Below are 72,089 nucleotides of genomic sequence, written 5' to 3' on the forward strand. Positions count from 1 at the left end.
TGATGGGGTACTAATAGCTAGAGAACCCTCTGTGGGGCGCACAGCCGCTCTGGTAATGCCCCAGGGCTCATGTTAAGGCCCTCGCTATTCTCAGGCCTGCAACTGACTCCCCAAGGCCATTACTGGTCCAGTAATGCCCCCCTCTGGGGTTCTATTGGTTTATTAAATTAGCATTATGAAACCAGCATAAATCAGTGTTACAGTCATCTACAAGGAAGTATAAAATGTTAAGAACAATTGAATAAGCAGTTCTTCAAAATACGCTTATCTAATTAGCAATAGGCAAGACAAATCTGATCTTCAAATCCCTCTTCATAAACTGTAAAACAGTCTGGGTGCAAAATGATGCAGTTGACTACAATATAAATAATGAAACTGCTATGCATTTATGGAAGTTGAGAAAGTGCAGGATAGGTTTAAAATTAGTATTCCTTACAGACAGGGGTGTTGCTAGATCTGGAAAAGATCCGGGGCTATGCTAATTTTGGGACTGTCAGGACTGGGGGATATCTAGCCTTTTTGGCTGTAACCCCTGAGCTTCTATCCGGGGCTACAACCAAAAGACCTGAGGCTATAGTCCACTCAGACACCCCCTCCCCCCAGCAACGCCTCTGCTTACAGATTTGTACTTGTGACAAAATATTACAAAATGCATAATTGTTTCAAGATCATTAGGACAATCATTTCAAAAACCATCAGCACATGGGTCCCTCCAGGGAGCCATCGCCATATTTAATTTAATACAGTGAACATTCAATTTTGATGTAGATAGGCACATGTTCCGGAAAGGAGATCATGTGAGATAGAAGTGAAATAGCTGTTGGAACCGACTGCTCTTTTTCTGTGGAGATCATGCAGATTAATGCGGCCTGAGTGTTTGACAGCCCATAAATGCAATTCTGTGTCCTTTACTGTAATCACTCTGGTAGAGCACTCAAACAATCCACCACCAGGTCCTGGCATTACGAGGACTGCGGAGAAACTCAGAAGAAGAAATGGTGTGCTATGGAAGAGAGAGGTGCTTCATTGTAGTGACTGGGCAGTGACCTGAATGTGAATGTCCACCTCAGGACACTTAAATCATCCGATTGCTGTCTGCTTGCCAAAGCCACATTCCGCTAAACATTAATATTCAGGCCGAATGGCCTCAGCTTCTAATAGATGCCTAGGGACCTCTTCCATCCTGCCTCTTAATCAGACAGGATGGCCTCTGCTTCTAATAGAGGCCTAGGGACCTCTTCCATTCTACCTCTTATATTGCTTAAAGCTGTGACCCTCTGCTCACTGATGTGCACCAACTATAAGAATTGATTCCTCTTCCAGAGTACCTTAGCTAGCTCAGATATTAGAGTCATACTTCCACACCTGAAGGACCACTATAACTACTTCAGAAGGGATGCCGCTGGGATCTTCCTGTAAATGAAAGGTAAGACTAGCAGTTAGGATATCAAGAGTATGCCCTGGCCACTAGTGGTCCTTATTGTGCTGGCTACATTACTCACAAACCCAGCACCATTCTGGGCTGCAGTTACCACTGGGCTTGCTATCCTGTGACCTCTGCATTCCCATGACCAGCACCAGCTGAGATACAATCAGGCTAGGAAAGCTTATCAAATGAGAAGTCTTTGAGCTGATTTAATCGTGACCTCTTTCTTTATCTAAAGGCTTTCCCTTCATAGTCCATCCACATACCTATCCATTGTTCAGTAGTCATAAACAGAAAGCAAGGGTCCAGAAATGTTCGAGTCAGGAAGGAACACCAATGTATGAGATAAGCATCCAATATTGTATTTACATGTTGTTTGGTAACATGAAACAACACTACGAAACCATCTCTGCAATGAGCTAAATTAAATTGTCCCCTTAATTTTAAAATTCCTCTATTGCATACAAATAGGAATGCCATTTCATTCATATATTTATTCATTTGAATTGAGAGAGAGAACCTTCACTGAAATGCTGTACAATAAATTAACAAAAAATCATAAAGAAAGATTAAATTAAACACAGGAAATGAATCATGAGGAATGCATGTTATTCAGGAAGAACCTCCAAGGTGGGCTTTAAGAGAGGAACAAAAACGTGTTAAAGTAACAGGATAACACACAGAAAGAGAGAGAGCACACCAAAGTTTGGAAGTAAAAAGAGCAAATGACAAAAAGTAAGGTTGCACGAGGGGGAACGAGGGACAGTCAAAACAATCAAATAAGAACTGTGAAATGACCATGTAGGGACATCAATTTATACTTAAGCAGAAAGATGGGCAGGGAGTCAGTACTATAAATACATTTGATGACAATACAGATCAAATTAAACTGAATACTATCTAGATATGGAATCCAATGAAGTGCACCCCAAGGAGAAGCAATTTGAAAGGGAGGAGGAAGAAGACAATGTCCACGAATAGACATATTAATATCATACGGTAGTGGGGCAAGAGATAAGCCAGGAAATCAAATGAAAAGAAACAAATAGTAGTCAAGATAAGAAAACACGAGGTCAACATTAAAATCCTTTTAGCCGAGAAAGTAAAACATGGTAGACTGTTCTGAATATTGTAAATCTAGTAGTGACAGGTCTGAGCAAATGTAGGGGCATAATGTAGGAAAGAGATAGAGTCGAAGATACACCTAAGATATGAGTGGCAGCAGAGAAAGGAAGAGAGGCAGGATAGAAAGAAATAGATTATGGGGAGAGCACACATTTAAAGAAAGGACAACAACTAAAATAATGTCGTGTTTGAATGGATTGAGATGGAGAGAGTCAATGAGTATCCAGAGTTTGACAGCAGTCAAGCCATTTGAAATCCATATGTGCATGGAGTCAGAAAACAAAATAAATAGTCGATTTAAGCATCATCGGCAAAGAGATGGGAAGAAACCATAAATGACTAAATAATAACATAGAGAGGAATGCTTTATACATAAAAAAGGATAGGAACAAGGACTGAGCCTTGCAGAATCCTACGTTGAAGCGGAAGAACAGTAGTAAAATTCTCAGCCCATTAAACAGCACATGAATGATCAGCAAGATATGAAGAAATCCAAGACAGAGCAGTACCAGAAAAAAAGAAGAGAAGAAATAGAGGAGTTGAGATTGTGCCACATCACGAGAAGAAGTAAGACACTTGAAAGCATATAAACGAGCAGTCTTAATTGAATGAGCAGGGGGAAATTCGGTTTGTACAGAGGGAAGTCAATTATTATTTTCTCAACAGTAATCTGAGCATAGACTGCACATTCAGGAAATTTAGATAGACAAGGAAAAGACATTGGATAACAATAAGAAGGGAGGGAAGGCCCAAGAGAAGGATTTCAGTTACTGCTCATTAACTGTGGCCATAAGAGAAGACTTTGGGCCTCATTACACGGATGGCGGAGAACCATGGCGCTATTAGCGCCATGGTTCATGCCGGTAAAATACCGGCACCGCCTTGGCAGAAAGAGGAATTACCGCCCCATTCCAAGGTTGGCGGGGCGGTAATTCCCCCTTCCGCCATTGCCCTTCCCCATTCCCATTTTTGCCCCATAGGGCTCAATGGAAATGGGGAAGGCGCTAATTACGGTACCGCAAATTGCGGTACCGTAATTAGCTCCCTGAGTCCCTTTGCGGGTTGGTTTTTAACGCCTGCAAAAAGCAGGCGTTAAATCCCCCAACCCGCAAAGGGACCTTGTAGTAAGGTGGTAAGGATTTACCGGTACTGGTATTTTACCGGTACCGGTAAATCCTTACCGCCATCCGTGTAATGAGGCCCTTAGTAAGGACAGCACGGGCTATGATAAGGTGAGGTCATTAATATGATTTTAAAAATAAATCTCTCTGAGCAGAGTTTGTCAGAAGAGTGGCTCTCCTCTTACCTTTTGCTCATATGTTTGTGGATAATGAAGCAGGAGTTGAGATCCAAGCTAAGGTCTCTCTCAGACCCAGAAACACTCAAGATCACATGAACAGAAGTGACGTTTCTCTCTAAAACCCTGTTTGTGATGCCAAGTGGTCACACTAGATCAAAGGCTGTGGCTATAGATATTGAGAATGGAGATGCATAATGACTGGTCCTGCCCCCATTTAAATGTGTAGTATTTGCTTTCATTTCCTTGCACTTCTAAAACAACCTGAGATCCAGGGCTTAAGGTCAGTGGCAGGGGTAGCAGAGTTTGAAGCCAGGTGTACTGGTTAGTAGCCCTCTTAACACATGGCGTTCATGCTAATTCCATCCATTGTTGAAGTACCTAAAACCAACCCACTCCCTATACATCTGAACCTTTGTATCATTAATTCTGTTCATTGTTTAGCTCCAAATACAGATGCGTGATGTGGTACACCTCCAGATCAAGGACCCCACTTACATCATTGTTTGCTGGTAGTGAATGTTTTGATGAACTAATGACAGGCTTAACCACAATCACACTGAGATCTAATTTTTCTAGCTATCCCATCTGTGAAAACATGCTTCCTCTGGTACTGCCTGAGACTACACAGAAACTCATTTTTGCTCATGTTGTTCACATGCCTCCATTTATTGGGACAGCACTATTCCCTCAGTGTGTCCAATTGTATTGCTTCATCTGTAGACATACTTCAATTCCTCACCCTCTAGTTTTTTTAATGCAGTACCTTGAACAGTTTAGACTTTAACCAGCTATGGTAGTTGTTATCTGATGCCTGTCAGCAGATTACCATGGCTGCTGCCTGATGGCAGTATCATTTTCCAAGCTCTAGAGTAGAGGCTGGGTTTTGTTCCCACCATGTTCACGCATGGCTCTTTCATTTGTCTATTCTCATTTACTGGATGTAATTGACAAGATATAAGGCCACCCTCTCAAGAATGAAGATGATGCTTCATGATACTAGGTAACATGATTTCACAACAAATACAATTATTTTTGTGACAAGAGTAGTTTCTAATTCTTTATAACAGGTGAAGCACAGACAATTGATATGTGAATTGGATAGCTTTATCAAAAAGGAGGAACCCCCAGATTTCTAGTGTCAGCAATTCATGGGTCATTAACTATTAGGCTTATGGTCAGCTGAAGGGTCACATAGGTTCAGGGTTGAGTAGAATATTTTCTGCCCATTGACAATGATATGAGTGCAGCATACACAATGCACGATTTTCAGTCCAACCACAATGTTGGGCTAAATCAGGAGCACCAAAGGCAAGGTATGTTGTGGTAATTTCTGGTCACCTCATACATTTGGCATACCTTTCCCCTGTCTACCAGTCTCTGCTGATCATCCCCTACCTGTTATAATTACAAGCCGAGAAAATGGAAATGGGTAACACCAGAAATTGTGATACAGATGGAATGTTGTGATTGGGGGACTTAACCCAGTTTGAGTTGTAACAACCAAATTTTCATGGAGGTACTGCATCATCATATTTTTCTGGGGGGGCCTTAAGCTTTTAAATGCTCAACCTATGTGGTGAGGCATTATTGTGGCGATGATATGATATCATATGGCATTTATAACGCGCCTATACACAAGTGTTTCAAGGCGCGACGAGGCAAGGGAGGGGGAACAGAGGGAAGACCGACAACAATCTTACTAGGCCAGGTGTCATTCAGATCGCGCAAGTGCATGGGAAGGGGAAAGAGACAAGTGCGTGGGGGAGCGAGAGGGGAAAGTGCAATGCATGGGATAGTAGAATAAATAAGATAATAGAACGGCCAGATGGTGACAAGTGCAAGGTAAGTGCAGACATAAGTGCTGGTAGGGATATGAGACCATGGGGTTACAGTGGTATAGAGCCCTAACTACATAGGCCGAGTGAGGACAAAGAGGTCCCGGCAGGCATTTCATTGTGTTAAAGGACAGGGGGTGCATTCAAAGTTGATGGGGTATGGTGCAGACTCGCTGGTACAGTGGAGACACATCTTATGTGAGAGTAGGATGTCACCTAGGTATGAAAGAAATGTATAGTCATGGACGTGAAGGCATCACACATCTGTGTCGTCCAAACGTAGCACTGGATAGATTTTATAGCTGCAAGTTTGTGAAACTGCCATCGGTATGGATTCTTAAGTTCCAAAAGTCGTGCCATCCTGTGAATAGATCACGTCCTTGACAACTAAGCGGGAAGGCTGTGGCAGCTAAGACTTAATTCTGGCTGGTCCTTCTGGGAACAAGAGAGTTGAATACTGGTTGTGCTCTTACCCTGGAAGATAGGAGGTCAATTGTTCCATGCAATAAGAAAGATGTGTGTTATTGGGAGGACTAAGTAAGTCTTAAAACCTCTTCATTATGGCATCCTTACTCCATATTTGGTCAGATAAATCTTTCAGCGTGGGAAAGACGCATTCTTTCCCACATCGACAAGTCCATGGAATTGGTCTTTTGCAATCTTCGGGGCCGTATGGCCCGGGCCCTAATAAATTACCTGCATCCATGCAGCCAATATGATTTGCCACATTTAACTCTTTTACAGGCTTTTCCTGGAAAAAGTTCAGGATGTGAACTCACTCTAGACATCAAGGTCCCACATTCCAGAATTGGTCTTCGTTCACTTTGTCTTCTGTTAACCATATATGACCACATCTGTATCCTGCAAACACTTTATCAGAGCAGTGACCGACTGCTGTACCTTGCCATTACAGGAATGGTGCTGTGGGGCTGTTGTGACGCCTGCAGCACCCAAATAATGGTGGGGATGTCACAGTGGGTCAGGTAAAGATATTGGGCCTCATTACGACCTTGGAGGCAGCCATGCCCTTATTAAGGGCATGGCTGCCTCCAAAATCGTGTCCGTGTCCGGGTTCCCTGAAGGAGGAAATACCGGGCCATTCTCCCGGGCCCGGTCCTTCCCCATTCCCATTCGAGCCCTCATAGGGTTCAATGGGAATGGGGAGGGAGCTAACAACAGGCCCATTACAAACGGGCCCGTTGTTAGCTCCCTGGTCCCTTCGCGGGACCCGCTATGGACGTCTGCAAAAACTAGACGTGCAGAGCGGGTCCCGCGAGGGGACCTCATAATAGTGCGGAGTGGGTTTAACAGCGCCGGCACCATTACCGGCGACGTTAAACCCATTCTGCACTTGTTGCAATGAGGCCCATTGTCTTACTTATGCTGACATGTAGCCTTGAGAGCACAGGCGCGTATTTGGGACTGTGGGATGTATTTACCCATGCATCCTAGCCCTACCTCAAAACTGTGCAGTACTGACATGGAAAACATCATGATGGCCAGAGCTTCCCAGAAAATGCACAGGGAAATGCATGAAGAATAGGCTGCCACTCATTTTGCCGATGTTATGGGCACAGAAGGAAACTGCTTAAAACCACCATTGGACTACCCGCACAGTAGTCTGAAACCATTGGGAATGGCAATGCTGATTGCCAAATGCAACTAGAATTGTGGGGAATTCATTCTTAAATCCCAAAAATGGGTGCAGTACCAGTACTCACCACTATCCAAAAGCCGGCAGTTTAAAACCACCCTGTGTTTCTCTGAAGGCAGGCTCAAACTGTCTATTTTAAACATTGCAACACATCTAAAAACTCACTGGACACCAGCAGACATTTGGTAGAATGGAGTGTTGTGTGCCTACAAAATCTGGGAAATGAAGAGCCCAGAACAATGCTTATAACAAAACTGGCTGAGCTATGGAGTCAGCAGTTTAAGTTGCACTGGATTTAAAGACACTAAAATCGAAAATGTTTAGATCAAATGAGTGACCTATGTTTGGTGTCACATGCCTTTGTAACTGTTGAAATGCCATAGTTTTGCACTTAGAATCAGCCTTCTAGCTGCATATGTGAAAATGTTTAGTTTTATTTGAAGGCAGAAACTGGGGAACAAAAAGTGACATTTTATCTGAAACCTGGCTTAAGGAACTGAATTCTGCCTGGCAACTACCCCCATCAGGAGTGAAACTTGAGTCACAGCTGTGTTCCCAGGCCTAGCTGCCCTTTTGCTGCTCACACTAAGGATATGCCATCTATCTGATAATTGAATTACCTGTGCTCTGCAGGAAAGTGAACAAAGCCCTGTCCTGGCTCAGGCAAAGGTTTTATTGGCAGGAGTCGTAAATGGTCGTAAAAAGTGGCTTCCTCCTGAGGAAAGGGGAGGGGCACTGCCTGTGAGAGCAAGCTGGCTTGGCAGAACTGGAAAAACCAGAAATTCAACCTTGTGCTGAGGGTAAACCACACCCCTTTGGAGCCAGAACATAACTTTAAAAAGATGAATAACTCATAGAGCGGACATGTGAAAATTTTATAAATGATACCATAATTCTTGTGATTTTTCTTCCCACAGTTTAAGAGGTTTTTAGAACCGGTGGTATGTTCAGGGGGGTGTCAGCGGAAAAGTGGGGATAACTCTAAGTGTATGCATGTTAAAAATCTGAAACTTCATCAGTTAATGTCCGTACTCCCTGCGCACATGTATGTAAAGTTGGGTCAATGTCAGAAATTGCAAAATCAGTTAAAAAGTAAAATATGTGCCATTTCTGAATGCAAGCTCCCAGGAAGAGCAGAGTTTGAACAGGGGATACCTCCTGTAATGCATGATGGGTGCATATGATTTTAAAACAATATGTACCTCTGCAAATATGTATTTGTTTCAAATCTAGATTTGTGTGTAAGTTGACAGGAGGAGTGGACTTTCTGCAGGCTGTAAAATGACATCACTCTGACTCACAGTTCATTCCCCAATCAAATGATAAATGGAAGTTTGACCAATTAGAAGCTGAGAGAGAGGTAGGGTCAGTGATGCTAGAACACACCCACATTCTAAACACATAAAAGCAAACAGACAGGACAGATAGGGACCCCTTCAATTCCATCTGCAGCGGGACGCTCTGCCGGAAAAATCCATACTTTACCTCCATCAAACCTCCAGAGAGCCAAACTAGAGACTTCAATCTATCCAGAACTAGAGACCCAGACCAGAGAACCAGAGAGAGCTGACCCAGATCACTGTGAAGTGCAGAGACCAGAGGCGAATTTAAAACCCTGACCAGATCCGTGATGAGGCCCATTTCACTCAAGAATATAGTGTGAGTACCTAGAAAACTGTGCAGAACCAATCTCCTAGTTAAAATAATATAATTCAATCCATTTTTTATCTAAGTAGAACTGCAGCTTAGCAATTGTGTTATCCTGCCATCATTTTTAAAGCTGAAAAAGTGTGCGTTTAAAATTTCAAATCTGAAAAACGACCTTTATTCAATCGCTCATATCTCCGCAACCGTTTGTGCTAGAGACTTGCAGTAACTTTTATTTGGAAGCTGAGATCCTAGGCTTTCAAAAGGGTTACTCTAAGAAAAGTTCTGTTCTGCAAAAATAAAATACAAACTTCTGTAAGTCAGGACAGAGACCAATCTCTAGAATGACGACCTTAGTAGACATGAAAATAGCCAGAGAGCACCTCTTGCATAAGCTATTTGTGAGAGGTGAATGGACCGAACAGGGCCAGGATGTGTGGTTGCAGGCCACCACACAACAGGTCACTGAAACAGGGTCAGATATATATAGAGATCAGGGTCCCTTACATGTGGCCCTGAGTGAACTATATATGGCTCCTAAAGCCAAAGAGGAACACAATAAGATTGCCAGGATAGCAGCATACCTGTACCTATATATGGGAGACATGCAGGATAGATGTGCTGAAAGCCAAAATCTGGCAAATAGGCAACAGATGGCATTACAGAAGGCCCAATCTGATCTGGACTCTTCTGAGCAGAGGCTGCAGAGGAACCAGGAGGCAGAAAATGATAGTAGGCAATATATCATTAAAATAAAAGAGGATATGGGCATCCTACAACAGGAAAAGACAGACCAGGATACCCGATTTCTGGCCCTGCAGAAGGAGCACCAAGACAGTTTGGACTCCTTACTGCAGAACCAGAAAAAGCTGGAGCAACAGATCAATTTCAACAGGGCATGCACAGAGCAGGTAGCCACCCTGCAAATCCAACTAGACAGAGAGAAAGAGGAGAGCAATAAACTGATTCTGAAAGACCTGGATACCCAGGCAGAGTTTGATGAGGAGCGCCAAAAAGCTGGTGCCCTTCATCGGCAAAGGGACGACCTGGCGGCACAAATGCAGGCTCTTAGTCAGGAAAGAGACGCCATAGGCCAGGAAGTCTGCCACTTAAAAAAGGAAATTGAAGAAAATCACCTGGCCCTCCAGGGGCTGGGTGATCTCCAAAAAGAAAACCAGAACTTGGTAGAGCACACCAGAAGGGTGGAAGATGCTCTAGCAAGAAAGGAGCAGGCCAATAGGGACATTGCCCAGGAGGTAAACCTCCTGCAGCAAAGACTGGCCCAGTTCTCCAGGACCAACCAGGAAGCACAGAGGGAGAATGAGGCCCTCTGTCAACACAATGATAGGCTCCAGCAACAGGTAGCGATGCAGGAGAAACTGATAGAGGCGAGTAAGGCCTTAACAGAGGAACTGAAGGCACAAATGCAGGCTCTTGCATTGCAACAGGGAGCAGGGGCGGATAGAGATGAGGTTCGCTGGGAAATGGAAACTCCGGAGCATAACCTCAGGAGCCCTAGTACCAGAGGCCCTCATACCTCTCAGTCCCTGGACTCTGCCACCCCCATGTCCCCTGGTGCACATGAGCACAGGGCCACAGGGATGGCAGATTACTATCCAGCTAAAAGTATGGGGCTCATAGGCCAGTACCACTCAGGAATGGAGGGGTGGGCATCCGGGTATGGGCACCCAAGTACAGTACAGTTCAGTGGGGAACCCCAGGAGAGTAGGCCCATTAAGGGCATCCTGAAAACCTCTGCCCAGTTAGGTCAGTGGAGGGGGTACCCATCAAATCCTGGCAGCAAGGAGGAATCTGAAGACTCCTCTGAACTGCGCAGGACACAGGAGACCAGGTCCCCACATTCTGCCAGCCATTCCCAGGCTCGCAGAATCCGGGAAAACCTGGAAGATCAGACGGGAACCTCTGGGAGCAGTGCCTCTGAGTCCGAGGATGAATGGACAAGGGTTACCCGAACCAAAAAGGCCAATAAGGCAAAAAGGGCCTTGCTTAAGGACCCCTTAAAGCAGATTAAGGCGATCAGGAGCGTCATCACGCCTTACCATAAGAACGCTAAGTATTCTGTTTGGGAGCACTTAGAGTTGTTTGAACAAATGATGGAGACTTTCCATTTGAAGGACAGCCAAAGCTGTATTCAATATGTAAAGTGGACATTCTCCCCGGAATACTCCAGTTTCTTTGCGGGGCTGGAGGACCAAAATCATTTAAGATGGTCCACATATAAGGCGGCCATCCTGAAACATTTTTCTGTTCACAGAAATCCTCAAGAGGCTCGCAAGGCAGCCTACAATTTGCAATGTGGGGAGGATCAGGCCCCACAAGAATTTGTGCAGGAGTTAAAGCGTGCTTTTGCACAGACCACAAGAAGGGTGCGCACAGATAGTAGAGAGTTCATAAATACGTTTTTCCTTGCCTTGCCCAAATACATCATGACCCAGCTCGTGAGGGATTTTCACGAGAAAAGATCCTTAGATTGGGTCATTGAACAGGCTACCCGGATCTATGAGGTGCAGAAACCGATAGATAGCAAAAGTAATGCCCAGAAAAACCCCAAAGCCAACAGCACCCCTGCTGCTGCCAAGGTGGCAGAGGTAAAGGTCACCCCCGTTTTGGATTTGGAGATGGGGGGGCCTAAAAACCCACCTGCACCTAATAATGCTAGGCCCAGGAGGTCCTCGGGTCAGTCACAGACAGGGAGCCAGGGAGGCAGCCCCACAAATGGGGTCCCTCGCTCTCCTGACTATGTAAGTCCTCGCTACAAAGGTAACAGACCCATCCTGGGTTATGTGTGGACTCCTCCAGCACAAGGGGGGGGATCCAGCCAAGCACCTAACCCAGGGAACTTCCCTCCAAACTTCCCACAGGAGGGCAGAAATTTACCAAACCCTGGGCAGAACTTTTTCCCCAGATATCCACCCGACTTCCAACCCCAAAATCATCCATCCTTCTTTCCCCAATTCCCTGAGCCCAGACCACTGAATCCGGGAGAGGGGAGGCCAAGGGTGGAGGGGTACCCAAATCTTCCCAACCAGGGGTACTACCAAAGAAGGGACAGCTACCCTTCCCGGGATCAGCCCAGGGGAGAAAACAGGGTCCCGTATCAGCCTGAGCGGGTTTCCCAGTTAGAGCGCCAGGTTCAAAACATGGCGCGGGATATGGGTCACATACTGAGGGCTCAGCAGAACCCTCAGATCGGCATGCCGGCGCAGAATGTACCCAACTCTGGACCTGGTGCTCCAGAACAATGACGGGGGCAGCACCCCGATAACACACCGGTTCCCAGGGAGGAGGCACAAAGGGAAGGGGGGTGTAAAGCCTTGGAGGAAGCTTCCTTCCTCACTTGTAAACAGCCCCTGGAAACCCAGGAACTGGAAACAAAATCTCTTGCCCCTGAAAGTCTGCCTCCTAAGGAGCAGAGGGGGGGTAGGAGAAACAAAAGACCCAAACAGACTCAGTTTGAGGAGGAGGTACAGATCTTCCAATTTGAGGGAGAGGGATCCTCAGAGGATCCTGGGAAAAGGATCTTATCCTTCAGAGAGGGGGGAACTCCTCCCAAGGAAAAATGGGTCCCTAGGGATGCAAATCCAGACTGGGGAGATGTGGAGACTGAGCTACCGCCGCCCACCATCTCATCCCAGAACCAACCGCAAGAAAATCCCCTGGTTCAAACCCATCCTGGTGACTGCCTCCAAAAAGGGGGGGGCGGCCCAGAACCGGAGCCAGGGGAACCCACAATGGCTCTGATCTCCAGTTGCCAACTTTTTCTTTCAGATTCCCAAGGCTCTCCACAGAATTCTGCCCAAATCTCTTCGCTAACGATGTCCAAAACCAGAAAATTAGCCCACCAGTTGTCCAAAAATGTACATTATCTGTGCCCCCTTGAGGAGAAGGAGGGAAGATATTATGCCCCGGTACAAGTACAGGGGCAGGGTACAATCTCGGCACTGGTGGACACTGGATCTCAAGCTACCCTTCTGTCCAGAAGGGCCTTTGACGAACTGAATGCAGGAAGGGGAGAGAATTACCAAATTCCTCTCACCTCTCTTCCTGGACAACTCCAGAACTTTGACGGGAAGGAAATTCCCGTCGAGGGGACGGCAGATTTGGACATTAAAATTGGGCGACATAAGTTGAAACACCCGGTCATAGTTGTGACCCCGGAGGGCACCCCTTGTTTACTAGGGAATGACCTCCTGAGAAGGTTGTCACCCCTAATAGATTGTGTAAACAAGGTCCTCTGGACCCAGACTAGCCGACCAATAAAATTAAAACAGAGTGTCAACCATGTTAGTTTAAACGGCACATGCCACATGGTTGAACAAAAATCTGACCAAGTAGAATTTCACTTCCAGAACAACCAGATTCCAGACGTGACAGTAATAGCAGTAGGACAACAGACTAGTGATGGGGGGTCCTCTCTATTTCTGAAAATCAACCTTCCTTCCAGTCTAAAGTGGTATTCCACGCTGGAAGGAAACACTTTGAAATTCTATACCAATCCACAATCTGAAACTCCCACTCCTATAGTCCAGAAAGATGTGAAATCAGCTCAAAGCCTGGCTGATATTCAGCAAATTGGAGAGCAGTTGTTCATCCCTGTTCAGTTAAATGATGGGAAGGACTCTGTTCTCGCTCGAGTGTGTGTGAACAACGGTAAGAGCTTCATCAGCGAAGCCATGTTTCGCCAACTCCCAAAAGATCCAGCCATTCCCACCTTCAAACTGATAGACAAATGGGAAATGGACCTGGAAGCACCCAATTCAAAACATCTCCTGCCAAGCAGGTGTATGCTCAAAATCTCCATTGGCAACAAGAGCATAGTCCATAATTGTTGGGTCGTGCGAGACGTCACTGCCGCCTTTTACTTAGGCAGTGACATTCTCAATCGCTTTGCCATTAGTTTGGACCTAATAAACTTCAAAGCTTGGTCCCGATTAGCGGATAATCCCATGGGCTTTGATGATCCAGAAAAAGCATTTAGGTCAGCTCAATCGCTACCATATGCAGTTGAAATTCAGGTTAAAGAGGAAGTCACCATCCCAGAAAGGACCCGACAATTCTCCCTGGAAGTGAAAGTTAAAAGGGGACAAGAGTTGAAAAACCCTGATGCTTACATACATCTAAATGCTTCTCTCCAACAGCAAGGGTTGGGGGTAAACCCAACACCATAAGTCAACATAGAACATGACACCATTCCAATAGAGGTGGATAACAGCGACTTAAAGAGTATTACTCTAGCCGCAGGCACAATTATTGGAATGGCGGTTGATGACCGACATTTTTCCATCGACTTAGTAAATGAACTGTTAGGACCAATCCCCAAGGACTGTTTTGACAGTGACAGTGATGACAATACAACACCAGACAGGATCTTTACCCGGCATGGGGGGAACTTCCTGGTGTACACTTCCTGCCCCTATGGTAAGGAAGATGTGACTTGTGACTTCAGGAGGGATGAGGTGATTTTCCAGGTCCATGGGGGCTGCCTTTCCCACCTGAAGCCTCCAGTCCAAATCAGCACTCTGACCAGGGACTTCTCCACCCAGCTGGAGGAGGCCGCTGAAATAGCCAAACCAGAAGTCTTTCCAGGCTTCAGGCAGATGGTGGAAGAGAGAGTCAACCTAGCTGATGCCTGTGTGACTCTGGAACAAAAGCAAAAGTTGAAACAAGTTTTCTTGGATTTCCAAGATCTCTTTGCGGTAGACTCCTATGACTGTGGTCGCACTGACATCCACACAACAACAATCCCCACGGACCCTGGCATGACTCCTGTGTTTGTGAAGCAATATCGCTTGCCTCTCGCATCAATGGAGTCCCTTACTGAAATAATTAAGAACCTTGAGTCCCGGGGAATAATCCATCCAGTCCACAGCACCTTCAATAATCCGGTGCTGGGAATATTGAAGCCAAACGGCCAGTGGAGACTCTGCGCTGACCTCAGGGAGCTCAACAAACGGGTCCATACTTCCCGATGGCCTCTGCCCTACATTGACCAAGGTCTGGCCCAGATTCAGGGGTCACAGGTATTCACTGCAATAGACCTGACCAATGGATACTGGACCGTGCCTGTCAGTAGGGAGGACCAATACAAGCTGGCTTTTACCTTTGGGGGCCAGCAGTACACATGGACCCGGACTCCCTTCGGATACCTCAACTCGGCAATGAATTCAACATTTTTCTACACAAGGCCATGCCCGACTTGGGTGCAAGGGGTAACCTGGCTTATGTAGATGATGTCCTCATCAAAAGCTCAACTGTTGAGGAACACATAGCGGAGATCCGTTATGTTCTGACACAGTTGAGGGCCGCCGGAGCAAAACTTTCCTTTCAGAAAGCACAGTGGTGTAAAACCCGTGTTAACTTCTTGGGGCATGAGATTACTCCTCAGGGTCTTTGTCCCCAGGAAAAGAAAGTGGAAGCACTTCAGAAACTGAAAGACCCCACAACTCTGCGGGAACTAAGGAGCCTCCTTGGACTGACTAATTACAGCAGAAAGTTCATTGAGGGCTACGCAGAGATCACCAGACCCCTGATTCATCTCCTGAAGGGGGGGGTCAAGTGGGAATGGGGTCCAGAACAAGCCGAGGCAGTAAAACAACTCAAAAGAAGCCTCTCACAAGCGCCTTGCCTAGCTTACCCTGTCAGAAACAAGGAGTTCTTCCTGGAGACGGGGTTCTCTAATACGTGCTTGACGGCAGTATTATACCAAAAGCATGACAAGGTCAATAAAGTAATCTCCTATGCGAGCAAAACTTTATCCTCTGTGGAGGAAAAATTCAACGATTGTGAGAAGGCACTCCTGGCAACGGTGTGGGCATTGAAGAATTACCGCCCGTTTATCCAGGGGGAACACATCATAGTGGAGACTCCACACCAGCCTCTGCAATATCTCCAAAGTGACAGAATCCGGGCCGGAAATGTGAGTAATTCCCGAATTACTTCCTGGATTCTGTCAATGCAAGGCTTTCCTGTGGAGGTCAGATATGGCCAAAACAAGAAGAGTCCCCTCGCGCAAGGTCTGGCTGACTTGCATGATTGTGCCAGAGAAAACTGTCTCGAGGACGAAAGTCTAAAAATAAAGGACAACACGGAGGCATATCTTAATTCCCCACACAAAGTCTTTGAAGAAGACAAGTGTAAGGGAATGCCCACTGTGTATGTGGATGGATGCTCTTACCATGTTGACAACAACGGGGAGAAAGAACTGGTGGCTGGCGTAGGGAATGCATGGGTGAATGAGTCCCCAGAACCCTCCGCTGGATACAAAATTGGTCCCCGAAGTAGTCAGGTGGCAGAATTGATGGCTGTGCATCAGGCCATCCTCACTGCTGTCCAGCATCAACTCCACGAACTGGTCATAATCACAGATTCGGATTATGTACGGAACGGGTTCGTGGAGCACCTGGTTAATTGGAAAACCAGAGGCATGTTATGTGCTAACAACAAACCCTTGAAACATGGGAAGTTGATCCAAAACATTGATGATCTGGTCACCTCGAATGAGATGACCATCTATTGGAAAAAGATCAAGGGTCATTCCAAAGTAGAGGGACCAGACAAAACTGGAAATGACTTAGCTGATCAGCTGGCCAAAACCGGGGCCATCCAAGGGGATCTAATTGAGATTGAGTCCCTGTTGGGGGAAATCCAGGTCACTGCTATCACTAGGTCCCAGACAAATGCTCACAACGACCTTTCAATTGCACAATGGAGTAAGGAGACCCCTGATGCTGATTTGATTACAGCTCAGAAGGGGGATCCAATAATTGGTAAGTTTTACCAGCACCTTGAGGACCCTGAGAACTTTCCCCTGACGGATACCGATTACATTGGGAAAGAGGACCTAAGAGTGTTGATGAAATGTCCAAAAATGTTCCGGATCCAAGACGGTTTGTTGGTAAGGAAATCCAAAGCTGGCCACGATCAGTGGGTGGTTCCTACCTCATTCCGAAGCCTGATGTTAAGTCACGCCCATGATGCGGCCACCGCCGGTCATAGGGGGTTTCACACAACATTGTAAATCTTAAGAGAGGTTGCATACTGGCCACACATGGGCCAGGACCTCAACCAATATTTGAAGGGTTGTCTTGTGTGTGCACAATTTCAGCCGACATTCCTCACACACCGGGCGCCTTTACAAAAGAGGGGAATGACACTGCCATGGTCAGATTTACAAATCGACTTTGTAGGCCCTGTGATTCGCTCGGCTAGGGGGAATAAGTACATGTTGACCGTCACATGCTTGTTTACCAAGTGGGTGGAATGTCTCCCAGCCCCAAACTGCAAGGCAGAAACTGCAGCTGCCTTGATGATTAACCACATCTTTTCCCGTTTTGGTCTACCTCAATGTATTGAGTCAGACAGAGGTAGCCACTTCACCAGTGAAGTAATGACAAAGATGTGGGAGATACTGGGGGTCAAGAGAAAGCTGCATATTGCTTATAGACCGGCTTCCTCTGGGGCAGTAGAGAGATATAACCGGACAATTGTGAGCATATTAAAGAAGTTTGTGGCAGATTCTGGGCCAAGTTGGGATATCCGATTACCTCTGGTCCTAATGGCTATCAGATCTACCCCTTCATCTGCAACCAAAATGTCACCATTTGAGTTGATGACTGGGCGCAAGATGGTGCTTCCCCAGCATTTGCTCTACAGGACCCAAGAGCAGACACTGATAAATGCCTCCACTACTCATGAGTATGTGGAGAATTTAAGGAAACACCTCCAACATGCTTTTGCTTATGCTCAGCGGAATCTAGAAAGATCAGCTGATAGCATGAAGACCCACTATGACCTGAAAACTTCCAGGAAGGAATATCAGGTGGGGGACCGGGTCTATCTATACAACTTGCAAAGGAACCAGGCCAAGCAGCGCAAATTTTTGCCTACATGGAAGGGACCATTCGAGATCATAGACAAAATCTCCCCTGTGGCCTACAAAATCCACATCCCCAAAGGTCCTTTGGCAGCGGGGGAAGACAAGTGGGTCCACATAAACCAGTTGAAATGTTGCCATCCCAGGCACACTCTGCAACAACTGGAGGAATCCTCTGGAATCCTAGCGGGTACTGTATCAGACTAATTCAGTTCCAATCATAAAACATACCACATCTAGTCTCTAAAATATTGTGATTTGCATGAAACTGTCTCTTAGTTATACTGTTTTTTTTTCAAAATAAGAATGTAATGTTTCGTTATGATGAAATGCATATGCTGCCCCACTATCTCAACAGTGGTGGAAAAACGTCTATGAGTAGGTATTGCCGCTCTTCCTTTGTCATCCTAGGAGAAAGAAAACCTGAAGACGGGCCAAGGAGGGCGATCCGGAGACCAGGAACGAAGATCCAATGGGCCCGGGGTACCACCCAATCTTCCCATCAGGACCGGCGAGGAGAACCGATCGATCAGTACCGGATGGAGAAGAAGATGCTGAACTGTGCCATCTATTGGAAGAAGATGAGGAAACATCCCAGGTCTTGCGAGTCCCATTCGTGAAATAGAATGGCCATCGCAAGAGGGGGGCTTGTGGGATGTATTTACCCATGCATCCTAGCCCTACCTCAAAACTGTGCAGTACTGACATGGAAAACATCATGATGGCCAGAGCTTCCCAGAAAATGCACAGGGAAATGCATGAAGAATAGGCTGCCACTCATTTTGCCGATGTTATGGGCACAGAAGGAAACTGCTTAAAACCACCATTGGACTACCCGCACAGTAGTCTGAAACCATTGGGAATGGCAATGGTGATTGCCAAATGCAACTAGAATTGTGGGGAATTCATTCTTAAATCCCAAAAATGGGTGCAGTACCAGTACTCACCACTATCCAAAAGCCGGCAGTTTAAAACCACCCTGTGTTTCTCTGAAGGCAGGCTCAAACTGTCTATTTTAAACATTGCAACACATCTAAAAACTCACTGGACACCAGCAGACATTTGGTAGAATGGAGTGTTGTGTGCCTACAAAATCTGGGAAATGAAGAGCCCAGAACAATGCTTATAACAAAACTGGCTGAGCTATGGAGTCAGCAGTTTAAGTTGCACTGGATTTAAAGACACTAAAATCGAAAATGTTTAGATCAAATGAGTGACCTATGTTTGGTGTCACATGCCTTTGTAACTGTTGAAATGCCATAGTTTTGCACTTAGAATCAGCCTTCTAGCTGCATATGTGAAAATGTTTAGTTTTATTTGAAGGCAGAAACTGGGGAACAAAAAGTGACATTTTATCTGAAACCTGGCTTAAGGAACTGAATTCTGCCTGGCAACTACCCCTATCAGGAGTGAAACTTGAGTCACAGCTGTGTTCCCAGGCCTAGCTGCCCTTTTGCTGCTCACACTAAGGATATGCCATCTATCTGATAATTGAATTACCTGTGCTCTGCAGGAAAGTGAACAAAGCCCTGTCCTGGCTCAGGCAAAGGTTTTATTGGCAGGAGTCGTAAATGGTCGTAAAAAGTGGCTTCCTCCTGAGGAAAGGGGAGGGGCACTGCCTGTGAGAGCAAGCTGGCTTGGCAGAACTGGAAAAACCAGAAATTCAACCTTGTGCTGAGGGTAAACCACACCCCTTTGGAGCCAGAACATAACTTTAAAAAGATGAATAACTCATAGAGCGGACATGTGAAAATTTTATAAATGATACCATAATTCTTGTGATTTTTCTGCCCACAGTTTAAGAGGTTTTTAGAACCGGTGGTATGTTCAGGGGGGTGTCAGCGGAAAAGTGGGGATAACTCTAAATGTATGCATGTTAAAAATCTGAAACTTCATCAGTTAATGTCCGTACTCCCTGCGCACATGTATGTAAAGTTGGGTCAATGTCAGAAATTGCAAAATCAGTTAAAAAGTGAAATATGTGCCATTTCTGAATGCAAGCTCCCAGGAAGAGCAGAGTTTGAACAGGGGATACCTCCTGTAATGCATGATGGGTGCATATGATTTTAAAACAATATGTACCTCTGCAAATATGTATTTGTTTCAAATCTAGATTTGTGTGTAAGTTGACAGGAGGAGTGGACTTTCTGCAGGCTGTAAAATGACATCACTCTGACTCACAGTTCATTCCCCAATCAAATGATAAATGGAAGTTTGACCAATTAGAAGCTGAGAGAGAGGTAGGGTCAGTGATGCTAGAACACACCCACATTCTAAACACATAAAAGCAAACAGACAGGACAGATAGGGACCCCTTCAATTCCATCTGCAGCGGGACGCTCTGCCGGAAAAATCCATACTTTACCTCCATCAAACCTCCAGAGAGCCAAACTAGAGACTTCAATCTATCCAGAACTAGAGACCCAGACCAGAGAACCAGAGAGAGCTGACCCAGATCACTGTGAAGTGCAGAGACCAGAGGCGAATTTAAAACCCTGACCAGATCCGTGATGAGGCCCATTTCACTCAAGAATATAGTGTGAGTACCTAGAAAACTGTGCAGAACCAATCTCCTAGTTAAAATAATATAATTCAATCCATTTTTTATCTAAGTAGAACTGCAGCTTAGCAATTGTGTTATCCTGCCATCATTTTTAAAGCTGAAAAAGTGTGCGTTTAAAATTTCAAATCTGAAAAACGACCTTTATTCAATCGCTCATATCTCCGCAACCGTTTGTGCTAGAGACTTGCAGTAACTTTTATTTGGAAGCTGAGATCCTAGGATTTCCTAGGACCCCAAAACGATAGAGATAGTCCTTGTGGTTCCTCTGTAATAGCGCTCGGCGCATCCGCGAATTTTGCCGCGATTTGCAAATTTCTTCACGTGTAAAAAGCTGCTGCTGCTTGCCTTCCATTGCCAGAAATTCGTTTAACCTGCTAACTATCCCTGCATCATTGCTAGTGTGAGCCTGGACTAATATTAACTAGATACCAATCACCCTGAACCTCTGAAAGGGAATTAAAAGTATTTTAGCATACTTTTCAATTCATTGCCAGCACATATCAAAGCAATTTGGGCCTGTGTTTTCAAACTTCTGTAGTCTAAGCTTGCTGGGGTGAACGGAATCACATTTGATTGCATTTCTGAGAACTGTGTGTTTTCCTTCCATTTCCTTGCCTTGCATCAAGGGGGGGAGGGGATTGCCAGAGAAAAGTGATTACATTGTTTTGTTGAAATCATATTGAGTATTTTCTATACTGCATTTCATTCATTCAACCTTGCATTTCCTTGAACCCTGTAAAGCATTCTCTACCGCATTATACTTCTGTACCTATTTACCACTGTGCTACCTTATCCATTTCATGTCAACTCCTTATTGATTATAGAGAAGCGTGTTAGTGCCAGATTCTCCGTTGTTGATCTTTATCATATCAGATTAAGTGTGATATTCAATTATTAATTTACTATAAAGGGTGATATATATCTATTGTTTAAATTATCAAATAAACCTTTTAAACTTGCAAAACAGAACTACTTCTTGGCTCAGTGGGGTCAGGGGTATTCCAAGAGAGGGGTGTTATATAGGGGTAGTCATCCAGAACGTATGAACTGGACATAAAGATATATCAATAAGGGTTTTCATTCAGTATTCTAGACTAGGCGTTAACTTAGCTGTAGTGCTGAATTGAATCCCCTTACAGGACGCACCAGGAGTTTTGAGCAGTTGTACTATGTATGGTATGCATCAGACAGGAAAAAGTAATGTGCCATAAAGGACACAATGCAATGACAATTTCCAGGTTTTAGCAACAGGGTCCTGAGTGTACAACGTTCTTCTTTACGCAAAACCCACCATATAAATACATCTTACGCCACAACCTGCTCACTTCCCATTTTGTGTGGTTTCTGTTTTTCACACAGTGCCTTTTAGGTTGTGAAGCAGGCTTTAAGACAAGGCTTGTCCAAGTGCCTAACCATTGGTTTGTTCAAAGCATTGAATGAATTCTTCTAACTTTGGATTGTTCTCCTCTATGGAGAGGTTATTGATTAGGACTTGTTGTATAGTTTTACTTTTTTCGGTGGAAAAGTTGGTGTGTATGCCTCAAAAAAAGTGGCTCTTAAATCTGTGGCAGAAATTGGAATTGGTTACGTAGAAACATGAAGTGTGCAAAACAACTTCATGCACAATGTTCATGACATCACGAGACAGAGAAATATATGTGTCAGTAGGGCATGATAAAAGCATTCTTGTGCAGCTATATGTAGAAGGTGTATTCTTTTAAAACAATCAGTTTTGCATTTCTGTACCAGGAGCTGTGTTTTTAGTAGTGTCTATGATTGTAAGGTCTGTCATGTAATTGGCCTGATGGACCAATGCAGGTGGTGACTATATGTAATTCTAAGGGCCTCATTACACGGATGGCGGTAAGGCGGTAAGGGTTTACCGGTACCGGTATTTTACCGGTACCGGTAAATCCTTACCACCTTACTACGAGGTCCCTTTGCGGGTTGGGGAATTTAACGCCTGCTTTTTGCAGGCGTTAAAAACCAACCCGCAAAGGGACCCAGGGAGCTAATTACGGTACCGCAATTTGCGGTACCGTAATTAGCGCCTTCCCCATTCCCATTATGCCCTATGGAGCAAAAATGGGAATGGGGAAGGGCAATGGTGGAAGGGGGAATTACCTCCCCGACAACCTTGGAATGGGGTGGTAATTCCCCTTTCCACCAAGGCGGTGCCAGTATTTTACCGGCATGAACCATGGCGTTAATAGCGCCATGGTTCTCCGCCATCTGTGTAATGAGGCCGTAAGTGCGGACTGAAGCTAAAATATACACCATCCGTAGTCATTCTACATGCACAGACTCATTTAACCAAACACTCATTCGCTCATAAAATGCTGCCTATCTGAGTGATGGATGTACTCACTCGCTCCATATGTATCGCAACTCTATTGTGTATTCAACAGCAGCAGCAATTACACTTCCCAATTGCTGTATCCTCTAACTGTGACTTCACGGCAGAGGATTATGGATTCCATAATCCATTGTCATGAAATCATGGCAAGGAAACAGATAATCTTCTCGGCCTCTACCTGTTCCCCTCATACAAGGGAGTAGCAGATAAAACCCGCTTCCATGGCCACACAACGCGTGACTCCACAAAGAGTATGGGAGCTGTAATTCGGACAGTTTCTTACAGTAGACACCGTTGTAACATCTCTTACAAGCTTTTACACAGGTGGCTCCTGCACTATGCGGGATCTACGATGGGAGAGAGATGGGTGTTGAATTTCGGGAGGATAGCTCAGGGGCAACATGCCTTCTTTGGAAAAAATACGACCCAGAGCAACACAGGTTTGATCCCCGGGTCCATGCTTAAAAGCCTCTGGATATTAAGTGTGTTATAAATAACAAATTATTATTTATGAAGTGGTGAGTGGCAAGACTCCAAATAGTCTTATTTCTTAAATAGGGAAGTGATTACTCGAAAACGAGGGAGTTGGTGAAGGTTGGCAGCACACCAGACACTATGATTCCTTATTGGGTGAGGGAGGAAGAAGAAGCCACATGAGGGAGGTCTGGTAGTGTGGTAGGACTTCTGGTTTTGTATTGTGTTATGAGGTGATGAGGAGTACCGAAGTACACAGCAGAGAAGGGGGCGGGGCACCGGGACATCAGGTATCGGTGGAGAGAGAGATGTGTAGTTGTGTCTATTGGGGAGTGCTTAAAGACCAAGTATTGCATTGGAGCTAGGTAGGAGACAGCATGTGTGGAGTGAGAAACAGATTGTGAGTGTTGTTTGGTTATTTACCAACTCATTGACTGTTCATGGCCATGGCGATTCCCACCCACTGCATGCCAAACTCCACCACAACACATCCTTGCTTTAAGATCAGACCCTTCCCTCTGGTATTTCCCAAGAAGCCTCAAAACTTAGCCAAGACACCCAATAAGCTCCTACTCACTAACGCTTCCCCAAGACACCCAATAAGCTCGTACTCACTAACGCTTCCCCAAGACACCCAATAAGCTCCTACTCACTAACGCTTCCCCAAGACACCCAAAAGCTCCTACTCACTAACGCTTCCCCAAGACACCCAATAAGCTCCTACTCACTAACGCTTCCCCAAGACACCCAATAAGCTCCTACTCACTAACGCTTCCCCAAGACACCCAATAAGCTCCTACTCACGCTTCCCCAAGACACCCAATAAGCTCCTACTCACTAACGCTGCCCCAAAACACCCAATAAGATCCTACTCACTAACGCTTCCCCAAAACACCCAATAAGCTCCTACTCACTAACGCTTCCCCAAGACACCCAATAAGCTCCTACTCACTAACGCTTCCCCAAGACACCCAATAAGCTCCTACTCACTAACGCTTCCCCAAGACACCCAATAAGCTCCTACTCACTAACGCTTCCCCAAGACACCCAATAAGCTCCTACTCACTAACGCTTCCCCAAGACACCCAATAAGCTCCTACTCACTAACACTTCCCCAAGACACCCAATAAGCTCCTACTCACTAACGCTTCCCCACCCAATAAGCTCATACATACTCACACCTCGGACACCCCCCACCACCTCCCTCCAGAGAACTGATACTGTAACTGCTAGCTAACATAATTGTACCTTTGCCATGAATGCTACCATACTGTTTCACTGCCTAACCTACGTAAGCAATGACTGTAACTTGACCGAGAAAGTAATGTAACCGCTCTCTTAAACACAAGCCCCCAGATGACTCAGGGTTAGGTGCGCTAAACAAATGTCAAAATAAATAAAAAATAAAATAAATCCTCCTGGGATCCATTTGAGATACCTCTGTAAACCAGTAACATCACACTTTCTTCTGCTAGTGTTCTTTATAAGCAGTCTGCGAGGTAACGGCTTAATTGCTGCCATGATCGTGGTGCAGGTGTAATAAAAATGTCTCAACCAAGTGTGCTTTCCGCCACTTGATTTATTTCTGTTCCTTGCATTGAAGTGCTGTCAAAACATGCATTTCGAAAGTCATTTTGGTTTGACTGCAGGCATCAGATAGGCATTTGCCAAGCACTGCTTTCATATGCCCAGATAATCACTCAAGTATCCACGTGTTGACATTATAAAGACAGTTATTACCATTATGGGAGGTCCTGAAAAGTGTCTAGCCCATGCCAAAACAGAATTGTTGGTTTTGGCAAAGCTTAATTATGTTGTAGTTAGTCCCTTCCCATTGCCCTACTCCACCCACTGAAATGCTGGTCCAGGGCATTAGCAAAAGTAGTAAAGGGGTGCAAGGGTACGGTCTATGCACATCATAAACTTCCAAATAGATAGCAATCCCAAGCATATACCACCTCAGGATAGCGTGTGACATGGAAAACAAGAACATTCCTCCGTAGAATAAATCGCCACACTTGATAGCTGCCCATCTATAATGATAAATAGTGTATAGAACTGTACTTTTAGTATTATGTATGTTGTGTGTCCTACATTAATGTTTACATTGTAGTAAGTAATCGTTTAATACATTAAGAAGGGACACGATACGCTATGTGGCGTATCTCTATTTATGATATGGTCCGTTAACTGACAGGTATAGGATTTACATGCAAATCTACAGACATTTCTGAGCAATAGGGCACTCCAGTTAGCCTCATGTGAAATAAAAAAAAATACAAAAGTATAAGAAGCCACAATGATGAAATTAGCACGCATTGGAGCAGTTACAAAGTAATGTACTTGAATTGAAACAAGTACACAAGCGTACATTGGCAAACATTGCGTTCGTTAAAAAGTCATTCACTTGAATCTGAAAGAAGTACACTGGCAAGCATTGCCTTTGCTCTAAGGCGTATTGGCATTGGTCAGTGACATGGAAATGTATTGCTGGCTTTATTTCCCATTCTCTCTTTGATGAGAACATCACAGAGAATCCTTCTGTGTGAAACCCAGGGATGTTTCACGACCCCGCTGTCAAGTGAGCGAACATCACAGGGTCCTGTGAGATGCAGTCTCACAGATAAATACATAATCCTTCAGAGAAGGTGCATAACTCACAGACCTGCAACGATAGATCACTCCTAATGTAGAAATGCTGAGCAAAGAAGAAAGAGATCTCACGTGAAGAACTGTATGTTGATGTCACCCCCATGAGAGAAATGCTCAATAATAAAAACATGTGTGGACGGCAAAGCAGGTTACATAGTTAGTTAAAGCTCACAAATGATTGAATAAAGAGAGTTAAATAGAAGGCAAACAGTGTTTCCTAATACCTCAATGCACAGACAAAGAATTAATTCAGATATAAGGAGCTGCATATTTAATTTTAACAGATGCACATAAGTTTAGTTATTTTGAGGTCACTCCCTTCTTCGAATGTTTGCGAGGCATCTACATAGTTTTCATAGCTGATTAACAAAGCACCAGATATAAGGCAAAGAGTTCTATGTGCAAGATTGACATTGGGCCCCAGATGAGCGGGTCATGGAGGTAGAGTTTAGGGTTGGTGGAGTTAATAGCTGTCACAGAGGGACATCCGGGCCTGGAAGACAGAAACACTGCCCACCCATACGTTTATAGCATGGAGTGGGATATGTTATGGCACATGAAAGAGCATACTGCAGCACAAAGTTGTACATTTTCAGATATGTTGTGGCACATTTTTATTTGAGTCGAGGGTGTGAGGGAGTGCTGTCCAGCATCTGGGGTGTAATCAAAGGTCCTAAAACAACAGAACTGAAGGGACAACTAGGGAAATGACCTGCCAGCATTCAGAAACCTGCATGCTAAAAAGGGGCCTATTTAGGCAGACTATGTGGGTGTCTCTCTGCAGTTGAAATCCAGAGAAAGCTAAAACAAACATGTAATCCAAGTGCAGATTGGAAAAGCACATAATAAGACTGGCTGAGAAATAAATGCAGCATTTTCACTGACACTGCCAACCATCAAAGGGTAGTGCACTGTGATAATTCAGACACACCTTTCAGCAGAAGAACGAACAGCAGATAATTCAAAGTGATTTTTTAAAAATGTTAATGACTGAAAGAACAAGCCCTGCACTGTCAACGCAAAAGCAAAGTGAACCCTGATGAGTCTGATGTCAAAAAATGCAATATGTGAGTTCCTTTCATCCAAGGACAAATAGTGGGTCTCTGGGAAAAATTCATAAAGGACACCCCACTGAAAAATCGGGCTTGCATCCCAACTGTTTGGTTTTTTAGGCTGAAGATGTTATCCTAATTGCCAAAACGCCTTGGTCCCTGCAGACTTTGGTCAACAGGTATACAAAGTTTATGCAATCGTGCATCCTTACAGTCACTATGACAGAACCGTAATGAATACACCCCAGTCCCAATATTTCCAGACCCTCCTCAGTCTTTAATTGCTGGAATTTTCAGTGAATATGATCAGTTAATTATTAAAAAATCAGCATCTTCAGTATCTGTGTTGGACTAATCACATACAAATAGAAACCATGTTGGCATCTCAATCCAATGATATTATCGGTTTATAGTGATAATACCGAATACAAAAATCTCGAAAAAAAAGGCCGAAAAAAAAAATATCTAATTTTTTTTTATGACTTTTTTTTTCGAAATGGGGGGGTTCCCCCAACCCCCCTTTTTTCTATTTTCTTTTTTATTTTAACCCTTTTTTTACTTACCTGACCCTAAAAACACATTTAAATAAATAAATAAATAATTCGATATTTTTTTTTTCGAGATTTTTGTCATTCGGTATTATTTTTTCGGCCTTTTGACTGACCACCGATATTATCATGTGCTTTGTTGGAAACACAGGTAGCTTACCCAGTGGGGACAAAGCGGTCTATCTATTGCCCCAAATCAGTTATATGTGATTTTACCGACCACAATTACAGAGTGGTACATTTCATTGCGGGCAAAACACTGAAAAAAAAAATAATAGTCTAACCTTATAACGCCACCCCACCCCCATCCCAACCCATTTTAACCCATTACCCCAATTCCCTTTATATATTTATGACATCTTTTCAGTGTTTTTCGGTGTTATTGTCCGCTCTGTTATGTACTACTCAGTAATGTTTGCAATAAAATGATTGGATACCCCCAAATCTACTGGTTGTGGGTTATGGTGCAGGCCTTTAGAGGTTTGTGTGATGTGCATGAATCTCCAAGACCGATTACGTTTTTTAGTCCCAAGATGGAAGTGTCAAAACTCCTACTTGCCATTCATTCTATTTTGGTTTCCATTTTATGTCAGACTATGTCAGGTGATTTCCATCCTTGCTCGGATCTCCATCTGGGTCAACAGCTACAGAATCTTACCCATGATGTAATTGCAAGCATCATGGACAGGCAGGTGGACACAGGAGTGTTTGACTGATCTATAGATATAGGTTTCGCAAGATGGGATAGTAACTGTGAAGAAATCAACACCACGTGTGAAAGGTTACAAAGGAATTATTTGGTTTGTTATGTGAGATCGGGATGGAGACAAGGACCAATCATATGTTACCTGTTTGCCACTGAAATCTCCACAACTCATGAAATATATCTGGACTACATCAGAAATATAGGAGCCTGCTCCCGCTTGACAAGGTTTCCTCTTAAATTGCTGCCATTGGATGCAATATCAAACCTGCATTGGCAAAGCCAATAGTTTTGATGTTTGTTGTTGTTTATTGTATTGTACATTTAGCATGGAGGGAAGAATGAGGAATGGCAGCACAGTGATGAAGAAATGAAAGCCATAGAGGGGAGGAAGGGCAGTATGGGAGGATGGGGAAAGCACTGTGAAGAGATAAATAAGGACTAAATGGAGCACCAAGAAGAATACATGCATCCAGTAGATGAAGGCGAGGCCAACAACAGTACACAGGAGTACTGTACAACACTTGAAGGACTGAATGACAGGGCAAAAGGCATTGAAGGAATGCCAGCACAAGGGGAGGAAAGAATGACAACCCAATGGGGAAGAATGACAGCACAAGGGGAAGGAATGACAGTGTGTAATGAAAGACAGAGCAAGGGTAGAAGGAATGACAGGGTAAGTGGGAAGGAATGATGGGGGCAAGGGTGAATGCAATTACAGCACACTGTGGGAAGAATTACTGGTAATGGGGAACAAATGAGACTGAAAGAGGGAAGGAATGACAGCACACAGGGAAATAAATGAGAATGCAAGGGGGAAGGATTGACATGGCAAGAGGAAATAAATGAGAGTGCAAGGTGGAAGGATTGACATGGCAAGAGGAAATAAATGAGAATGCAAGGGGGAAGGATTGACATGACAAGAGGAAATAACTGAGAGTGCAAGGCAAGGGTAGAGGAAAGTGTGAGGGGGAAGGGATGAGATCACAAGGTGGAAGGAATGACAGTGCAAGGTGGGAAGGAATGAAAGTGCAAGGGCGAGGGAATGACAGCACAAGTGAGGAGGAATGACAGGGCAATGGAGAGGAATGAAAGGGCAAGTGACGGAATGACAATGCAAGGGGGAGGTTTGACACATTTCACAGCGTCTTTCATGAACACATGGTGGGCAGCATCTAGTTTTTATGCAAGGACAATGTCACTGACTAAATTGCTAACATTAGAATGCATGCTACTCTTCCTAGAGACAACCTTCACAAATGTCAGTAGCATTAGTCTACTTTACCAGACATGTGTTACAATTACTAGAAGAAATTAACATTTTAATTTCTTGATTGTTCGTCACAGTGATATTTTAAAGTTAAATCACGCAATTTGAACTGAACCACACTGGTTGCTGAGCCTGCAGATGGTGTAAGCATTTCACTATTCCTGATGGTACACATCACAACAGCTGAGAGTGGTGAATGAGTAGCTTTGTGCTGAGAATCGGGTGGCTGGGGTCTTTCGAACAACATTTCTGAAACATCAAAGAATTGTATTGGTTGGACTAAAAAGGGATTCAGCAGTGTTTTGTTCACTCCATATGTAACAAGTGACCTGCTCCTGTGTTGTAACCTGTACTTTTCATTTGTGAGACCATTCCATTCAGGAGACAATCGGTCTGTATATACTGAAACCTATTCCCTCTCCGAGTTTGTTTATGTTGGAAATTGTGGTGTGCTAGGCACTATTTTGAGTGTACTGAAGAAAGAAAATGAAATGCTGCTCAGTTTTGTTTGTGCAATTTGAAATTACTTAAATTGAAAATAAAACACTGGAATGTGGACACACACTAAAAAATAGAAACATTATATGATGCAAAGTGGTAATTATTGTCCTATATTTCAGTGTTGATCTGAACGTAATTTCTTATGAGGACATGTGTATGTTGTCAGTAGCAGTGAACCTTTCCAATTAACTATATTGTCAGGACCTCCATTGATTGTATGCTTAATCGCAGCATTTGCTGGATGTCATATACTGCTATAGTGTTCCTCTCTGTGTGATTTCTTATGAGGACACCTGTATTTTGTGAGTGGTCCTTCACCTCTCCAAGGGCATATGTATAATTGGAGCCTTTGTTACCGAAAGAAGCGCAGTCTCTCCCTACCATGATCAGAGCAACTGGAGGTACACAGGTAAGGCTGAACACATCACACAGGCATATCACTGCACTCCAGAAGAAGCACACGTGATATGAAACCTAAAACCCCATTGGCAAAATGCATGTAAACCCACAATTATTGGTTTATAAGGTGGAAGGCCGTTTAAAGTAACAGATTGTGCATTTTCCCTTGCATATGTAGAGCGTTGCCATGCCAACCAGACATTGGGCCTCAAGTTTGCAGGTCCAGTTATTAACAGTTCCACTACTTTTTACAACCGCTTTCTCCATTCCAGAACTGTTCTTTCTGAAATTAACGCATACCTCTTCATTCTGCCACTCTAGGACAGTCACAGCCAAACTAAAATCTGTTTCACCGTATATTTATGAAGCCTGGATAACATGCCATCCTGCATTATCAGAACACTCATTAGGGTATTTATTGCGCACAGACCTAGCAGCGGAATGCTTGACAATCAGCATTCTCACAAATTATCAAAATGATATTAAAAATATAGTTGACCAGTGAAAACATATTTCAAATTTAAATGTACATAAACTGTCAGCTCTCCAGTTCAGTAGCCTTCCAGCTGAAAGCCCAGTATAAACCTTTGTCCAAAATCCAACTCAGCACATATAGATTCTGAGCATGTTTACCCACCTATCTGCAATGTTACCTCCTTCAATCCAGCCCCTTTTTTGTGTTTTTCCTCCTTTCTCCTCCTGTTGAGATTACTACTTTCCCAATTTCTCATGCATTTGTGCCGTGTTATAGAAATAGTCACTGGTATCCAGTTCCATCTGTTTTCATTGTTTTACCATGTGATCTGGAATGGAATTCACCTTTCCTTCACCTCGGTTTTAATTTACATCTGCAACCTAGCCACTGTATAGGTCCAAGTCTCCGTGTCATCAATGTTCTGAGCTGCCTAATCCCTAAAATCCCTTATGCTGTGGGAAAGTCCCTTTGCTCATTTTGTTTAGGCACAGCCTTTGCTACCTCTTATCTTCACATCTGGTGTGCATGGGTCACTTTGAAACTGGTGCCCTAGCTTGATGTAAAAGGTAACCATGGGGCTATGGTACCAGCCTTCAGGCTATCCATCAATGTTGTCTGTGTGTGTGTGTGTGTGTGCACACGCTCCCTAGAGATTAAGTGCGATTCATCAGCATTAAAAACCACAAGAGTCTGGTGATCACTCAGAGGCATGCCTTTTCGTGCTAGGTGCACTGATGAAACTTCCGCATGTATGTGTAACATTAGCAAGAGAACCTCAGCTCTGCTGCCTTGCGGCATCTCTCGCTGTCTCCTGACTTAACCCGGGTCTGCTGTTGTGTCTAGGAATATCAAGGACTGCGAAGAATGTCTTGCAGTCCTCCAGCTCCAGACTTGCTCTTCCAGCTTGACATTCAGTGTGATTTTACAACAGGCTTACAATACTTGCCTTATTTAAGTCTAATCATTTATTTGTTTTTTTCAGGTACATTTCTCCAGAAACAGAGTCTATAGGTAACAATGCTCGCTCTCTTCTTTCCTTTCAAAACTAATATCATACATGTTGATAAAAATATGCTTATTAGTCAAATACATTTGGCAATGCGACACTGCAAAATACTTTTCCCTATTTTGTAAATTGTTTCTTCAAAACAAATGTGGCTTTGGAATTTGTGTTATTTTTTCCTTGTTTTAGTTTTTTATTTACATATTTTCAAGATCAATAGAAAGTCAGAAAATTGGAAAACCATCCCCACTAAGTAACCAAAGTGCTGTCAGATATTGTACATCCAATTGCTCTTTACTCCCTCACCCTTATTGATGTGCACCTCAAACCCAGCACAGACTAGTGACCACTAAACTAGCAGAACTCCAAAGAATGTCCAGCAGTACTCTTGTGTTAGAAGGCAACCAAGCAAAGTGCAAACACAGAAAGTGGCATGAGCCATATGATAATGCTCTACAAAAGGTGCAGATGAGAGACTAATTACTTCCTCCTCAATAATTATGTTATCTATCCAATAAATGGAAGGAGACAGTGGTATCATTTGTATACAAATACTAGAAATTCTGTGTTTAAAATTCTCCATGGTACTCTCCCCATCTGGAACCTGGACATCAGCGCCCACCTTTCAAATACTACACAACCACAAGCTCAACTACCTTTACCAGCATTTCCTTCATAACTGATGATGCCTGCTCATGTCCCCCTCTTCCCCAGGCAAAGCCATTAGTTGAACAACGGTGAAGGACCAGCCTGGCACAGGCTACCTCCTCTTATAGGAGATTCACCAGTCTTCCAGAGAGTTAAATGGGAGCATGCCAATCTTAATCTGTAAAAACCTGTAAACCTAACCCTCAAATACAAATCTAAACAAATAAAATGGCAGAATAATGAAGCAGAGAACATACAATATTGAATATATTGGATACATTTTTAAAAAGTGAGATGCTCTTCTCTTCTCTTCTCTTCTCTTCTCTTCTCTTCTCTTCTCTTCTCTTCCTCTTGCCTTCCCTTCCTGAACCCCCAACGCATTTTTGTATCTTGCAAATGTGTTGCAGAATTCTAGTTATGTCTTGGATTGCCTTTCTAATGTGTAGGCTTGCAATTAGTTACTAATCTTGCCAAAATAGCAAAAGAAGATCTGAACACTCGGTTTTAGCTCCATTTTACACCAGATACGGGCAATCTGATAGTCTCGCAAGATGTTTCGGTTGTGTTCGGGACTGTCCAGTGAGATTGATGATCGGCGCACAGGTTACGCCAGCTCACATTGGATTCCCTATGAAGAATTGTGAGCCCAACAAAATAGCATGAAAATAATGTTAGTCAGCAATCCAAATGAGAGAAAGGCCAGAAAATGGTGGCGGCTCTACTACTCAGCGATCAAAGAACCGGAGAAAAAGTGTAAATACAGTTGAAATACAGTAAGGATTGGCTTGCACAGCAATAATGTTAGTGTATAAATAAAAACATAGGGCCCGATTCAAGGAATATTTGCCCAGTTGAAAGTGAATTTGCACTGCTGAAAAGTGACTTGCACATCCGACACAAACCCTGATTCATTGAACCGTGCAAAGTATATTTTTGCAGTGCAAAGTCCGGGCAAAGTCAGCGCATAGTCATTTTTGCAGTACAAAATGACTTTGCCTGGCAAAAATACACCTTGCACGGTTCCATGACTCAGGGTTCGTGTCGGCAATGCAAAGACACTTTTCAGCAGTGCAAAGTCACTTTGAACCGGGCAAATATTCCATGAATCGGGCCCTAATGGTGATCATGAAAATAAATTCACACATGTCTGGTTAGCAAAACATCAGAAACAGAAATTAAAAGATCTACTCGAATTTCTTTTATGCTTTAGAATTGTGGAAAGTAGTGCGTACTAAAATATTTCTTTAAACTTAAGCATGCCAATAAAATATAGCACACATGTTCTTATAGTAACTATGTCATCTACAAGAAGATTAGACGCACTAAAAAGATCTAAGATTCATATCATTCAACACGTGATGTAAATACAGCTTTATGAGTCATCTAATGCCTTTAAATTCTGATCTTTTGTTACACATCCAACGATAGCAATGGCTGCATGGCTTTATTCACAAACAGTAGCTCAAGTGTGAAGAAAGAGCTTTTTTTTTACATTCACACAAACCATCTGTGACAGCTCCTAATAGAGAGGCAGACAGTAGGCATTAAATAAAAGTCTAAGCATCTCTAGAAACACTCATACTTCGAGTTTATTTACGTTAAACGTAGATTGGAAGCACTTAAACGCGTCCATGATATGAGTCAGACTAAATAACCGCGAGCACTCATCCAAAACAAAAAAAGATGGAAAAACATAGACAATTTCGTTTGCGGAGCATGCTAAAGCACTATAGGCCATCCATTCTTGTGGCATGGTAAAGGTTTAGGAGTCATTCACACGTGGCCACGCCTGTGCTGACTTTGAACACGTGAGGCTGAACTATCCATTATTTTATCAGGAGATAGCAAATGAGAAAATGCTTGCATAATACGAAATGAAGCAAACAGGTTTTGTTTCATTCCGTATTATCTAAAACAACTTTCCACTAGGGCACAATGTATAGCGTTTTTTTTGTTGTATGTTTGCTGAGCAGACGCAAATAAATATGTTTACAGTGTTTATTTTTATGTTAAACACCAAATATAGCAAGAATACCTGTATGTTCCATTTTTTGACTAGACAATTATTTTGGGGGTCATATAGGTTGGGACAAAGCCTCTTTGCTCCACTTCGTTTTGAAAAAAACATCGACATTGTTGTTAATTGAATTGATTTTCTCCCTGTTTTGGGCACAAGGACAAGGCTTCGATAATATGGCCCCTGGATGAACACTGTTGTCTTGAGCTAAGTCTTTGGAAAACCATGCCTAGTGACTTAAGCACTAGAACAAATCTCCACTCACTATCATATTGAACAGCTACTTAATGGTTTGGTGCCTTGAAGGCCATTCAAGGGACTAAAAGGTGGGCACTTCTTCTTCCACAATGTCCATAACAGGAACAGCCTCAGCTGAGAACAGTGACGCAGACCCACTGGCTGAACATTGCAGTTTTGAATTTCAGATGTATTGGAACCTCACAGAAATACAGCTTCAAGGTTGGCACCTGCGTTTTATATATGTATATATTTTTTTAACTTTTTTCTTACTGTTTTATTCTCTGTTTTTTCCTCCTCTACCTTCTCCCTCTCTCTCCCCGCCCTCCTTTAGATTTTTCCATGCACTTACTTTATCAGAATTGTCCCTGGTCCTAGTATAATAGCAACACATGTGTGTCTCCTCCCCCATCCATTTATTTGTCCCCCCCGGCCCCTAAAGCACAATCTGAAATGTCGTCAGGCCTAATACGATAGTCGCTTGTTTTGTTCCTCACCCTGCTTTCTTCTCCCCCCTCCCTCACCTCTTGTTAATCACTGGCTCTACCAGAAATGTTGTCAGGCCTAGTATGGTAGTTGCCTATCTGTTTCCCATTTCCTTCCTATCTGTCTTTTAGCTCTTGCACTATCTGAAATGTCTTTAGGCTGAGTACGATAGTTAATTTCACATTCTTGTTGTTCATGGCCTGTAAGAATGGAATTGTATTTTCCCGTGTTCCATCCCTTGCCGTGAAGCGCTTTGAAACACATTGTGTATAGGCACTATGTACATAAACATATATCATATCATAACTCATTTCCAAAAAGTAATAATGTACGTTGCGGACAGCCACCAATCTCACTGAAAAGCATGCTGGGTATCCTGCATGCTCACTTCCACATTTGCAAGATGCAGTGTAAAAAACTACAAATATTGGCAGAGCCAGTATATTTGGCTTTTGAGTAGGTATGTGGTAGGTCTTTGCCAGGCACTGCCATACTGGTACACCCCGGCCATAAGATGGCATCATATGAAAATGGTGTAAGTACCTGGGCATGTGATATCAGTACCTGGCAATGCCTATATAATATCGATACGCAAGTTAAAATGTTTGGCTTTGCCAACTCTTGCTTTTAAAAAGAATTCAGTGGAAGGAACAAATATGAAAAGTCACAGATAGCTTATACATTAAGTGGCTGAAGGCAAACTTGGTCAGGACAATTTATTACAGCAGGAGCTCCTAGATTTAATCCATGAACTCTCAGAAGACCTCCAAGAACCTATTCTAACATGTACTATACCACATAAAGTTTGATGCTTCTTCATGATAGAGCTAGCTCAAAGTGATCCCATTTAGGTGTGTTTTGGCAAGAAGTATCAGGCTGTGGGAGGGACTGGTCAGCATGGATATGCACGGCCAATGGGTGGGTAAATAATCAAACAACACACTCACAATGTGTGCCCCTGCTAACTGTACTCCAATGCAATAGTATTGCCTCGTAGGTGGTGCTAAAGCTTCACATAAAAGCAAAAACTGAAAAGTGTAAAAAAAAACAATGCCTTGATGCCATGTTGGCACTACATTTTGCAATAAGAGTACATGCTGCTTGACATTGTACATGTTGCTTGCCATTTATGCATGGCAAACAATATTTACAATATTTCCAAAAAAAGGCAGATTTTATAGGAATCCACTGGTTTTGCTCCAGCATGAAAGTAGAATGCTTAATTTAAGCATCCACTGCTTTAAAGTGAAGTAGTGGGATTTTCTTATTTTACCCACCCTGTGTGAAAAAGGGATTTTATAAGCAAAATCGTCCTGAACCGTAGGATTGTGGCTGGTGTTGGTTCTGTAAAAGGATATTTTATAAACTTAGTTTTGTAATTTATTCTTAAATACACAGATGGGAAAAATAGGTTTAAAGAACAGCCTATGTGATAATGTTTCTGACAAGGTAACAGGGAATGTTTCTTGACTTCCCCTTTGAGATTTATTTTTGTATTTTATTTGTATGTGTATTTATAAAGTGCTTTATGCTAAAGTGCTGAACACAGTAAATATGGTACAAATCAGAGAGAAAAATGACAAGTTTGCACAAGTTAAGAAGAAATAAAATAGTCTTTAATATGGGTATGGAAAAGAGCATAAGAAGTGAGAGATCGAAAAGAGAGAGGAAGTGCTTTCCAGTGGAGCGGTGTCAGCAAAGAAAACGAAGGAAAACGTGATTGAGCAAAAAGTGGACGAGGAACGGAAAGAAGAAATAATGACTGGCAGCATAAGAATTGTGGGGGGGTATAGAATTATATAAGAAATGAAAGATGAGGAGGGGCTTGGTTATGAAGAGATTTGAAGACCAGACAAAGAAAGTTAAAAAGCAATTGAGAGTGAAAAGGGAGCCATCAAAGAGATAATAGAGCTGGAGAAATAGAATCACAAGAAGATAAACAAGAAGACAAACAGATGAGCTATAGATGGAGCAAAGAGGACGAGTTTCAGGAAGATCAAAAAGAAGAGGAGCAGTAAAATAGATGTAAAAATATTAGCGATGATACCAAGACCTTTGTGGCATAAAATGAGAAAGAATACCAGCTTTTTCGAAAATTAAGGTGATGGAAACTGGAAGAGCGAGAAAGAAAGGAAATATGAGCGGTAATGGTAGGAGAAAAATTCATATGAATACCAAGGTTATGAGCAGACAGCGAAATAGGAATAGATAAAGGAGGAAAGGAGATAGAGGTAGGAGGAAGATGAGAAGGAATAGTAGTCACAGGAAAGATAAGAACCTCAGTCCCAGATGGAGGAAATTATCAGACATCCAAGACAGATTAGCTAATAGACAAGAGGCAAGAGTAGCATAAATAGAAAAAGTAAACGAAGGAAACAATAGGAATAGATAAGTGTGATCTGCATAGAAGTAGTGACACAGATCAAAAGAAGTTATAATAGAAGCCAGAGGAATAGTACATAGAAAGAAAAGAAGCAGTCCCAGGACAGAACATTGGGAACACCATGATGAAGAGGAAAGTTAGAGGAGGTGTGACCAGCCCATGACACAGAGTAAGGTCAATTTAAAAGATAGGATCAGAACCATTCATGTACAGAACCAAGAGAATAATGAGAAGAGAGCAGAAGAATGTGGTCGACAGTAGAAAAAGGTCCAACAGTATCAAGAATGTTTGACATAGCAAGCGGATAGAAGTACATTACAAACATAGTGTAGAGCAGTTTCTGTTGAGGGAAAAGCGCAACAACTAGAATGAAAACTAGGAAGTAGGTAGTTAGAATAGGCTGCAAACGCTTAGAAATATAGGAAAAAAGAGAAATAGGTTGAACATAGGATTGAAGAGAAGGATCAAGAGAGTAGAGGGCTTTTAATGAATAGTAGCATGCTGATGTAGGATGCCAAAGTATAAGACTAGAGAGAAGCATTGAAAAGGATGTATGATATGGAAGAAGAGGGTAAGCATTTGGAATTAGAAATGAAGGGAGAGGATCAGAGGGAGCAGAGGTAGGAGGAGTTTTTGATAGAATTATAGCAGTATCAGGATCAGAGAGGGGAAGAAAGGAGGACAGAGAAGAAGAGGGAAGATCTGAATAACAGAGGATAGAGACAGAAGGGGAAGAGGGAATAAAGCAGCATAGCCAAGCACCCTTAGTAGGAAAGTAAGAGGCCAGACAGAGACAAAGCAATAGCAGGGTCAAGGGATGGAGGTGAAAGGATACAAGGCAGAATCTGAAAAAAAGACTTTGAGGATGTGATGAATAAGAATCAAGTTGATCAGTTCCCTTTTGTTACATGGCCTGATTATACAAAGCCTTCCTTGTTTTAGTTGGGGTTCCCTGTAATGCCAGTAGGAAGATGATATTTTAAATCAGAGTGAAAGGCGGACAGGTTTTCTTTATGTATTTCAAGGTGGACACTCTCAGTTCAAATTGGGCCATCATACAGAACAGAGGGTTGCCTCCCTAACCTCCATTGGCCATTAAATAACTCATTTTACCATAGAAAGAGCTTTGTGAAAAACAATTTTCCAATTGTGTGAAGTGTTTTTGTTTTTTGTGGGGGTGGTTTACCATGCAAGCAATTAATATTTATATTCTGCTTAGTGAGCCTTAACAAATGAAGAGGGAGCCCCACATAGAGCAATGATGGGAGGTTTTTCATATCTAGTCTCAGACCTAACAAAACTCCAATAGTCACTAGTTAGATGATGAAGTTATTCAGTGCTGCTATTGTTGGGTCATGTTATATACACCACTGAAAATTGTCTGATGGTGCCAGGGCTTGTCGTAAAAGAGGTGCATTGTGCACTAGTACAATGGTAACCACATCCTGGTCCGTGGAAGAAAGGAAAGGGGGAACAATGTGAGAGGATGGGAAAAGAGGAAGGTTCTAAACATGCAGACTAACAGTTGGGAAGAAAGAGGAGGTTCCTAGGAGAGGGTGCATGGTTGTTGTTGAAGGGGTGGATGCATATTCATTGGCAGTGAATCTGATGGAATGCTGATCAGACAGTGAGGGAATAAAACATATTTTCTTTGTAATTAACCTTTTTTGGTGTGTACAGTTTCAATAACTTAGAGGCGGGTACTGGAATTAATTATAGCATGGTTGTGTGATGGACTCAGGATGTACTCCAGCTAGACCCTTGAGAGGGGAGGCTTGATTATTAGGAAATGTTTTATGCTTCTCCTGCCATTCCCTGTTAAAACAAATCTTAGCCATGGATGCCAGGCCTCAAAGAGAGGGATGGGCTTTCTTATCACTGGGTAAATTGATGTGTAGTACATGGGGACTGAGAGGTCTATGTAAGGAAAAATGGTATGTACTAATTTCAACAATTATCTAATTTCAGGACTTAATAACAATACTAATGTTCTAGAAAGCTGAGATTGCAGCACAGAAACTGAAAGGGGGGTATTTCCGGGGTGTTAACAGCATATATAGGAATCATTTTGGGGACTAGATTTGCAGTTCACGGACTCTGTGTGCACTGACACTATAGTTGGTGCTTGAACAAACATGCTGTATAATTATGTTCTATTTCAGAACATTATAAAATTGAGAAACTGACACCAGACTTTGCAAAATGAGAGAGCCTTTAAAATGCATTTCCCTTGTTCGCACAAAGCTAACACAGGAAGAAAGGTTGGCATGTTACATTTTCTTCCCAAGTCGGCAAGACCTCAGGCTGCTGTGAGTTGGTGCAGAGACAGACGCTGAAACTGCGGACAGGTCGGGGGAGCCGGAGTCACAGAGGTCTCAAGTACATTTAAAGTGAGAAGTAACACAGAACAAAGAAACTGGAAATTCCTGTAAAGGGTGATTTGGCCAAGTCAAAATGACCTAGAAGGGCAACACCCTCTTTTTCAATGGTACCCAGAGACCAATGAAGCTGACGGGAACAAAATTGATTATGGGAATAATTCTGCTGTGCAAAAGAGTCCATTATCTGTAACCTCAGACGAACATGACCTTTAGCTAGCTAGAGGGGCAAAGGGTAATGGTACAAGGTACTAGATGGCGGTCTGAGGCTGTGCTATTCCACAAACAACAGTACATTCATTTTCCTTTCAATGCAAAGTGTTTTTCCTGTCTCTTGCATATGGTGTATGGAAATGTAACACTAATGTTTCTATGTTGCATGTATTCTCTGATGAATGTGTATAAGGGTGCCTGAGGGCATAATACTGAAAGTGTGTGGTGGTGTTTATTGTGCCTGGTTTTTATTGTTCAGCCAGTCCAAGACTGAGTGTTTCAAAAACCTGGTGTGTTCCTAGTGCAGTACAACATCTTCTGATGCCTAGCCTAGCCTGTCGGATCTAAGTGATAACAGAAAATTGGCAAGTAAAATATCTGAAATTAAATATTTTGTATGAGATGACGATGAATATTTTGGCTAAGTGCATTTGTTAGGCATGGCACCTTAAAGCTGCCATACTGTACTGAAGGCACAATTTGAATTGTTTGGTTAACCAAGTGCTGCACATAAAACAGTTTCAGCACACTGTGTGTTATGCAGGCAGGCGTGGCAGAAATGAAAGTATCAGATTTGGTTGATTACGCTGAATCTACATTCTTTGCTCTAGCTAGCTGGACGTCTGAAACTATTACGAGTTGGCGAGAACGTTTGTTATCAGAAATTGACAAGGAATGCCTGGAGCAATTGTTTAATGAAGGAACGGTGCTACATTCTTGTTTACTGAGATGTTTTAACTATGATGACCAGAAGGGTCAGTAAGATTGTCTAGTCCATTTGGGGGCTAAGACATGGTTAATTTTGCACAGGATGATCGATCTGAGGAGGAAGGATGATGAGGTCTTTGCAGGCTTACAAAGTGAGTTGCCATCAATGCAAGAAAGGCTGCTTCATTTAGAAGGGCCACAGAAGCGGAGCAGCTCAGTGCACAATTGCAGACCAAATGTGAAGCTTTAAATGTGGAGGTTGTGCAAAAACGGAAGCAATTGGAGGAATGTGTGGGGGAGATTGACCATCTAAAAATGGTTTTAGAAGGCATCCGGGCAGACAGGGATCTTGCTTTATCAGACATGCACTGATACGCAAACATAATAACCAATCTGCTAGGGATATACAATTGTTAGACAGTGAACTGTTTAAATTGATGTCTGAAGATGATAGAAAAATTGAGGCAATCAATGATTACAAAGTGCAGATCACAGAGAAGAATTATTTAATAGTCAAACTGAGGAAAGTGAGCCCTGCATTTTATAATGACATGAAAGAGTTAGATGTACAGCTTAGAGAAAAAAAAAAATTTACAATTCGGATTTTAGAAATCCAGAGCTGTGCCTAATGCCCGTGAACAGCATGGCATGACTTTGACTAAGGCTTTGCCAAGTCACATTCTGGGAACTCTTCCAGCTGAAGTGCGCATACCAAAGGCTTGCCACACTCCAATGCTGGAGGCTAAGCCTGTTTCTGCAGAGCAGAGAGAAATGGGTCAGGATGAAACACATACTAATCCACTTAAAATCATGTAAAATCTTAAAAGTCTAATTAGACCTTATAGAAAAGATTCAGGTATGGCTATCGGGGAGCATCTGGAAAATGTTCTCGAATTGTATCAGACTTTGGACATTCCAAAAACCCAGTATGTTCAATTTTTCCATCTGACAATGGATGCAGGTTATGTGAGTTTTTTTACATAGCTTTAATGAACAGGAACATTTGCCATGGGATGGTTTTGAGAGAGGGATCAGAAAACAGTTATCTCAATTTAGGTCTATTCAAAATGGGAAAAGAGCAGCATATGCTTTATCAGCTCAGGCAGAAGAATCACTGAGACAGTTCATGCAAAATCTAAAACTAGCATTTTTAAGATTTGATCTTGGCTGTTTATATACACTCAGTATAGTTCAAAACCCCTTTTCTTATGGCTTGCAGAAAGAAGTGGTATCTCAGTTGGCCCATGAATTTACTAGCAAGACAACTTTGCAGTGGACTCTAGATCAAGCAACAAAGATGTTTTAAATAATATCATACAGTGAGAATAAAAGCAAGAAATCAAAAAAGAAGTAAAAAGGGACTGCCCCTGCTGTGTTATAAATTATGACAAAGAATGACATATCGCAGAGCCAGTTTGCTGTGGCCATGCAGGGAAAGGCAGCACCCCAGGAACATGTATTTCAATCCACAGACTACAATCAGCGGGATACTTACAATAGTCACAGGTGTCTTGGCAATTAGCCAAAGGCGGGGTTTCGGTATGATATGATAGGGTCTAACAACTCCCAAGGTCAATTAAATAATGGACCTGTACGGTATTTTGTGGAGATTTGGGGCCTGACGGTATTTTCTTACCGCCGAAAAATAACTTAGCAACAATCACTTCTTGTATTCAGATTGGGCCATGTACAACAATAATACAGTGGACATGCATTATTTCAGCACACAGACATGCGTATTTGGTATGCGTGGTTGGTATGCGTGGTTGCCGGTATTTTGGTGAGCATAATTCCCTTGTTTTATTTGTGGCCCCAATATCCAGAACCCCTTATTTTTGTTTAGATTTTTTTGTGTAATCACTAGAGAGACTTCAGGCTATGGTAGTGAACTATGTCCCAGGCCTCCCTTTTTGCCAACTCATAGACCTCCGACAAACTACAACACACACAGTTAGTTATAATTGCTCATAGTGAATTACATTGTGCACACGGCTGCAGCCAAATTTGATGTTTAGCTACCTTGAAAAATGACAATTGCACTGTCTAAACATCTCCCCACATCATCAGCACTGTATTGGTAAATATAAAACACATCACCCGTCTGCTTTCAGATATTTTTGTGTATTATAAAAGTTGCATTTAAACATGATCTCACTCTTTACAGAAATAAATAAAATAGCACAGTAACAGCATTATCTGTGATACACTGAAAAGAGAGTGGCGGAGACAAGAACTCAATTTGCAACATTAAACATGTGAGTAGAGCACAGGAATCTTCTTTCCTACACTGACTGAATATTCTCGTACACACTCAGCCCCCACACTTCTGTAATTACCTTATCTGTTCAGCATGAGTTTTCTCCAGCTGTTCTCTTTCTGAATTTGGCTCCCTTGAAGATTAACCCCAGTGAAAACAAGCGTCTTTCGTTCTCAAACCGGGGTTATTGCCTGGAATTCTCAGCTTTTGCAGCAGGAATGCTTCAGCCAGGAAACAGGTCCTTCTCCCAGCTCTGCCAAATCTCGATTGTCCTCCCCTCTCCTCAAGCTCCCCCAGCAAAACTCTAATCACTGCCTCTAGCATGATACTTGCTATGACGCTGCTCCAATCAGAATCAATCATGCCATCTCCTCCCTCACTACACAATGGCTCATTTCTACAGTAACCATTTGTAACCAACTGATTTCCTGTTCCTTCGAGCCCTTTGCTTCCTGTAGTTATGTGGACAGAGCAGCAGAGAAAAAGAAAAAAAATGAATGTGTGTTTAAAAGTTCACTTTCAGAGTAGGCCTAATTCTGCAGTGGAGACACATTTTTATTAGTGGGTTATGTTAAATGCAGTTTTATTAGTCAGGTTAGTTATTAATAAGGTTAGTTATTAATTTTAAAATGTGTCTCTTGCACCATAGGCATTTCAGGTGAAAAATAGTGTGCATTTTTGAATGTGCACGTGTGCTTTTAACTGTAAAAATAGATTTGCATCTTATATGTTAAAATCGTTTTTGACTGAACAGCCTGTCTTTACTTATATGTCCATGTTAATCTGGCGACACATAGCAATGCACCACACCCATGTGGTGGTGCTGCATCAAAAAAAAGTGCTACCTGTGCAGTAGTGCTCTCCTCTGTGCTGTAAAACGCCAAATATCCTTACAGACCTTACTTGGCATTGGGAGCACAGAGTAGATGTAATCCTGCTACAATGATATTCAACAATCGAACAGGGCCAGGATATGTAGATAGGTTCATTGAAAATGGAAATCTGCAAAGGGAGCAGTATCAATCAAATGAGAAACAAAATGTGACCTGCAGCCTTAGCTCCTATGTTCGGGCTAACATGAATCAGTCTCCTGAAATAAACCAAAATAGGACTGAAAAATATGAATCCAATCAGTATCAGACTAGAACTCACAGGGATGATTTTAGGGAGGTGGATATATTCCAGTGCTTAGAGGCACAAGTGAAAATATTAACTGAGCAGATAGGAAGGTTGTGAGTAGGGTGGAAAAGGCAGCTGAATGGGAATGCAGAACATAATAGTGACATTGTATGGGGAAGTAACAATTGACTAATCTTCCAGACTTCCCACGATGAGGGCACACATGATTCTCCATTGACTGAACAAACTGACTTGCATAGTGATTTAAAATTAAGAAAACAACGAAATGATGTTAACATAGGAAATAAAAACACACACAAGAAAGGAGTGTGATTAAATATTCAGGTGTGTGAAGATAAGGAAAACGGGAGGAGACATATATAGGAGGAACCCAAACAGCAAAGGGTCAAAAGACAATTCAAAACGAACATGGCACATTAAAATGAGGCACATACATCTGAACAATTTTTAGCCAGTAAACATGTGGACCATTATAGGATTAATGGTAGACTAAATGCAACAGCATTACATGAAGCAAGGTTGGAAATAGATGAAGGCAGAAAAAGTACAAAGATAATAGGCTTTTATTGCTTGATCATTCTAATAGTGCTCATATGTACACATAAATGGAAGCTCCCACAAAGTCACTTGCAGGTGAGTTACCAGAGGACTATTTTAAGCCAGAGATGTTCCAGGTGGTGAAATTGACAGGCATGGTACAAGAGACAGGTGAGTTCCATATGCAACATGTTGACATTCTAACACATGTAATTAATGTGAACCCAAAACAATTGTGCACCAGCATGTAGGTATGTGAAGGAATTAAAAAGGAATTCAAAAGGATGTGGAGAAATCAGAAATGAAATGGGGTGGTTCTGCTATAGAAGGGGGCCAATGAGTTTCAAAACTCCAAATGAACTCTTCGGATACAAAAATTAACAGAGAGATTGAAAAGAGATGAGCAAAAGGGAGTAAAATTTCACTTCTCATGCCTCTTTGTTTACCCAGAAGCCAGACAGGCCTGAAGGAAATAAGCCATGAGTTTAACAACAATTCACATTTCCTAAATATACTAGAAGAACGTGAAGACAGATTGGATGCCCCTATTACAATTGAAGAGCAATGCAATGTGTTTGCAATAGTGGATACAGGTGCACAGGTGACTGTGATGTCAAGGAAATTGTTGAATAGCATAAATGAAGGGAGACTCCCACAAGACATATTGAAATTGAGACAGATTGAAGGCCCGGTGCATAATCTCAAATGGGTAGACATACTGTTGCAAGGTGCCACTGAAGTTGACATCAAGTTAGGAGGCAAGAAGTGGTGGCCACACCCATTGAGGAGACCCCATTCCTATTAGTAACAAATTATCTGAAGAGACTGTCACCTCCGATTGATGGGATAAAAGGGGTACTGTGGTCCACGAACAAAAAGCCACTGAAGACATAAAATGTGGTGATCCAGGTTAGCAATGCAAAACAATGTCCCACCATTGCTAGGTCAGAGAGAGCGGTGGAGGTGTTTCTTCAGACTTACTGCATACGCAGTGTCACTGTCATTCTCATGTGCCAAGGTGAAGTGCAAGGAGAAAAAGAGAAGTAGTCTTTAGAGATCGACTTGGATCCCAAGAAAAACTGGCAAACATATTTAGATGAAAACTCATTGGGCCTCATTACGACTTTGGAGGTAGCCATGGCGCTATTAGCACCATGGCTACCTCCAAAATCGTGTCCGGGTCCGGTCTGGTGGAGTGGGTACTTACCGGGACATTCCGACCTAGGCAGACCCGGTAAATCCCCATTCCAAATGCCATTCCCCATTCCCATTTGAGCCCTCATAGGGCTCAATGGGAAAGCGCTAATAACGGGCCCGCTAACTGCGGGCCCCTTATTAGCTCCAAGGTTCCTTAACGGGTCCCGTAAAGAACGTGTGGTCAGACCACACGTTCTTTACGGTTCCCGCTAAGGGACCTCGGAATTGGGCAGTTTGGTATTACCGGCACCGGTATCCTTAACGGTGCCCGGATCCCTTACCGCCCAGCTCATAATGAGGCCCATTGTGGTTCTAAGTGAAGAAGACTGTGAACAAAGTGAGTTTTCGGAGTCAGATCAGGAAAAGTGTATTTCTACAATTGCAGTAATACACATGAAGGAAGATCAGGCCTGGATACCTGTGCATGTGAATGGTTCTATCTAAGTGAAGAAGACTGTGAAAATAGTGTGGCTTCAGAGTCAGATCTGGAAAATTATATTTCAACTACTGCAGAAATAGACATGAAGGAAGATCAGGCTTCGATATCTGTGCATGTGAATGGGCATCTGGAAATAATTGAGACAGTGCTGGCCCTGGACAAGAAAATGAGTTTCATTAATGAAAAAGTGTTCAAACACATGCTTGACAGTGAAGAAATGCCATGGTTTAAAAATAAGAAATCAACACATTTGTCATCGGATAAGATTGTCTGATTTGGGACAAAGAATTGTGAGGAGATGGATGTTTAAAATAACAATTGGACCCAAGAGCATTGGGGAATGACGTCATGCACATAATGTGTATGGTGTTAGATTTCTTGAATCACAAAGTTTGGTCTAGAGTGGGTGGGTCAGCACCTGAATTTGAGGATAGAAGGAAAGTGTACCATTGTGCGCAAATAATGCCATATGCAGTTGAGCTTCAAGTATAGAAGGATGTTACCATTCTTGCATTCACAAGGCAATTTACAATGGCACTGAAGTTCAGGAACGGTCAGAAAATTAAGGAGTCTGATGCATTTTTGTGCCTCAATGAATCTGTGAGAAGCAGGGGCTAGAATAGGAATACGCGCCTTTAATGGAAGTTGGGGATTGTCCCATCCGAATATTTGTGGATAGCAAAGGGTGTCATGATGTTTACTTGGGAGAAGGTACACCATTAGGGATTGCAATGCAATAATCATACTACACTGCAGATTTAAACAACCCAGTCATTGGGAATACTCCTGAAAGCTATGTCACCTCACATGGTGAATTGCCTGTGTCTCTAGATTCTAAAACAAAGTGGATTTCCGGAATTCAGTCAGTGTTGTACTGGGGAGACCCCTAGCCGGCCCATAGAGTCAGGGTTTGCTTCAAAGTACTTTAAGACAAGATAGCTGCACCTTTAAGATGGATGGCGGTGCAGATTTATTACTCCAACACCAATCAATAAGGACACTAAATGGTTTGGCAGAGGTAGTCCGTTTAATGACAAGTACAAAAAACAGGAGTCATAGAAATCTGCAGTGATGCGATAGTCCGTCTTGCTTCAACTCCAATGAACTTCATACAAAACATAACTTTTATACTCAAAACGCGTCATAATCTGACGTGTGACACTCAAAAGTTAACATACAATTCTATTGGTTAGGAAAAGGTAACTTTAATATAGGTGCTATATCTGTATATGGTAACGGAGTGAGGGGATTGGGTAAACACTATCAGGTGGGCAACTAAGCCCTTCCTTCAAAAATGACTACTGTAGACGTCACTAAAAGGTACGATGTCCCATTGGTTCTGCTAACTATAGGACCCTAGATTATTTGGTCCATTGTGATTGGGTGGGCATCAACCCCATGCATACCTTTCCACTTTGCTTAGCAGCACGCAGAACGGTCAGCCAGGTGCAACGTGCCCCCCGATTGGCCCGGCCTTCCTTCACTCAATCATCACTTTAGTGGCTATGTGTCAATTAGTTCACTGTTGTTGGCCTCGAAACTGCATCTTCTTGTCTGGAAAAAGTTCTGATATCTCTGTCTGGGCGGATGCCAAGCGTAGGTGTGAACCCGTGCTCCTTCTCGCTTGGCTGGTCGCGTGCTACTCACACTGTGAATTTGCCTCGTTTCACTCAATCAGTGTATTTGATTTTCGTTTAACCCACCACCTGCCTTCGCCTTCTTATCTCGATCCTTCAGAGGCAGGATATTCTGTTCTTAGTTTCAATTAAAAGTAGCTACTGTTTGTAGCTTCCATTGGTATGACCTTGGCTTCCCTGCCACAAGCTGCCGAGTTTTGATTCAGCCAGCTCTCTTCGTGTTGCTAGAAAATTAATCTTCTTGCATTTGGCCTTTAGTAACCTGGGTTGGTTCTGCTTTTAGTGCAAAGAGGACTTGCACTTATAATACTGTACTTTGTTTTGAGGTAGATTATGTATAATGGCACTTGCCGCTCTATTCTTCTACGTAGCATAGCAAGCCGAACTGTTTTCTTAGCTTTCTTGTGGTTCCAAGCATATGTACAGGCGTTAGCTGGTTGAATATCTTCATCCTGCTTACAGCTTAAGCTTCTTTGTATTTCAACATCGTTCTCTTCTTCTAGTTTCACGATATCCCTATTCATGGCATTTCGTCTCCTTGTGTCGTCCTTGGGTCATCATTTCTTCTATCTGTAAGTCAGTCTGGGCCCTTGTGACATCACCATTAATCTTCCATAAAGACCTTTTTGGTTTGTTCCGGGACGGTACTTAGGCAATCTTCATTTCGTCTCATTTGCTGGTAGGGTTTTCTCAATGGATACCTTACTGTCCATGGTTACTACGGCTGGTTGCTGGTTTATTTGCTCATTGTACGTCACATATTTTGGTCTGAACGTTCCTGGTACTTCAAAATGGGCGACTGGAGTGTAGGCTTCATTTGGGACCTCCTCTACAGTGTACACTTAAGAACCAAAGGATGTGATTTGTTGTCATCAGGATGATTGCGTCCTTCTTCAGTTGGATGAAAATGAGACAATGGAGAAACAGTAAACTGAGGTGGAGGCTGAAGTGCCAAAGTACTTGAGAGGTGCCTCTCTCCAAAGACATGCTACCACACAGTTAGAAGAAAGCAGATAAAATCCTTCATTGGAGGATTTTCTAGAATTTTCTAAAATGGTGGAGGAACACATCCAAGCTGCAGATGCTTGTTCCAATGAAGAAGAGAAAGACCAATCCAGAGAAATATTCATAGAATTCAAGGGGGTATTTGCTAACAATGTCTACAATTGTGAGCGTGCTGAGCTGCATGTTGTACATTGCCAGAAGGCTAGGGTAGAACACCTGTATTTGTCAATATATTATACCCTTGACCTTTTTAGAGCCCAGTGAGCCTGATGGTCATGAGTGAAATGTAGTTTTGTGCTGTCTCTGAGCTATACAGCACAAGTGTCTGCAAGAGACACGAAAGTAAAATGAATACCTGAATGCGCAGAGAGAAGGAACAGTGAACTCATCATCACACCCTTCCGTAATGCGACTATAGCCAGATCCTTCAAGAATTTTGGGCACAGGATTCATCTATCAGCCCTACAAATCAAGAAGTGTGGGATGCACCAGCTATCAGACACCATAAGTGCGGGTTGTACCGTTTTTTCGGTTTCTGTCTGAAACGTGGGACTTGGCAGGCACCAGCAGCCTCCATTTCTAGGCTGGGGTCTTTTTCGTCTTCCCCCATGCGTCCTTTAACTCTGCCCTGATGAAGCTGGCTACATTGGACCAGACCAACCACCGAAAGGTGATTTGCCAGAGGGGGACGCCAGTGGTTTTTTGTCTTGTAACATAATCACTGGGTTTTCTCTTTTTGGACTACCAGAATTGGTTTTCACACATGAGCAACTTAAGCAACATGTGTTCTTAAATGCTAGGGTCCACTCCCTGCACGTGTATGCAGACCCAAAGAGGGCTCTCTTCCTTGTCTTTTCTGAATCAGTTTGGTAATAGAAAGAAAAAACGCCTTAAACACAAATTGGTGCTGATCTCTCAAACATTGAAGTTTGAAATTCAAGCCTATTGATAAACAAGAGTACTGGTTAAAATCATGTGTTTATCTATCAGAACTAAGCATTACACTTTTTTTTAATATTAACCAATGTGTGAAAAATAATACAGAGGCTAAAAACCTGTTATTATCTTGGAGGAAAAATTGGGGAGGCAAGAATGGGTCTTTCAAAGTGGTAGTGAAAAATTGGCTTTGATTGAATTACTACATGATCAGCTTCCCTGAACATTGACAATGAAAACCAACCATTCATGAAAACATGGAAATTGGGTTATTTATGTCTATTAAGCATGAGTGTTGAGCATTAATGGAAATTGTGGTATTTATGCCATTCAACATGAGTGTTGAGCATCAGCTCAAATTAATTAATTTTTCATATTAGTTTTGACAAAATTGGTTACAATTTGTCATATACTTTTTATATTCTCTTTCTTACTATACGTGACCAGCTTTGGAGTCACAGAGTTTCTCTGCACATTGGGTCGCTATCTAGACTTTTCTAACTTACGTTTCCCCTTTTTTCAAAATTCTTGGTAAGGTTGCACTTTTTCTAACCCTAGAAAATTGTAGCATTTTTCAATTCAATAACAATTTGTATGTTGCAGTAGGAATAGAATACAGGTTAGAAAATTAGCTATTTCTACATGTAAGCGACCATTCCAAGTTTCACAGCTAATTTTATGTAAATTGTTTCTTGCGTATCATACCAGAGACAACAATAATAATCATTTATTTATTCACTACCAAGTGTCATGATGTGTGTATTTTTGGACATTGATACTTTCATACATAATTAAATGATTGGGACTAGGAGGAGTCCAGGCCCAGAGTTTGATACCTAAATAACTTAGCATGACTAAAAGCATGAGTGGTATCATTATTTAAGCAGCATTCTTTTCAGTATTGTGTTGTTTCTGTTTAGAGTCTTTGGCAGAAATATGTACAAACTTGGAGTCCAGAGGAATCATTAGACCCATTCACAGTACCTCAAACACACCCATATTAGGTGCGCTGAAGCCTAATGGTCAATGGCGCTGTGTGCAGACTTGAGAGAACTGAATAAGAGAGTTCTTGTGTTATGGTGGCGTCTCTCTCATTCATTGATCAAGACCTTGCATACATTAAAGTGTGGAATATTTGTACTGCCTTAGATCTAATAGCAGGGGTTTTGTTGTGTGCCTGTAGCAAAATATATATAAAATGTATTTGCCTTTTTGTTCAAAGGAACCCAATATGGTGGAACCTACTCCCTTTTCGTTTATCAATAGTCAAAGTTAGTTTGGGATCTTTCTGAAAAAAGCACTACCGGTTGCAGCTGAGAGGGGAATTGTGGTCTATGTCAATGTTACCCTGATCAAACATGAGGATATGAATGTAGACATATGCTCAGTCAGTTTCAAAAGGCTGGGGCAAAAAGTCTAATCGTAGAAGTTGCAGGGGTGTAGGAAAAGGTTGACTTTCTTGGGACATGAAGTTATGGAGCAAGGGTTAAACCTGCAAAAGGAAAAGGTAGAAGCCATCTAAAAGTTAAAAGATCCCACAAATTGATAGGGCTTAAAGAGCATGTTAGGGATGATGAGTTACAATAGGAAGTTCATTTAAGTGTATGCAGAAACCACATAAACATTGACTAAATTGATGAAGCAGGTAGTGCCCTGGAAATGGGAACAGGAATAATGTGAAGTGGTAGCTAAATTGAAAGATTGTCTACCGAGGACGCCATGTTTGAATCATCCAAAGCAGAATCAAGTTTTCTTTCTGGAGATGGGCTTCACAGATTAGTGTATGTCAGCAGTCGTGTATGAAAAGAATGATTCAAATAACAAAACCACTGCATATTTTAGCAAAGCATTGCCACAGGTGGATACAAAATGTAATGAACCTGAAAAAGCACTTTTGACAACATTTCCGCTGCATTATTCAAGGAGAGCGGGTGATTTTTTAAACTAATCATCAGCCCTTGTAATTGTTGCAGAGTAGAATAATCAGATCAGGGAACTCAGCCCATTCAAGAATTACATCATGGATATTGGCATTACAGGGATTCCTTGTGAAAGTGAGAAATGGGCAGAATAAATATAGTCCAGTAGCTCAGGGGCTGGCAGACTTGCATGACTGTGCAGCTTTAGATGCTACAGATGGTACAGGATTAGAAACAAATTTGACTGAATTTGACCAATCACAACATAAGGCCTTTGCTGAAGAAGGGTGCAGAGATCTCACAACTGTATATGTGGTTGGATGTGTATACCACTTGGGGAGGGATGGGGGGCATCCGGAAAAATAACTGGTGGCAGGAATAGGAAATGTGGGGGTTAAATGTGAAGGTGTCCCACGAGTGAGCATGAGAATAGTAGTCAGGTGGCAGACTTGGCTGCAGTTTGCAAAGCAATATCCACAGCAGTAGAAAACAAATTAAAATAAATAGTTTTGGTTACTGATTATTCCGGAATAGTTTAGTAAAATATTTAATGGGGTGGAAGCTGAGAGAGATGGTCACTTGTAACAATAAAAAAAACACTCAAACATGGAAAACTGAATCAGGCCATCAACAATCTTATTTCATTAAATGAGATGAAAATTCAATGGAGGAAGATACGAGGACACTCCAGAACACTAGGGGAAGATAAGGAAGGGATTGACAGGACCGATCAACTGAGCAGAATTGGAACAGTAATGAGGGTATTATTTCCCATTGAACACTTGCTCATTGAGACTCAAATGGAGGTGGTAACATGTTCCAAATCTCAGGGAGCAAATGATCAGCCAGTGGTACAGTACAGTTTTGACATGCTTGATCAGGACTTGATCAAGGCACAGAATGAAAACCCATCTGTAGACCAATGCAGGTTGTACAAACATCAGTCAGATACAGAACAACATCCTTTAACAGAGGAGCACTGCTATTAAGAGAGGAATTGCGGGTGTTGTAAAAGAATAAAAAGGGAATTCAACTGCAAGATGGACATTGGTCAGAGAATCCAATTCAGGTCAGAACAAATGGTGGTACCTGTGTCATTTTGGGGGTTAATAGTACATCATGCCCATGATGCAATAACAGGAGGACACTAATGTTCGCAGAAAACATTCAAAATATTGAAAGAATATGCTTATTGGCCGAATTTTTCTGAAGATGTGGAATTGTATCACCATGCAAATTTGGTGTGTGCGCAGTTCCAGCCCACCTCCTCAAAACATAGAGCACCATTAATGAAAAAGGGGCCCTACACGCCCCATGTGAGATTTGCAAATAGATTTCATTGGCCATGTCCTAAGGTCATCATGGTGAAAGAATTACATGCAAAAAGTTTGTTTAATGTCGAAGTGGTTGGAATGCGTACTGTAGTGCACAGAGTTCAACTACTTTGTTAGTGAATAACACATTTTCTAGGTTTGGTTTGCCTCAGAGAATGAAATCATACAATGGAAGTCATTTTACTAGTTCACTAGTGCAGTGATGACCAAGATATTCTTAAAGAGTTTGTGGATCAAGCTGGCTCTAGTTGGTATTTGGGACTCCCTTTGGTACTGAGGGCCATTAGGGCGACACCATCGAAGTCGGCAAACCTCAGTCCACATGAAATTATAACAGGCAGGAAAGTGATACTTCCCCAACATTTGTTGTATAGAACCAATGAGAAAGTCTTGGTAAATACATTCACAATTCATGAATATGTGAGAGAGTTGAGAAAACATTTGCAGCATACATTTACGTTTGCACAACAGAATTTGGAAAAAGCAGCTGAAGGTAACTCACACAAGGAATGAAAGCTGTTCTCCAGAGCAAGTAAGTAGGTGTGTTGGATGTAGTGTACCTGAAGGAATGAATGAGAAGTAAGGATGTTTAGTAATAAAAATGTAAAAGGTTTATGACAGACTGTTAAAAAACAAGGGAATATTAAATAAAAATGTATCTTTGCTTGGTACTTAATCTGTTTGTCTCTCTCTCTTCTGATTTGGATTGCCTTAACTCATTTTCCTTCGTCCTTGGTCTGTGGGGGACCCAGTAGCCAGATGTCCATGGAAAAGGTGGCAGGACAGAGCAAAGCAGAGTGCTCTGGACCAAAAGTTAGGGGAAGAGGAAGAAAGACACTTGCGGGTGAAAAAGAGAGGTCCAGATGATGAGAAGGAAATCTGCAGTCTTGTTGTGATGTACTTTGTGACATGGAAACAGGCCTCTCTGGCAAACAAAGAAGCTATATTCAAGCCGGGGCCAATTACCAGCATTAGGCCTTGTGATCGATATGTCACCACAGAATCTCAAAGATGGAAAATCCATTCTAAATAGTTTTTCATTTTGATATTTGTTTTGGCTCTTTTTCACTATAATTCTTTCATAGTGGATTCATTTCTATGTTCCCTGTTTTTTGTTCTTCCTTGAATCCTTGGACAATTGTTGCCAATTTCGATTAACAATACAAAAAAGGGCATTTGATGGCACTTAAGCAAAACACAAATTGTTCATGGAGATGAACATTTGTTGAATGGAGCATGTGATTTATAGTTAGAATTCATGTCCCTGCAAATGCCCTTGTTTAGCCAGGGCTCTACATAAGAAGGCGGGAGATGTAAGGAAAAATGGTATGCACTAATTTCAAGAGAGCACTAATTTCAACAATGCACTAACTTCAACTGTGCCATTGAGTTCCACAGAGACGGTGTGCACCATTTTCAACTGTGGTATTTTAGTACTATTGTGTGCCATTGAGGGTAAAGCAAGGGAGGTGGTTGTAGCAATAGGAAATGAAATGAGGTGATTTTGAGTGTAGGGGTTCTGCAGGCATTAACATATTAACATGGCAGCATGTGTTGTGTGCATTATGCCTTAATAACAATACTAACATTCTTGCAAGTAAACATTGCAGCACATGTGTGTGCATCGGAAACTGTAAGGGGGGTTATATTGGGGTATTAATAGCTAATATAGGCATCATTGTGGCAGCTAGATGTGCAGGCCACATGCCCTTTGTGCACTGACACTCTAGTAGGTGCTTGAGCACACACAAAGGCTGATTCATGTCAGTTTCAACATTGAGGGCTGGTACCAGTCTTTGCAAAACAAGAGTGCCTTGAAAATAAATATCCATTGTTCGCACAGAGCAAACACAGAAAGAAAGGATGATACGTTACTTTTTCTTCCAAGCACAGGAAAGAACGGAGGAAGATATGGTCAAAGGGGTGTGCAGTTTGCTAAAGGCCAGAGGTGGTGAGATGGATCCTAGAAGAGTCTGGATTATTCCCAAAGGCTTTGTCACGTGTTTAGTGACACAAAGGGCTAGGTGAAGGTAATTCCATTGCTTGGGAGGTGGATACAAATGTGCAGGATCCATACGCCCTGGATGGATTCTGAGAAGGGCATATAATGGACTGTGAGGTAGGAGGCAGGGCTTTTGGAAAGCACATTTTGCATGGGCTTTTTGACAATTACTTTTTGGATGGTGTTTATTCATGGCTGGGGTTTTGATGGAGCCTGCTCTGGCCCTTGCATTGCTGACATTTTTAAAATGAACAGAGCTTAGATATCACAAGCTGTGATTTTGAGCAAAGACCTGGGGCTGTGTTCTTCATATTTTCCCGAGTGTAAGAGCCAAGCTGTGCTGTCTGTGAGGCTGCTGTGAGTTGGTGCGAAGAAAGACACTGAAACAGAAGACAGGGGCCTGGGGTTGCAGAGGTCTCAATTAAAGTTAAAGTGAGTGTTAACAGTGACCAACAGAAACTGGAATTTCTTGCAAGGGGTGATTTGGCCAGGTCAAACTGGCCTATAAAGCCAACTTCTTTCTCCACAGTACCTGGAGACCAAGGAATCTGCATGGAGCAAAATTCATTGTGGAAATAACTCTGCTATGCAAGAGAGTTCAAAATCTCTTCCCTCAGACTAACCAGACCTTTAGCTAGAGGAGCAAAGTGTAAATGGGAATTGAAGCTAGATCTATGATACATTTCCTAACATAGGGCCTCATTACACGGACGGCGGTAAGGGTTAACGGTCACCGTTAATGGCAACGGTGACCGTTAACCCTTACCGCCGTACTACGAGGTCCCTTTGCGGGTTGGAGGAATTAACGCCTGCTTCTTGCAGGCGTTAAGTACCAACCCGCTAAGGGACCTCGGAGCTAATTACGGCACCGCAAAATTGCGGTGCCGTAATTAGCGCCTTCCCCATTCCCATAGAGCCCTATGGGGCAGAAATGGGAATGGGGAAGGGCAATGGCGGAAAGGGGATTTACCGCCCCTCCAACCTTGGAATGGGGCGGTAAATCCCCTTTCCGCCAAGGCGGTGCCGGTAATTTACCGGCATGGTCCAGGGTGCTAATAGCACCCTGGATTACCGCCTTCCGTGTAATGAGGCCCATAGTCAAAGTACCAGATGGGGGGTCTGAAGCTGTGCTAATCCACAAACAACAGTACATTTGTTTTCATTTCAATGCAAAGTGTTTTTCCTGTGCCGTGTGTCCTTGTGATGTTCCAGCTGCCAGCTCAACTCGAGAAAAAAAGAGAGGCCTCACATTTGAGCCAACAAAAGTAGAAGAGTACCATAACAACTAAAGAAATGGCTCATTAGACTTTGATGAATCTGAAGCAAACTTTAAACTAAATATCATTTGAGGCATGACCAAAACAAGAACAAAGGTATGATGGCTTTAAATACGCAATCCACAAACACAAAGGAGAGTTTACATCTTTGTTCCATCAGTTTGCAACTAAGGAAGGCCTCACATTTGAATCACCAAAATTAAAAGAGTGCCATAATTACTAATGAAAAGGCTCATTTGAGTTTGATGAATTTGAAGCAAACTTTCAACTAAATACCATTAGAGGCATCACCAAAAACACAAACAAAGGGAAGATCGCTTTAAATATGCCAAAGTGTGCTTTCAAATTGTTGTAACCATTATGTGTGGTCTTCCACAATATAACATGTTCACGTCACACCTACTGTAACAAGCCCTAGATGCCTGAGGATTTTGTGTGCTGATATAAATGAAAAAAAATAAATAAATACATTCAATGAAATAATGTTTCTATGCTGCATGCATTCTCGGATGAATGTGCATAAAATGGGCCACGGGCATGATTATGCAAGCATGTGGTGGTGTTTATTGTGTCTGGTTTTTATTGTGCAGCCTGTCCAATTCTTAGTGTTACAAATGTCTGGTATGTGCCTAGTGTGGTACAGTCTTCTGATACCTCGCCTATCCCATGGGATCTAAGTGATAACAGAAAAGTGGCAAGGAAAATATCTTAAAGCTATCACAGAAAGGTGTGAAGGACCTATCTGTATGAATGAAGTAGTCTGGAATGCCACATAATATCCTTGGGTGCAAAAGGACCGGGAATAAAAATGGTTGAATGTATTTTTTTTTTATGGGGGGTTCCCTCTAAACCCCGTTTTCTTTAAAAAAAACATTTGTTTAACTATATTAAATTTTTAAAAAAATGATACATCAAAAATGCATTCGAAAAAATTGTTTTTCGATCCTTTTGACTCAAACTTTTTGTCATTCGATCCTTTGTATTCCATCAAATGACTGGACACTGCAGAGGCACTAGAGACACTCTAGAAATGTCAATTCATAGGAAAGAGCTTATTTGTGTCTCATCAGGATGAGAATGCAGTCAACATACAGCAGTGGGTCTTTACCCTTAAGATATAAGGCAAGACAGAACAAAAGCCACGACTACCCCAACAACAATGATGAGTGAAAAATCAGTCAAGGAGTGGGAAATGTAGGTTCTGTAGTCCCAACCAGAATGCTTTAAAATGTCCAATTAAAACGTTGATAGCCGAACAAATGGGGAAACAGTTCGCAAACCTATCACCTTTGGAAATAAATCTCAGTGGCACATGATTCAGGATAACATCATAATGGGGAGCAGGCATAGAGTGCAGGATTAATGTAGAGTACAGTTTAACTGTGTAAAATACTATGAGAATAACATGTAAGGCTTTCATGATTCGTTGAAAGGCCATCACCTATGGATAAAGTTGCAACGGCATGCAAGAATACAGTGGGGGAAAACAGCAAGGTACAAAATGTAGTGGGGAAAAACCTATGCAGTTGGGTCCACTCCAAGTGAAAAAGTCAATGGCTTGAATTGACCTAGGAGCAGAACTACATTGGGTAACATAAATGCAAATTACTCCACAAAGAAGTAAAATCACATTGGGACTAAACCTAGGAGCGAAATCCAATTGAGGAACATAACTTTAGCAGGACACCACCTAGGAATAGAGTCACATTTGAAGCAGGCCAAAAGGGTCAAAACCAAGGAGTAAGAAATATAGTAACCACGGGGAACCAAGCATCAGAGCAAATTTAGGGGGGGGGCGGTGGAGTAGAAACAGAAACGCACTATAGAGAAGTAATGGAGAAGGGATACTTATACATATTTTTACAGTGATGATTTACATGAGCACTGCTACCTTGAGGATAGTGATTGCCAAAGAGTTAAGAGTCCTTTAAAAATAAGAGGATTGGTCTGCAGTTTAGCTTTGGAGGGGTCTTCCCTGACTGTTAACTTAGACAAGCAAAAGGCACTTCCCATTTACTCTGAACCTTACCAACTTACTGGATGGGGCCAATCCAGAGTTATTATTTTTTTTTTTTTGCAGAGGGCCGAGTTGACACAGTCCTGATGTGGGACAAGGAGAGGAAAGCGTCACTGTCTGATCATGGGATAAGCTTGGAAAGGGGAGAAAGGTTGTGCTGGGACTATGGTGAGAAGAGATGCTGGCAATACTTTACCCCAATATGTCATCTGCACCTAGGTCTGGCTTGAGAGGAGGTGTTCTCTCAGTTGTCTGTTTCTCAAGCGAAAGAATCAGAACATGCTTTTCTCCTGTCGGTTACCCATGCTCACAATTATCTTTCCATAAATACAATAGTTATGAGCAATGTTTTATGTACTAATGGACCAGGCACAACTAAAGGTGGGTTAACTGTGGCTCCCAATTTAGACAAGTTCATGATAAGAGACTTCTAAATGGTTGAACTGGAGAGGTGGATGGCAACTCACAATTAGGACAGAATCATTTCTTATATTAAGAAAATGAAAACTACAAAAAAAACAGAACGTGGTACATATTGATGAAATACGTATATTCTAAAGGCAGCATGTGGGATTCTCGGGGGGACTCTTTTTATCATACCAAGTGATGCCCATCGAGTTGAGAATAAATAAAACATGGTTTGTGTGTAAGATTTGCAAGAAGCAGGCCCAAGTGAGCCAGCCGGAAAGAAGCCATGGAATGGTTCCCAAAATGCACATTAATATGTCATTCAGACAGGAAAATAGATTGCAGAGTACAGTCAGATGAGAGTCAGTGTCTGGAGTACTGGGCTTATCGTCAATGGTATCCTTCAGATCTGTTTAAACCCCCTTCTCCACCTCCTCACCTGATCCTTCTGATGATAACACAAGGGTTTGGTCCTTTTTCTTTCTGTTAACCATCTTCTTTTGACAGAGATACGGCCGCCCTCGGAAAGAAGCCACTGTGTTGCCATGTATATACAAAGAACACAGGACCCCCCTCTGTGAACGCCAGAAACAAGAGAAAGAAAGCCAACAGCTACAAAAAACCTCGTGGATGAAATCTGCAGGTGTTTTTTTAAAAAAGCTTTATTTAATGATTGTGGTACACAACATTGCAACAATACGACATTCCATATATATCCATATCAGAAACATTTAGTTCAGTTATATAACATAAAATGCGGTATTACAGAATAGACATATTACTGGGCCCTGCCGGGCTGCTACTGGTCGAGTCTGCTTCGCATGGATATACTCTGAACGGGGCCCAAATGTCCTTTGGTTTACATGAGTTCGGGAGTGACATTACGTAGTGTTCCTCACATTCATTAACGTACATTAGTTCCTTAAGAAAGTGGCTCACTTGTGGTGCCTGTGCACTCTTCCATTTTTGCAGGAGGCACTTTTTTGCCACCGCGCATGCAATATTAAAGAGCCTTCTGGTTACCTCTGACTGTTTTCCCATATCCCCAAACAGGTATTTTTGCGGTTTGAGGTCCACCGGTAAAATCCGTAGGTGTTTGTGATAATGCGAAAACCTCTTGATAGAAGTCCTTAGGTGTTTGTAGTAATGCAGAATGAGGTGGAGAGAGACCGGAAGCTGAATCAGTGGATTTCCTGATCACAACAAAGATAGACAACAGTGCTGAAGAAACAATAAGTTAATTCTCCGAGGCTATGGAACAGAAAGGAAAGAAACAGGAAGAGAGAAAGTAAGCCTGAGATGGCAGCGCACAGGCGGAGAGAAAAAGAAGGAAAAAAAAAACAGAACTGACGCCGCAGAGAAAGGAGGTGGCGAAGGAGGAGGAAGGTAACCAAGGAGCCAGCACCACGGAGAGCGGCGGCTGCAAGGACAGAGGGATGAAACCAAGGAAACTGCGCCACGGAGGAAGGTGGCACAAGAGACAATGGAGTCGATAGGACCAAAGAGCCAGGTAAGGGAAGCGGAAACAGAACAGAAGGCAGCAACAGCTGCAAGGAGAAAAACTATGGAGCGTTAACCTAAAGTGAAACAATAAACTCCAAGGGTTGCAACGCGAAGCAGGAAAGGGGGTGGGGCTAAAATAGAAAACAGGAGAGAACGGCAGAAAGACTAGACTGTCACAAAGAGAGATGAGGAAAATACATGAAGGCTAATGAATGACGGCGTACATGCCAAGCAAGCCACAAGCATCAGGATGGCAGGCGCGTGACAGCCAGACTAGTGAAACATGTTATAGTGTGAAGCTTCTGCAGCATTCTTCCCAGAGCAGAGTGCGCCAGACATGAGTCCTCTGCGGCTACCTGTGCTTGCATAACATTTGGTATAGAAGGCAGATTTGCAAGGTAAGTATGTCTAGGTAAGGCGATTCATAAAGCACGACGAATTCTAAAAGGTGCAAGGCCGCTTACATTTTGAAATAAAAGAACACTAGTGAGGAAACGGTCTACAGTGATTATGTTAAAGCTTCATAAAACCACAGTGGGACATGATGTATTGCTTTACGCATTTGCTAATTACAGAACTGGAATATAGAAGCCAAGAATAGTGGGAGAAGACCGATCAATAATTCATAATACACAATAATTGAGAATGCACATTTGTTCTAAATGTCTTACTGAACAAGAGATGCAGTTCAAATCTGCTGTTCGGTGACGCCCGCCTTATAAATGAAACTTTGCAAATTGTTAGATTATTGGTCATTATGGGCAGTGGCCAGTATCATGCGGCCTTGTAAGCAGAATCTATCCGATATAGAATGATGCTGATGCTGAGAAGGTAGTGCAGGGCATATAGAGCACTTATACAAAGAGGGAAAGCTAGCTGAGGAAAGTGGGCCCCAATCGTTAAGTGCAAGGATTTCAACTGTGGGACGCTCAACTCGGTTCTTATTATGAGCAAACATGAGCACGATTCCAAGGATTTAGGGTGCATGGCCAGTAATGAAAGCAGAACCTGCTACCTGCTTATACTTAGTAGTGCACTGGTGTCAAAAAGGGAACAACCAGGTTTTAATAGATGTTTTAATCCTGAATAGACTGGTACGGCTCTAATGTGTTTAGCAACAGTTTTCAAAATGTAAGGATCTAGACAAAAGAAGGAAGAGCCTCCTTTTACACTTTGCACTGCTCCACCCTGATTCATGGAGCAGTGCAAAGTGTATTTTGGCACTGCCCCTTGCATCTTTGCACTTCTCCATGAATCATAGTGTTTGTTGACAGTGCAATATGCGTTTAAGCTTGTAAGTAAGCTATTCGATCTAAGATCTTAAGCAAGAAAATGTCAGTGGTGATAGGTCTGTAATTGGAGGAAACGCTAGGATCAAGTAAGGATTTATTCAATAATGGTGTTATCCATGCTTGCTTCACACAGGTGCGCCCTGGAGATGACAGAAGGACGAGTTCACACATTGAACAATAATGGGTGATAGAATATCTGTACAGTTCCTAAATAGTTTGTCCGGCCATAGATCTCCAGGACAACTCGTAGGTTTGAATGCTATAATTACATTATGAACATCCTGCACGGATACAATTTTAAAATAAAAGAAGGATATATCCGGAGATTGCAGCTTATTGGCAGCGTGTGGTTATGGTAAAATGAACTACTTCCCTGCAATATCCACAATGAGTTTCGAGATTTTCTCAAACATGGCGTGCTGAATATTACTACACATACATGTCAGAATAAATAAATACATTGTATTTAATCACTGTCTAAATATTTATAATATCAGAGCATTGACACTCCTTTAATATTAGGATTAGTTATTTAGGTGTTGGTGATGCCTCAGCAACGTGATTCAGTTGATTATTTTTGGTTGTGATAAAAGCATTCCTATATTATTTTGTGCATGCAATGAAGTCAATTTTGTCAGTCAGGGAAAATGCATTTCTCCAACGATAGTAGGACTTGTTTTTTGTGAGCATAGGTCAGGAAAATCCTTCACAAACCAAGATCCAATAAATCTAACTACCACTTTAGACCTCTAGGATTTCAAATGGGCAAGAGCATCCAAGGCTTTCAGTAGGCAAGAATTGTAATGGGAATGCCAGTCACGAGTTGAAGTGGCATTAAGATTGCAATGAGGCGGGCGATAACGAAATGAGCTAAAGATTCAGGAGTAATGTTCGCAAAACAGTGTTTCCTTACTGTCTCATGAGGAGGATATAAGCGTGGAACGAAGTCAGAGAATCCAATACTAAAAAATATAGTATAACGCTCTGACCATGGGCATGACAGAACATCGAGGGAGTCAACATGAATGCCCAGTGTGAATAACCAATCAAGAGTGTGTCGACTGCAGTGTGTTGGTTCAATAACAACAGGATTAAAACACTCGGTGACTCGGCTTTCTTATCAGCTGTGTCAGAAAACTAAAAATGTAAGTCTCCAAGAATGCAGAAAGGGGGGATGACATGAGTAGAGTTAATAGTTGTTTCTTAGAGATTTCCTTAACATGTGGAGGTCTATAATGGAGAATGAATGAACAGGACGCTTTAGGGTTGACCTGAAGTTCAACAAACAAAAGTTTGTGCCAACCGGATTTTTAACATTCACTTGGTCAAAAGAGAGGGTATCTCAATAAATAATTGCAACACAACCGCTGACACCGCAATTTCTGTCCTGATTAAGCATGCACAATCCTACAGGAATTGCTAAGTGCAGGTCAGCACCAGATGCAGGACCAAGACACGTTTCTGTAATAAAAGCAATGTCAATGTTATAGTTCTGAATGATCTCAGCGACCTCAAGAGAGGGCTTTACCAAAGAGCATGTGTTGAATAATATACATCCCCAAATACTGGAGTTAGAAATATTTAAATTAGATGTTGCGATAGCTGTATTGTGACTACAAGACACATACAATATGGACTCACTATCTTGAAGTTCAAGGTTCACAGCATCCTTTACACCTATGGATTTTAATTCAGATGTAGGGGTGTCATGAATTACTGGAACAGAAGGTATTAATGGTTGTGCTAAAACCATATCATCACATTCAGTTGCAAGAGGAGCCCCAGGCACAATGGGGGTTACCGAAGTCCGGAATACACATAGCTTCAGATTTGTATCCAAAATACCTGAATTCTCATATGAAAAGGTGAGCCTATAGAGGCCGTGCTGACAGCAAATTGGCAAATAAATAACAGAGCCACATCCAAAAACAAAACAAATACTGCCTAAAAAGGGAGAAAGCTGTCACACACAACTCTCACAGCTTTCACAGTGCACAAACCAGCACAACCCAGCATATTCAGGGTGCCCTTCTTGATGCGCTGGCGCTGACGTGCCTAAGGTTATTTTTATAGTAGACCTCATGCACAGTTATCTGGGAATTGTAGTTTCTGCACAATACAGTATTTACATTCCCTCACAACAACCAATCTTTTCTACAAAATGATTCTTCCTAAATGCAATGCATGTCAAAACATTCAATTCAATTAGAAACTGATATTTGCATTAATTCTAAAATTCAACAATTCGAACTTTGTAATAACAAACTTTCCTAATTTCACCAAGCAAAGTACACACCAGCAGAACCCAGTGTATTTACAGCACCGTTTCTGATGCGCCAGCGCTGACGTGACTGAGAATATTTTTATAGTAAACCTTGGGCAACAGTTATCTGGGAATTGTAATTTCCACACAAAGCATTATTTGCATTCACTTGCAAAATAATTATTCCTAATTGCAATGCAATCCCAATTCTTGCAATTCAAGTCAAAGCATCCAATTCAATTAGTGGATGATAATTGCATTAATTCTAAAATTCGATAATTCTAACACTGTAATAATGAACTCTCCTAATTTCACCAAGCAAAGTACATGCCAGTACAAACCCACATATTCACGGCACCCTTCCTGATGCGCATTACCATGATGCACCATAAAAGATGTCCTTCGAGAGAGGAAGTGTCTTGACAAAATCTTTTCTGGAAATTGCATTGTTGTTTCCCTGTATGCTTCTGAAAACAGAATGTTTACAATGCAGTCAATGCCAGTAGTTATTGACTGCACTCTAAATATTATGATTGGTTGAAAGGAGGTCAATCGTGATTGACTTCATGCTTACTTGGAGGCCATGGAGGTGCCTATTAGAATAAGATAGAATACATTCCTTGGGAGCTGAAACCAGCCAATGGAATGTGGTACACAATAATATGAATTGTATTTTAGAATTTTAGCATTGCTCCATCTTCAATAATCAGGCTCCTGTTTATCATATGTTACGATCCCTAAATATGGATAGTGATATTATTGTTTGTGAAGATTTAAGACAGCTATTAATTTACTTAGAAATGTAATCTGTGAATGGTTTTGGGATCTAATGCAAACATCTCGGAGTTGCTTACTGTGCCAACAATCTCATTGTTAATGTCTGAACACATTGGGCCTCATCACGAGTTGGGCCGTAACGCCGGCAGTATTACCGCCAGCGCTATTAGCCCCACTGCCAAACGCCCGCTGCTATTAGCGCCGGATCACAGGTTTGGCTGAACGGTTAGTGCCCATTCCCCATTGGGCCCATTCGGGAATTCCTCATTCCCCATTGGGCCCAATGTGGAAAAATCGCACTATTACCGCCAGTGGATTTCCCACCAGCGGTAATAGCACCAAAAATCAGCAATTTTGCTCAGAGCTAGGGGCCAAGGCCATGATCTGGCAGACCCTTAAATGCAGTGGTAATAGAGCTACCGCCACATTTAAGGGTTACCGCCAGACTCGTGATGAGGCCCATTGTTTAGATGTCTATTTACATGTTTTATGGACCAACTGTCCAAATAAACAGAATTAAAAAAAATAAATGCTGTATGAAAATTTCAAAAGAAGTTGGTATTAAATGTACATTGTCAAGCAATGGTCATGTTTTCTCAAATATTTCATGGCTCACTTCTACATGTTAATTGGATATTCTTTGGAGGTAGGCTGGGCTATGGGGGCATCACCTTTGCAGCTAATTATGATTGTATTTTATTTCATGGCAGTTCTGATTCTATGTGTTAACTATCTAGTACAGCGCCAGTATTGTGCAGTACATCTTCTTACTGCAAGTGTGTCAAAGAAGGAGACTGACACAAAGGTGCCATGATTTTGGCCATATACTTTTATTGTGGAATAGAAAAGAGGTTCTCACTATTCCTAACTTCTAAGAGGGGTTTCCATGCCTCAAACTAATACTAAAAAGGACTGTCAGAATGTCAAAGTAAATTCCACCATTGTGTGTCAAAAACCTACGTCTATCCCTCACACTATATAACTAAAGAGAAACTAACATATAGTTACTCCTTAATGGAGAGTGGCTCCTTCCTGTTGGTTTCTGAATGGCCTTTAACAAATGTTCTTTCCAACACAAAGGATAACCAAGAGGAATGACTCTCTTCACCTGGGTTGAACGTTTAAAAATAGATTTTACACAATGTTCTCTCCAGGAGAATGGCTCCCTTCTCCTGGTGTGGCTCCGCACAACTTCCAATAAAACCAGGGGGAAATACTCCCTTACCCTGGTGTGTCTTGATACAATGCTCAACATGGCCAGGGGGAATGACTCCCTTCGCCTGGCGTCTCCGAAGCAACTTCTATTTCAGGACCAAGAGAATGGCTCCCTTCTCTTGGTCTGCTTTTGCACAATTCATTCACAAAGCCAGGGGAAATGACTCCCTTCCCTTGGCATCTCGTTCATTAATGATGCCTGGCTACCAGGAAAATGACTCCCTTCTACTGGTATTACGTGATAGCACCTTTACTTGGTGCGTACAGGTTGATATACACTTTCCTTTGTAACTTGCTTCAACAGTCCCAATTCTTCTTAGGATCCCAAATCCTTTTCACATGACTAGTGAACTCATTTCTGCCACTATAGTGAGGAAGATTTCTATGAGCTTTAGTGTTTTTCTGTTAGGGTCCCAGACCCTTCTTATACGACCAATTCTTGTTCTCCACTGTTACGGTGGACATGGTCCCAGGCACATCACTGGTGACCAGTGGACTTCTTTTCGGCACTGCAGTTATGTACAGGGTCCCAAACGCTTCCCTTGTGGCCAGTGGGCTTCTCTCCCCCACTGCAGTTGTGGACAGGGTCCCAGACCCTTCCCTTGTGGCCAGTAAGCTTCTCTTCCCCACTGCCTGTAGGGCCACTCCCTCTCGTACTTGCTTGATGCTGGTTTGGGTCCCAAACCAGTAGCTCCCTTGGGTTGCAAACCCTTGCCTGTATCCTTCTTATGACAGGCCCACTTGGTTCACTCTCATGCCAAGTACTGCCAGGAGGGAGATTACTCATATCATTTTTTTTCTTCAGTTAAATTGTATTCCAAAGCAGTCTTTACTCCCCGGCTGCTTCCCGCATTACACCTGTTACCTTCACTGGCTTTGTGATGCTCGGCTAGTTCTTCCTGGGTTCTTGCCTTGTTTGGGAGCATTGCTTTGGCATTCTGTGTCTCTGTATCTCTTTCTCCATGTGTCTCATTCCCGTCCACCAGGTTGGCGGTGTATTCACTGTTGCAGGACCGCACAGTCCACCTTCCCAAGATCACGCCACGGCTTCTCAGACTCCAGCTACATTCTTGACTGGCTGCACACCACCAGGCAAATAATTCTCTCCACTTGCTTCCAGTCTCCAGTGAATGGTGACTTTCTGCTTCTTTGCAGCGTTCTCTGCATCATTCTTTCTTTTGTTGGGCTGGACTATCTCCCCTGCTGTTCTCCTTCTCTGCTGGCCTGCTTCCAGGACAGTTCTCCCTTTCAGTGGGTCCTTTGATTTTTTTATGTTGCTTAGTTGTGCACTCCCCAGTGGAGCATTAGAACTTTTCCTCCCGTTCCATGGGTGACTCTTAATGGCTCCTTTGGGCCACCTCTTCTCAGTTCTAGCATTGGTGTTAATCTTCATGTCTCGGATTATCTTCGTCTCAGTTGGGGAAACTGACCTGATGTAACAGTAACACATGGATGTGTCAGTCAAAGTGAGGCTGTTAATGGGCAATAGAGGTTTCGGGCAGGTTTGGGATTGAGTGTTGTGCCACCTATCACCCAGGTAGTTTTCCTCATCCCTAGCAGGGGAGTCCCTCCCAGTCAAGTCCTCCCACATTAAACCACCCCTAGGGGGAATATCTGTAGCGGCTTCCCCTCCACCGCCTCTTGAGAAGGGAAGAAGTGACGTCACCTAGGGAATTTTCACATTACACAATGTTTAATAGGGTTGTAATTTCTACTGGCATATGTTTCACAGTTGACATCTACCACTACTTCTTGGATATGTTACAAATATGTCTCTTATAGTTATACTGGAGACACAATGTGGTAATGGACACAAGCGTGATTTACTGCTGTGAGATGCTGAATTGAATTGTGTGTGACCTACCAGCTAAAGTATTGGACTGTATCAAGTGCTCCACTTACAGAACTGCATGTGTATGCCATCTTTTTGTCTACCTTTACCCAAACATTGGTCTGCATAATGCACCATTTCAAACCAACATTTTAATAACAATTCTTGCCGAAAGTGCCCTGCCAAACCTGATAGGAAAGTGACTTGCTAGCTTGCACCAGCACTGTTTATTCCCCACCACTGTCAAACCTCAGCAGTTATCACGGGCTCGGGAATGTCATGAAAAGTAGATTTCAAATGCACACATTGCAGGTGCAGAGAACGTTTTCCTATGAGAAAAATGCTTGTACCGAAATCAATATATTAAAACCCTTTAAGCAACATTTTAAGAATATTGCAAAAGCAAACAATTTAATTAGTCTATAATTGGTTGCCAAAAGAGTAATTACCAGTTTTTTTTTTCCGTTTTTTTTTGCGGTGTTCTATGATAATAGACTAAGTTAACTTGAATGAAAGATTATAAAGTAGCCGTACAAAAATGATTTGTCGAGGTTTTATAGTTTAACAAGTATATTTAAAGAAAGCAATGGGCATTTGAGATGCAAAACGAAAAGTGTTTTGTTTGAACAGAAGGCAAGCCATTCAGTCATATTGGGCCTCGGGTCCGGGTTCCCTGAATGGGGAAATTCCTAAATGGGAATGGGGAGCATGCTAACAATGGGCCGGTTAGTGACAGGCCCGTTGTTAGCATGCTGGCCCCCCTCACGGGACCCGCTAAGGACGTCTGGTAAAGCCAGACATCCAGAGCGGGTCCCGCAAGGGGACCTCGTAATAGGGTGGTATGGGGTTAACGGCTCCGGCGCCTTTACCGGCACTGTTAACCCCTTACCGCCCACCTCGTAATGGTGCCCATTGTCTTTATGTATACATAGGCACCTTAAACAAGGTAACGTGTTATGAGGAATCCAAGCATTTAGACTCTATTGATCCCAACTCCATAGGTCAAAAAGCATAATCGAGGTCCAGAGTTTAAAGGCAGATTCAGGATAACTGGCATGAGTTGCATTTGGGTAAACCAAGATGTCCTACTCCCAATTCCACCATCCAAACGGGTGAAGCACAGCTGTCTGGTGATGTGAGAAATATATCTGTACTTGGTGGTCGTGAAGTCTGTCACTCTGAAACATGGACCATATGGTTCAGGGTCCTTTTATTGCATCATTTAATTTGGGTATTTACTCTCTGCCCACTATTCCATCGGCTCCCTACACTCTTCACACACTGCTCTACCTCTCCTTTAATTTGAGGTTTCTCTTTGCAGGGTGGGCCCCATGAACCCCCATACTCTTTCAAATTCCACAGTATTAAACATGTGAAAAGAATGATGTTGTAAGGTATGCTGGCACCTTAAGAAAAGCTTTCAGAAGAGCCCATGTAGCTATTGGTAGACCGTGCAGGACATCATTCCCAGTCTCAAGACAAGAAGGAACTAACGTTTGAACTTGCACATGGAAGTTAGAAGCAGGACATGTATGGTTTCATCGAATTAACAGAGACAAAGTGAAACTTTGGAGATATAAGTAGCAAGTCAATATGAAATCGGTAAAACAGGGTAGGCTCAAAGGTAAACCTCACTGATTTTGCAATGGGAGATGTTAAAAAACTAGAGGCATTTCTCTTTAAAGGTAAGGTGTGTTTTATGGAGAAAGAAGCCTAGAAAAACAATCTAATCAGTTGACGAAGTTTTGCGTTTTGAAGAAAGGGGCAGCAACCATTTCTCCGTAATTTGAAGACATAGCTTCAGGAGATTTACAGCCAGGGGCGTTGTTAGGGGGAGTCTGGGATAGGGGGGCTATAGCCACAGGTCATTTCATTGTAGCCCCGGATAGAAGCTCAGGGGCTAAAACCAAAAGGCTAGCTAGCCCCGGATCAGGACAGTCCCGACATTAGCGTATCCCGGACCTTTACCAGACCTAGCAACACCCCAGTGTACAGCACCCACTTCCACAGCTAGATCTCACACTGGATCCCCGCAGATATTGAGAAACATCAGTGACAGGAAACACATTGCTCCCCATATTATATGCACAAATTGAAGTAACCATATGGAAAAAAAGTAACAGGTCAACACATGATCCCATGCACTAGTTGTGATGTGGGCTGTTAAGTTGCAGCCCATGGGCAGTAATAGCGACCTCCCGTGAGTTACCAAAAAAGGAGGAGACAGGTGTCACCATCATGCAGTAGACATTGTCTAATATCTGGAGTGTAGTTGTTTGTGTGCTGGCACCAGTTAAGACACATGATTGTGAGGTGCCAGAATCTTGTTATGAAACACATATTTACTAAGCTGGTTTGTGACTACCCATGTCAACATCTTGCTAATGTGAGTGTTTTGGTGACGGGCCTTGGGCAGATGACTGCAACGTGTTGCTCTCCAGAGATGTTGGTGTTTGACTTTCATAAATTCTCACCATTGCATATACTGAATTGGGCTGGTTGGAGTTGCAGTCCAAAACATCTGGAGATTGAAAGGTTGCAGAACTCTAGCCTATAAACTGTAATAAGGTCTGTATCTAGAGTGGTCATCGTTTGCGGTCTAGGTAGTGTGGTACTGGAAACAAGAAGCACAAAAGGTAGCCCACAAAAGCTCAATGTGCTGTGTGTCAGGATAATAGACTGTGGGAAGGAGGCAGCCAAAGACTGGACCACGCAACAGGTAAATGGGCGGAAGGGTGGATGGATGGGGATGGAGGGTCTTGCACAGCTATGCGGCATGAAGGGGGGGCCTGAAAGAGACTGGGAGAGGGCTGGTTACAAATGACACAAGCAGCCTTTTGTTATTGAAGCCGCAGGTTCGGCCTTTTGTAGCCGGCCTTTAGACATAGGTATGTAAGCTTACTAAGCAAAGAATTGACAGACCAACTTTCAAGAATTGGTAAAAATATGTGAAAAATAGGTATTGAGAAAAGCAAACCAAGAATCCACAAATAAAGAGTTTGTTGTTTAATAGTAGAAGCAGCAACGGAAGATTGTTTTCTTCAGGAACCAAGACACGAAAGTTCCAGGGAGAAATCTGGGGGAATCGAAAGAGGAAAATGTGCTTTCTCTGCTAAATAAGCAAATATCTCAAAAACTGTTGACAACATTGATTGAGCATTTCTATACATAATTCTTTTTTCTTTATCTCTGAATAGTGACTTTGGAGATACCTTTTGAGGATGCATATGCTGATTAAGCAAGCACCAGATGCAGAATGTTTTAAAACAAAAAGCAAGACATTATGGTATTTGCAGCTGCATGTCATTTTTACTTCTGAGAAACATATGTGGCATTCTGTCAGATAAAAAAGAGAACAAGCATTCAAGTTATCCAACAAACAAGAGTGTGCAACCCGTGTCGTGAGTAGCCTAAATAAAATTCAGTGTCAGAATAAGACACTGGCGATCTACAAATCATGAGTGCAAGGACAATGTTGTCTGTACTTGGACAGACTCCTGTATACCCCACAGATTGTTCTGGAAATGTGCATGATGTACTGGTGCAGTGTTAAAATGACGTGTTTTCAGCCATTGTACAAAAGGGTTGATGACGGATATGTGGTCAGCCACACAGCTGTTTACGCATAACGTGCATGGAGACACCTCCTGCTACTGACTGATCTCTTTCGCCTTTCTGGTGTAGGAACGTGCAAGTGAGAGGCATGGCTCAGAGATGATGTCTATGCAGCACTGCTGTGTGAACTAATTACACCGGGGTCAGATTACCTTGAGATGTCATGTGCATGTGTTGTGCATGTGCTATGTGTGCATTCCGTCACCTTGGTGTTATGGATGGCCCTGTTGCGTAGGTAAGTCAGCGCAGAGCTGGAACGAGGATGCTGATTCTGCAATTGGGATGCTATATTATTGGTTGGAATGTGCGAGCGCGCAGAGGTGCAGCGCGTGCCCACAGACAAACGCAAACGTTGTTTGATATTATTTTACGAGAATGATCCAAACATTTTTTTGGCGGGTAGGGCCATGACCCGCAATACCTTTACGTCCTTTTTATTTCTTTCTACACGTGTTATAAAGGTCGGCACCGGCTGTGTAAGTACTCTATTTGGTTGGAACTTGTGTTAGCAGCATATCTGCATCTCACATTTGAGAAGATTT

Source organism: Ambystoma mexicanum, chromosome 10 (genome assembly GCF_040938575.1).
Source record: "Ambystoma mexicanum isolate Mex_15411 chromosome 10, UKY_AmexF1_1, whole genome shotgun sequence".
Classification (NCBI taxonomy): domain Eukaryota; kingdom Metazoa; phylum Chordata; class Amphibia; order Caudata; family Ambystomatidae; genus Ambystoma; species Ambystoma mexicanum.